A 72,089-nucleotide genomic window follows, 5' to 3' on the forward strand; every position below is an offset into this window, starting at 1 on the left:
AAGCCAGAGTTAACTAGTAATCGGTGCAACTAATGTCTAGAGAGAAACAATCTTTCAGTATTGTATGCTTTTTAAAATTATGCTTTACATCTCCTTCTTGGCAAATTATAAAAAAAATGGAAACACTGAAAACAGAAAATAATATGTGATCAGAAGTAAATCTCAACATATTTGTCTTATAAGTGAAATAGAGCACATCAATCTATTAGATTGGCTATAAAATAATGATCACCTACATACAAGAAACATATTTAAAATAAAATTACTAAAAGAAAAGGTTGAAAGTAAAAGTGTAAACAAATGATAATCATATGGGGGAAAATAGGAATTGGAATGTTAGTATCAGGCAATTATTAACTCAGAGCAAAAAGCTTTTAAAAAATGGATCCCTTAAAATAATAAAGAATGCAGCCCTGGCTGGTGTACTCAGTGGTTAGAGTGTCAGCCCAAGCACCAAAGGTTCGTGGGTTCGATTCTCAGTCAAGGGCACACACCTGGGTTGCAGGTTCAATCCTTGCCCCTATTGGGGGTATGCTGGAGGCAACTAATCAACATGTCTCACATTGATGTTTCTCTCTCTCTCTCTCTCTCTTTCTCTCTCTCTCTCGCCTTCCCTTCCCTCACTACCTTCCACTTTTTCTAAAAATCAATGAAAAAAATATCCTCAGATGAAAATTAACAAAAATAAAAAATAAAGAATGCAATCCACAATAAATATTTCTCGAGGTTTTTTTTGTAGCAAACAACAATTCCGAATTAAAAAATGCAAAGCTGTGGAAAATACAAGTAGACACAGAAAAACAATGACAATACCTATCTCACACATGATAGATGAAATAGATAGAAAAACAAGTAAGCATATAAAGACCTTACTGAAGAACTTAGAGGTAGATATTAAACTCAATATCCTCCAAACAAAAAAGCAACTTTACAAAAATGACTTCAAGCATCTGTAAAAATTTACTAAAAGTTAAGCCACAAAAATTCAATGAATTGTAAAATATAGAAACAATACAGAACCCATTATCTGATCACAACACAGTACAATTAGGAGTCAACAAAAATAGAAAACAACAACATAACATCCTCACAACCACTAAGAAATTCAAAACTTTTTTGGTCAAACAGTTTTGGTGGGGTGAAAGAATGTCAAAACCAACATTTTATAATACTTTTAATAAATAGCAGTGACAATGAAAAAAATAAAGCAGCGTCTAAAGAAAATGGTAGCCTTTTGCACATATATTACTAGATGAGAACAAGTGAAAATAAGCATCAAACTAAAAAATTTGGAAAGGAACAATCAAATAAAATGAAAAAGAGGGAGTTGTTACAGTAAGGTTTTTGGTTGAGACCAATAGATAATAGGTGTGATAAATGTAGGAAGTTAATGAATTTATCAGAGGAGACTTTAAGCAACTCATCCTCTCTAGCACAGTGGTTCTCAACCATGGCTGCACATTAGAATCACCTGGGAATCTTTTTTAAAATCCTGATTTCTGGGCCAGATCCTCCGGAAATTCTGTTTCTTTGTTACTAATGTTGTGGCCTCACCCCATAACAAAGAAACAGAATTTCCGGAGGATGAGGCCCAGAAATCAGGATTTTAAAAAGATTCCCAGGTGATTCTAATGTGCAGCCAAGGTTGAGAACCACTGCCCTAAGGAAAAAAATCATCGCCCCTTCTAACTTGAAAGATTGCCAACATATACATTCTACAAAGCTATTGAACCCGAGCAAAACCTCTGTCCTTGCCACAATGCCCATTGAGCAAACCTTGGGATTGAATATGAAAAGTAATTGACTGACATCAGCAGAAGTATGCATTTTGCTTATCCAGTTATAGAGAGTATACTTTGGTATGGAGGTCTTTTTGTGAACAGTCATATGAAACACAAAAATCTAACACATTAGATCTATTACCCCCAAGTACTTAAGACCAACGCTCCAGTCTGGATTTTTCCAAGTTCTAGATCATTTGGTCAAACCATTAACCACATCCACAAATTGGTATGTCTAGTTTTTTACCTCAAGTCATCCCACTACACAATTCTTATAATTAGCATTGCTTCCATTATATTCAGTCTCCACGTGTTTTATCTGCTATCTGACTTTATCACAGGAGTAAGTCTCTATGACAGGTGCTTTCACCATCCCACTTACCGCCCTCTGCCCAAGTAATAATAAACTCCAAAATTCTACTAACAACATGCCATTTAGGGTTCTTCTGGTATCAACTATCTTAGCTTGGGTTTCCCAGAAAGCAGAGCTTATGGCTTAGATTGGTGATTTTCACTGGTGTGCCGCAAGAATTTAAAAACAAAACAAAACAAAAAACACACACAAAAAAAAACAGGCAAGTGCCAGTGAGGATGTGGAGAAAAGGGAATCCTAGTATGCGGCTGGTGGGAATGTAGACTGGTGCAGCCACTATGGAAAATGCCAGAAGGGAAAGAAAGTGAGCAAGGAATCGAGAATGTGTTTAAAGAAATAATGGTGGAAAACTTCGCTAACCTGTGAAGGAAAAAGTCACACAAGTCCAGAAGGCACAAAGAATCCCAAGTAAGAAGAACCCAACAGGCCCACACCCAGACACATCACAATTAAAATGCCAAAAAATTATTGACAAAGAGAGAACCTTAAAGGCAGCAAGAGAAAAGCAATTTATTACCTACAAAGGAGCTCCCATAAGGCTGTCAGCTGATTTTTTTTTTTTTCTCAGAAACTCTACAGGCCAGAAGGGAATGGCATGAAGTATTCAAGGTAATGGAAAGCAAGGATCTGAAACCAAGATTACTCTATCCAGCAAGGCTATCATTCAAAATAGATGGTGAAATAAAGAGCTTCCAAGAAAAAAAAAAAAAGGGCTAAAGGAGTTTGTCACCACCAAACAAGCATTGCAAGAAATGCTAAAGGGACTGCTGTAATGAGAAGAGATATATAGAGAGGAACATAGGCATAAATAATTAAAATGGCAATAAATAAGTACTTATTAATAATAACCTTAAATGTAAATGTCTTAAATGCTCCAACCAAAAGGCAAAGGGTAGCTGAATGGATATGAAAACATGACCCATATACTTGCTGTCTACAAGAGATCCACCTCCAAACCCCCTCCCACACCCTGGCAACCTGGCTATTTTTACTGTTTCCTAGTTTTGCCTTTTCCAGAATGTCACATAGTTGGAATCATTAAGTTCCTCCATGTCTTTTATAACTCATTTCTTTTTTAACAATGAATGATATTCCATTATCTGGATGTACCACAGTTTATTTACCCCTTCACCTACTGAAGGAAATCTTGGTTGCTTCCTAGTTTTGGCAATTATAAATAAAGTAATTATAAAATCTGCAAGCAATTTTTTTTAGTGAACATAAGTTTTCAAACTTCTATGGGTAAGTTCCAAGAAGTATGATTGCTGAATCATCTGGTAAAACTATGCTCAGTTTTGTAAGAACCTGCCAAACTGTCTTCCAGATGCCACTGTGTATTAATAAATTTACATGTGTCTTCTGTGAGAAGCCTTTAAATAAGCATACCTAGAGTATTAGTACCTAGAGTAGATCACTTTTTTAATATACCCCTTCTCCTTACAGGAAAATTATTTTCAAAAATAGTCATTAACTGAAATAATGATAATGGCCAGAAAAGAAACACAGTATAAATGTTATTTTATTAAATTTCACTATATTATGAAGCTTGTAATGAATAATTAATTTTACAATTAAGCAAATAAGGAAAAAAGGAATGTGTTAATCCCTTTTAACTTTATTTAAGCATTTTTTTAGAAAAGAAAATACATATTGACTTGATGCAATAATAAATAACTACAATAAATGTAATAGCAACTAAATAGCAATTCAATAAAAATAACAATTTTAGGAGAATATATTTTAATTTTCAAGATATTATTCAAATTTAGTAATAAGTTTTGTATATAAACTAAAATTTGCATTTGCCAAGCAAAAATAATATACCTAACAGTTCATGGTCATTTTCACTGTTTTAAGATACAAAGGAAAACTCCAAGTGACCATATAGAATTTGGTAATCAAAATTAGAGGCTCAGTGCACAAATTCATGCACAGGTGGGGTCCGGCTGGCCCGCTCTGATGGGGGCCAACTGGGGCCAGGCCAGCTGGGGAGAGGGGCAGTGGGAGGTTGGGGGGCCAATCGGGGCCCCAGTTGGGCTGTTTGGCTGCTGCAGTGCACGTCATAGCGACCGGTCGTTCTGGTCACTTGGCCTTTTATATATATAGATAATTCAAGTTCTATGTCTTTGTCTTTTCAATCCCTGTGCTTCCCATGTTTATTTCAAGCCATTGTTTAATGAAAATATATAATTCCAGTTATCAAAATTCAACTGTAACTTCAGAGATTTAGAATTTTGACCTAGAAAATATTTTTGAGGGAGAAATATTTTCACTGACATTGTTTAGAATTGCTGGCACATAGTAATAATAAAAACAGACTGTACAAGTCAGTTTTATTATTGTTTTTTAAATCATCTGAAGACAATGCTTCTTATTTGCCTCTGTGAGGCCTCCATTCCCACTGCAATGCCCTTGGAATGGCACTTCCTGACCATTCACGTAAAGGTACTGTCACTTCTACAAATAATATTATTTCATGATTACGTTTCTGTGCCAAGCATTGTACTAGGTACTCTCACAAATTATCTCCTTTGAGCCTTGCCAAAATCTAACAGTGCAAGTAGCCTTCCTTATTCTCATTCCATGGATGGAGAAGCAATAACTTGATTTGGGTTATATGAGCAAATAACAGAAGCAGTGCTCAAATGCAGGTCTCTCTGACTCAAAAGCACAAATCCACCCAGTACTGCTTCTATTCTTTTCATGCTACAAAAAGGACCCAGGTGCCTTCTGTAAGCTAGTAACAGAGCAGTGCATAAGAAACAGTTGATGGCCCTGACCAGTTTGGCTCAGTGAATAGAGTGTTGGCCTATGGACTGAAGGGTCCCAGGTTCGATTCCGGTCAAGGGCATGTACCTTGGTTGTGGGCACATCCCCAGTGAGGGGTGTGCAGGAGGCAGCTGATCGACGTTTCTCTCTCATCAATGTTTCTAACTCTCTATCTTTCTCCCTTCCTCTCTGTAAAAAACCAATAAAATATATTTTAAAAAAAGAAAAAAGAAACAGTTGATGCAAGATTAGTCAAGCACCCCACTTTCCCCAGAGGTGGCCACCCTTCTGTGTCTATTACCTTTTCAGAAACTGCACCTCAATGATATCATAGAGTATGTATTCTGTAGTGTCTCCATTTTTTCCTGTTTTTTCATTCTGATACTCCTAAGGTATTGAAACTTCAAGTTTGACCCTTCCCTTTTTGTCTCTACTCTCTTTTCTCTCTCTCTTGTTTGTTCTACTTTCTAGGTTAATTTTGTCAATCACGACTTCCAGTACTTGCATACTTAGAGTTCCCCTGTTTGTCTGCTAATAGTCTCTCAGAGTTTTCATTTCCTTAAGTGATTTGTAATATTTGAATGTGTGCTCATTTCCAGCAGATGTTGCTCTTCTTTGTGCTGTAGCTTGAGGAGCAACCTTAATGGGTACTCACACATTTGTCTCTCTGTGGGCCCTCTCATGTTTTATTGGGCCGGACCAATGTTTACTATCTTGGTAACGTGTCCCTGCCCCTTGTGAGAAGTCTGAATTTGCACTCCACACCTATTGGTAGCTGGCGCCACATAGCCAACTTTGTTTGGGGTGAGAAGAAACAAGGAAATGATAGAGCCCAGGTTTGGATTGATATTTGGAGATTGGCTGACTGGATATACTGCATGTCTGGTCTAGGGGAGCATCTAGAAGGACATGAAAGTTACATAAATTTTGGTTTGGTAACGTGACATCCCATGTAGGAGCAGTTCCATCTTGGGCCTAGAAATTTATTTAAACATTTGTAATATTTTCATTCTACCACAATCAGATTCCCAAGACCCAAGAGTGAAGGCCTAAACCCTCTGGCTCTTTCAATTCTTGTTCACTATTAAGACGTTGAGTGTAGTCTTTATTTCTGGACCCGAGAATTTTATTTTCGGGCTTTCTTCTTCCATTTTATCCAGAATTTCCATTGTTTTGCAGGAATGGTTTTATGACAGCTTTATATCCAGTTATTCATCCTCTTTCTCAATAGTATCCCTCTCCCATCCACTGAACCCCCACCCAGCAACTCCCTCTGCTAAATCTCCTTAACTCTCCACCCATTACTTGTCTTCTCCAATTATTCATCACAAACACCCAGGAACCAGGTCAGAAAATCACAACCTTCCCTAGAGGGGTCTATTTCAGTAGAAAGATTTGGAGTGGAAAAGGCTAGGAACATCCATAGATAATTTAAGTGAAGGTTATTACCTTGCTGCTTATAACAGACCCAGTGAGTGACTCCGTGGATTTTAAAAATGTAAAATTAGAGAGTTCCATGTAAAGACAGCATTCTATTCTGCTTTCATCCCATGTTTTAGAGGTCAGGAAGGAGAGACTGGTTGGCACAAAGCTAAGAAAATATTTCATTTCAAAGTTTTACCAGCAAGTTTTAAATATGGTGGTTTTCTTTGTAAGATAGGAAGTGTCAGACTCTTAAGACATAAAGCCAAAGGTCCCCCTGAGGATATGCCACATGAAGAATTTAAATTTTCCTTTCTCTTGGACTCCTGGTAACAATCAGAGTTTGCATTCATTTTAAAATCTTCTCCCTACATCCTGACCCCTTCTCCTTAGCCAGTAGTCTTCCGGGTAGCACCCCTATGGGGCCTTCTTTGCATCTCTTCCCCTTTGAATTTCATAACAGTGACAACAGTTGGAGGTGAGATAGTCTTTAGTGGCCAGCCCCAAAGCTTCAAGGGGCACACGGCAAAGCAAAGAGTAGTGCAAAGGAGCATCTGCAATATGGACAATTCAGGAGGGGAACTAAGGGTGTTAATAGAAGCTGGCATTGATTGCATTATAACATTTACCAGGAACTAACCTAAGTCTTTGCAGAGATGGTATCATTTCAATCTAAATATCCTGTGATTTAGCTACTATTGCTATTTCCAGCTTACAGATCAGGAAACATTGATTGGTTGCCTCCCATGTGTGCTCCAACCAGGGATTGAACCTGCAACCTGGGTATGTGCCCTGACTGAAAATGGAACCCGTAACTTTTTGGTATACGGGACTACACTCCAACCAACAGAGCCACCTGCTGAAATGATGCACTTCTATTTCTTCTATTTCTGACAACATGCTATTTCAGCTATCTGAATGAGCCACCTGCTGAAAACAACAAAAAATGCTGGATTTAAAAAGATAAAACACATTGATGAACTGGTAGGAAGTGAAGGAATGCTGAGAGGGGTAAAGAAAGGAAGAAAAAAGAGAATACTCTGAGAAAGAAATGAGGGCCAATCTGGGCTTTTGCTATGAGGTTATCTCTTAAATTCTGTACAGCTAGGTCTTCTACTTTGATAGCTGTGCAGTTGTGAGGGTCAGGAAATAAAGCCAAGAGCCCATCTAAAAGGAGAGATTTAATAGGAGACAAAAATCTGGGGCCCCTAAGGGCTACATTCCCAGTGTAAAGGTGAATCAGAAAAAAACAAAAAATAAAACCTGATGTACAGGTTCGTAAGGAAACATGTCTGTCTTGACCTTGGGATCCAGGAGAGGAAAAAAACATTTCCCTTCAGCATGTATAACAAGCTACTTGGCGTAAGGCCCAAATTCAATTTACCTGTGAAATTCAATAAATCTTAAATGAAATATTGAATTTAGTTCTAGGGTTTTTGTTGCCTCCAAGCAACTTTCAGTAGCAAATTCTAATACTCTCTAGGAAAACTCACTTTTGATTCAGGTCTCAAAGAATCCCCATAGTTAAAACCCCAGAAACATGAGTACAGAGTCCATATCACAAGCCACAAGGAAACAGGCACCAGGAGCAAAAGCCAGAAGAAACAACAGACAGTACAAAATGCCCATGCAATTTTCAGTATTGGATTTAACAGACCCAGTGTAGACTATGCTTAATTTGTATAAGAAATTAGAACATGGCTTGAAAAGAAAACCAAACAGAACTTCCAAAAACACAAAGTATATGAAAATTTGGAGGTGGACCATATAAAATAGATGTTTCTCTCTCACATTGATCTCTTTCCCTCTCTAATAAAAAAAGAAATCAGTAAAACACAGCCCCCTGTGAAGATTAAAAAAAAAAAAGATAAATGGAATGAGACCTGTTTTAGAGGTGTTCTAAGAGATAATGAAGGAAATGGGAAATAAGCAACACTGAAGATATAATGGTTGAGAATTTTCTAGAATTCTTGCAGTCCACTAATCCTGAGATTCAGGAATCCTGTCAAATCCTAAACATAGTTAAAAATTTATATATATAAAAGCCTAAACAACGGGCCAACCAGCCAGTAGCCATGATGCCCACTGACCACCAGGAGGCAGACGCTCAACACAGGAGCTGCTGAGCGACAGCAACTTTGCAGAGTGCCTGCTCTCACTCAGGGACCCCTCAGGGGGTGTCCGACTGCCGGTTGCTGGTTTTGGCCCGATTCCCACAGGCCAGGCTGAGGGACCCCATCTGCCGGAAGGACCCCGCTCACTCCGTAGATGCCCCAGGTGCTGCCGGGTGAGGGCCCGCAGGAGGTTGGCTCCAGAGCGTGTCCAGCACATCTTGCCCAGTCCCACCCCGGCAGCCATCTTCTAATTAATTTCCTTTCAATGTGCACGAATCTGTGCACCGGGCCTCTAGTACATTTATAAGGAAAGAGAGGAAGGGAGGGAGAAAGGAAATAAAAGGAGGGAAGGAAGAAAAGGAGGGAGGAAAGAAAGGGAAGGAGGGGAGGGGGGTGAGGAGAGGAGGGAAGTGGAAGGGAGAGGAAGGAAGGATGGATGGATGGAAGGAAGGAATGAATTATACATACCTGGATTCACTGCTTTGAAACTGGGATAATATCAGAGATCTTAAAAGCAGCCAGAAGGAAGGAAGGAAGGAAGGGGAGGGTAGGAGGAAGACTGAAGTCATTCAATTTTAAATATAAGTACAAAAAATAAGTTAGGTAATTGTTATTAGGATTGAGGTTAATTTCCTTTGGGGTTCATGAATCTGACAGCTAAGCATCCTGATTAAGAGCGGTGAAAAAATCTTCAGCACAAGAAAATGTCAAGGAGGGGGGACGCAGGAAACACGAAGAGAGTTAAAGACAGGTGGGAAGTATTAGCCAACCTTTATTGAGTGCAAAAGTTTTTAAGAGGAAAACTGATCTGTGAAGGACTATCACGGATGAACATTTGAGAAGTGGTGTCAAAACATCCAAAAAGACAACGCACAGGACTACAGACGTCCAATACAGGCTATTGGCTCAGCATAAAGTTATTCCAAGCACAGCCCATTAGACACGAAGGCTCCGTCCGTTATTTCTGCTTGAGATTGTGTATGTGTATATATATATATATATATATATATATATATATATATATATATATAATTTTTTTTTTTTTGCGGGTGCAGGCTGTACGTATAGACCCATTTCATTAGAATGACGAGACGGACCGCAAAATGGAATAGATGAGAAACTACTGAGAACTATTTGTGCATCCTTTTTAATATGGGAAACAGTCACCCCATATTTAAAATAAACTCTTTGAGTGACATGGAAGCCCATGAGACGTCCTGTTTACATTTTGGGGAGCGGACACGGAGGCTGGGTTCCAGCAGCGAGTTCTGTTTTACCGAAGAGCCCCGCCTGCCCGACCTTGCGGGGGTTCTAGCGCTGGAACCTCCGCTGTTCCCCCCGCGCTCCTGGAGGCCCTCGGCTCACACGCAGCGGGGCCGTCGCAGCGGCAGGGACAGCGGAAAAGTTGTTCCTAGCGGCGCTTAGGCAGCCGCAGACGACTCCCGTCATCCCGGTGCAAAAAGCAACAAATAAACACGGGCACCGCAGTTGGGACTCTGTTGCGCAGCCCTCGCCATGGCGCCTGGTATTTGTAGTTTCCGTGTGAAGAACTGCCAGCGGGTTAGCTCGCTGCCTAGGGAAGGAAACTACAATTCCCACAACGGCGCGGGCACAGGCACGGCCGGCCTACGTCACCGCCCCAGCCAGCCAATGACAGCCCCGGGCGGCAGTGAGGCAAGCGCCGTCAGGCGCCAAAGTGGTTTTTTTTTTCCCCCTTTTCTTTTTTTTTTCCCACCGAAGCCGAGCGGGCGCTGCTAGCGGAGGCGCCATATTGGAAGGGACAAAACTCCGGCGACAGCGAGTGACACAAATAAACCCCTGGATCCCCTCGTCCCCCAAGCGCTCAAGGCCGCGATGTTGTACCTAGAGGACTATCTAGAAAGTGAGTGGGCGGCGCTGGCCGGGGCCGCCCGTGGGACCCGCGGGCGGGCGAGAGCGCGAGTGGCCGGGCCGGCGGGATGGCGGGGAGGGAGGGGGGAGGCGGGGGATGTTTCTTTCTCACGGTAACTGGCAGCCTCGCTCAGGGTTGCCGGCTCCCTCGACCCCCACCCCACCGACGCACGCACGCACGCACGCACGCAGTGACGCAGGCACGTACTTTCGCCGTTGGCCCCGCCCCTCTGACGGACTCTTCCTTTGACAGTGATTGAGCAGCTTCCCATGGACCTGCGGGACCGCTTCACGGAGATGCGCGAGATGGACCTGCAAGTGCAGAGTAAGTGGGCGCGTTTGCTCTTGTTCGCCGCGCACGTTCAGTGCCGGACTTAGTCGCTGTCGACCCCAGCGCCTCTGCTATCTGACTCTCTGGCTGATTCGCACATAGGAATTGTCCAAAAGAATTCAGTGCCAAACCTTGCCTCCCTCCACTTTCCTCCTGGCGTTGACAAGAGGAGATACTGGAACGCGTCTGTGTTCCTTTCTCGGATTTTGGACTGTGCAGCCAACGTGCCTGTACCTTCATTGAGACCGTAGGTAGATGTTTTTCATGCACAGCGGCATGAATGTCAGCATTCTGACTCTAAGCCTTTAGATATTGAACATATATTTTAGCATCAATGCTTTTGTTAAAGTTCATCTTATTAAAATTTTTTCAAGAGCAGAAAATAGAAGTATGGGTTGCATGCAGTTTTTTAGAGACCCTTGGGATGTCACATTTGAAAAGTTGCACATGATAGAATGTATTCTCAGTTGGTATTTTGTTAATCAGAATGAGCGAGGGGAATAAGATTTTACTGTAAAGCTTCTTGTATGCCATAATAAAATTTTTGGCTCCTCTTCTTGTATCAGTGATAGTTGGTAATCCTGTGACTTTTTCCCAAAATTAACCTTACTCTTTCATAGGGCAGTATTTGGTTTATATGATTCTTTTTTTTTTTTTTTTTTTTCTGTGCAGTTTCTTAAAATTGTTCAGGATTCAGAGAAGGTAAAGAATCAGTGCTTCTGGAGATAAGAAGGTCAATCCATTGAGCAAAATTACACTTAAAACAAGGAAAAACCGGCCAGTGTGACTCAGTGGGTGAACATTGACCCATGAACCAGGAGGTGACGGTTCTATTGCTGGTCAGGGCACATGCCCGGGTTGTGGGCTCGATCTGGTGGGGGCTGCTGGAGGCAGCCCATCAGTGATTCTCTCTCATTGATGTTTCTATCTCTCACCCGCTCCCTTCCTCTCTCTGAAATCAATAAAAACATATTTAAAAAACAACAAGGAAACAGTGATGATTACCAAATTTATGTTGCTCATGTTTTGACAGAACCTCACAATCCTTTGTGAAGTGAATGTAATATAGCTGTTTACTATCTTGTATAGATACTATATTAAAAATTAAGAATGTGAAATTAGCCATAGCTGGTTTGGCTCAGTGGATAGAGCATTGGCTTATGGACTAAAGGGTCCCAGGTTCGATTCTGCCCAAGGACACATGCCCAGGTTGCAGGCTCAGAACCCGGTGGGGTGTGTGCAGGAGGCAGCTGATCAATGATTCTCTCTCATCATTGATGTTTCGAGCTCTCCCTCTCCCTTCCTCTCTGAAATCAATAAAAATATATTTTTAAAAATGCTCTACTTAAAAAAAAAAAGAATATGAAATTATATGGTACATAATGAAAGTGAATAATCGAGTGTACCTTTTGGCCTTGTGTCACTCCCTTGTTTGGAGAAATAAAGATACTCTTAAATTATTTAAATGATATGAATGGCTGGCCTTTGTGGGAGTATATCTGCAGAAAATATGTTTTGATCCCATTTATTCCAGCTGTGTTTAAGCTATACATAAAATGTTTCTCGTGCTGCCAGGTTTTCTTAGAAAAGTGGGGGTGGAGGAAGATCTGGGGTGTGGGGTCTGATAGGGAGGAAGGAAGTACCATGAAAAGAGACCAGAGAACCAGACATTGCAGAGTGTGGGAGTCTTGAGGTAGCTAAGAACCTGTTCTTTTCTTCCCTTGCTTCTCTGCCCCACCGGCAGCACACACATTTCCATACCCATTGTTCAGGAATATATTTTTCTCAGTCTGTTGTCAGTTTCATGTGGCACGTAATTGGAGGTGATACGATGTGAAAGGCACCTTCTTTTATTCAGTATATTGTGGTGTGGAAGTCTGAATTGTGTGTTTCTCCAGCTTGCTCACGAAGTTCATTGTAACTTTAATGTAGTTGAAATGTTAAAATTTCGCTGAAGTAGTAGTTACCAATAGGTTTGAGCACAGATTTTGAAGTTCATTCAGATCCTAGTTCATTTTCGGGCATTACTGACTTCTCATTGACCTTGGCCTCATTACCACTTCTGAGGGTTTTTCCTCTACAAAATGAGAATCATCTGGGAATTAAAATAATACAGATAAATTAGAACATACAGTGCCTGATAGAAAGTAGGCATTCAATAAGAAGTAACTTATTTTATGCTTTTTTGTTATTACAAATTTAAAATTCTCTTACCATTTGGACTTAGAGTATATAAATTAGAGGTTTTAAACTTTTATTTTTTATAATAATTAGAATTTTCTAAAGTTAATAGGTATGGATTAACAAAAAAGACTTCTTTAGCAAGTAAGTTTGGAAATGCTTATTTAAACAAAGGAAAATTCTCTTAAAAATTAACTGTAAGACTTCTCAGAATCTTTAAAGAGCTATTATTTCACTGAAAATCTCCAAAAGAAGGATATAGTAAAAATGTTTTCCTTAATTTATTTGGCAACAGAATCCCTTTTATTTATTTTTCTTCTTTTAGCAGCCATGGAATGACTATTCTGGGCACACATTTAGGAAAAAAATGTATCTAGAATAAATACTATACTATATTAAGTGATAAATGAGTGTACCTACTGCTTTTAATCATAGATAGGAGATGATCTTGTGTTGAAGACCATATAACAAGAGGTTAAAATCATTTTTATAATTTTTTCTTATTAAAAGAATGTGTCCATTTCCCAGTGGTACTTACAATACGACATCGTGTTTTGACACATTTGGCTGATATAATACCATTACCTTTTGACCCAAGACTGTACTACTCAGAAACTACAGTAGAGAGCCTATCTGTATTGTTGACTACATTGACTATTGGAAAAAGTTATGAAGTAACAACAACAAAAGTAAATTATTAGTAGGGAAAATTGTAACTTCGTTTTTTACTAAGGTAATTAAGGCTTTCTATATTTACAGAATTAAAGCATGCCATATTTAAAGTTAGTGACCCAGTGAAGGAGTGTACATTGTCAGATATTTGTTTCTTTCCCCCAGTCAAAGCATGTATATTCAGCGTATGAACTTGGTCGTCTAAATATGAAATGTTTTTGTTATGTCATAGATGCAATGGATCAACTAGAGCAAAGAGTCAGTGAATTCTTTATGAATGCAAAGAAAAATAAACCAGAGTGGAGAGAAGAACAAATGGCATCCATCAAAAAAGTACGTTCAGCACTCTGGGTTAAAACTGGGACTCTCTGAGAAAGATATTTTAAAAATAAATAGTTTTCTGGATATCAAAATGAGGGAACGTTACCAATGCCTTCTGAGGATTTAAATAATTTGTGTTTTAGAGCTTCATTGAAGCATTTTGGTAATTTATTTAAAAGTTGTTTCAGTAATTAGTGACTATTATTAGAGAGTGAAGAGCCATAAAAAAGTACACTTTTAATTAGCAGAACTTGAAGCATATTTTTTATATTACTAGGCACCTAAGTTGGTGTTATCACAGAAGAATAGAATCTTAAGAGCTGAGAAGGATTCTTTAAAAGTATTTTAGTTTGCCGAAACCGGTTTGGCTCAGTGGATAGAGCGTCGGCCTGCGGACTGAAGGGTCCCAGGTTCGATTCCGGTCAAGGGCATGTACCTTGGTTGCAGGCACATTCCCAGTAGGAGATGTGCAGGAGGCAGCTGATCGATGTTTCTCTCTCATCGATGTTTCTAACTCTCTATCTCTCTCCCTTCCTCTCTGTAAAAAATCAATAAAATATATTTAAAAAAAAAAAAAAGTATTTTAGTTTAAAACTCTAAATTCATACAGGAACTAGGCCTAGAAATAAAGATTTCTTTGAGTTCTTAATTAGTTGTGTAGTATTTATAGCTGTCTTTCAGATTAGAATGGATATCAGCTCTTCCTGCAAGGTTTGCTTTAAGGGTATTATTTAGTTTGTTTGAGATACATTGACAGAACTGCTTCCGACACCTGGCTTTGGTGATGACTCTGCCATTTAGCTCTGTGACATGGGACAGGTCCTTTAATATCTCTGAGTAATAATGACTCCCCCAACTCCAACCCACATAGAATTGTTTAAGGATCAGCTACTAAATTTGAAAACTACAAATTTAGAGTAGTGGTGTCATTTATTTTACCGCATGGGGGGAAGATTATTTCTGTTAGGAGAACAAGAATTTAGAATTTATGACAGAATTGGTCCTGGCTTAGAGTATACCTGGAGGCTTAGGTGTGTGTGAATATAGACATCACTTATATACATCCCAAAGTCAATCATTATCCCTTTAATCTGTTAAGGTAAGTTTTTGGTGTAGTGCAGCTTGCATATACTCTGAGAAGTCTGATACTCCAGGGACATTCCTAGAATTTATTTTCTTAAACAATAATTTGCTTTCTCCTGAGGAGAAATCTACAGTATAGGTTGAGCTGTGTGAATTGATACCTGACTTAAAATGAGAGTTATACAGCAATTGGAAAATAGAGACATTCAGGTTAGCATTTTTTCAGTAGTTGTACTTTTATAAAAAACATGTTTTAAAACTAGAGACTTTAAATGTTATATACAAATTAGATAAATCTTAATTTCAAAAGAAATTTTAAAGGGAAAGATCTAGTCATTACCGCATATAACTTTCATTAGCATAGAGGCTAGACTTGGAATAGTATTTATTTTTATTTATATCTTTTCTAGGAATTCTGAACATCTTTCTCTAATTCTTGGCCATTGTGCATAATTTCTAATTCTACCTCATCTACACCCTTTTCTTCACTGGGTTTTTATTGCTTATTTAGGATGACTGACAGTGATAACAAGGAATGAGAATGAAAATGTGGTTATATGTCCTAGATACACATATTTTAAGATATTAATTTATTCTTGAAATGCAAATGTTTTTATTTAGGATTACTATAAAGCTTTGGAAGATGCAGATGAGAAGGTTCAGTTGGCGAATCAGATATATGATTTGGTAAGTAAAATTAATGTGCATGCTATGCCATAAATACTTGAATTGTGGTCACTTTAAATTTTATTCCCTTAAATGTAAAAGGAAGAGCAGACTAAAACATTTAATTTGAGAGTTCAGAATCTGTTTGGTTTCTTTGTGGAAAAGATTCCTGTAGTGTCCCACAGTGTTAGTTAACAGGTTAAGATCCTTACATTTTAGCCAAATCTTTATTGCTTTCAAATTGTATCTGATGTTAGACTTTCTGTTTGTTTAGCTTTCTTTTAGTAATCTTTTTCTTCTTAAGGTAGGGTGTTTAGTTTCCTGATAAATCATATTGAGATTGTTTCTGTGGTAAAATAAACATAAGACTACTGTGTTGATAAGAGTTTTGGTAGTCAAATTAGAATGAAGAAGAGAATCATTTGAATCAGTGTTAATAGGTCGTACTCACCTATCTAGTGATGTCAATAGGTAGTGCACAACTGGCTTAGGTGGCAAAAGTGGGAAACAATAGACTAAATAAACTTTTTAAAAAGGTTCTTTTTTGCTGCAGCAGCGCTTGTATTAGTAAAAGATTGAAATTACTAAGTAGACAGGTATATGCAATATTTCTGAAACTGGTATAAATATGGTGCTCTTTTTAATGTAAAGCATCTTCTTTGACATAGATACTTTAGTTAATACTCATTTTTGGCTTGCCTCAAAGCAAGTTGAAGCTGAAAACAGATGTTCACTTTAGGTGAACTTTAGCATATAGGTTTTATGTCTTATTTTCGTAGTCACAATCTTATTATTGAACAAGTACATGTAAATATAAATGCCATTGGTGAGCAAGACACAAGAAGAAAGATGCATACCATCTATGGTAAATGCTTACACAAAACTAGTAAACATTTGTCATGTATAGAAAATGTTTAGTTGTTTTTATATAGCGAAAATATTTTATGGCTATAATAACCTAGGCGCGTTTGTTCTTACAGTTATTCTGAAAACAATTTCATAAAAGATAAGGCCTGAAGAAAGGTAGAGGGGGTAGTAGCTTCATTTATTATGGGATGAAAAAGAAGTTCTTTATTATTTTGGCCTTGAATTATGTTTATAAACAGAAAAATACAGTTTTCTTTGAATCCGAGACTAATTTTATCTTTTGAGTAGTATTCTTTCTCACCTTTAATGACTGTATACGTCAATCTTTATATATGGATTACCTGCTTTTTATTATTTATTTATTGATTTATTTATTTACTAGAGGCCCAATGCACAAAATTCGTGTAAAGGTAGGGTCCCTAGGCCTGGCCAGTGATCAGGGCTGATCAGGTTCCCTCCCTCCCTGCCTCCCTGCCTCCTTGCCTCCTTGTCTCCTCCTTCCCTTGCTCCCTCAGCGCCCCACCGCTGCTACTGGTCTCCCACCATGTTCTACGCCGCTGCCTGGTGGTCAGTGCATGTCATAGCGAGCGATTGAACTCCCGGTCGAACTCCCGAGGGGACAATTTGCATATTAGACTTTTATTATATAGGATTTTTTGTTAATCCTCACTCGAGCATTTTTTTCCATTGATTTGTTTAGGGAAAGTAGAAGAGAGAGGGAAAGACAGAGAGAAACATCAATGTGAGAGCAACACATCGATTGGTTGCCTCCTGCACAAGGCCCGACCAGGGCCCGGGCCGAGGAGGAACCTGCAACCAAGGTATGTGCCCTTGACTAGAATCGAACCGGACTGTTTGGTCCATAGGCTGATGCTCTATCCACTGAGCCAAACCGACTAGGGCATAGATTACCTGCTTTTTAAATCATATAGCTCTTTGGTTGTACTTTGTTTCGTTTATATTTTGTGATTTTGCTTCTTTTTATACCTTTTTAAAAGTACTTCATGCATTTAGGAAAATATGTATATAACATAAATATGTGCTTTTTAAATGTGTGTGTTTTTATCCATCTGTTACTTATGAACCATAGTGTTCATTCACTCTGTGCTTGGTATAGTGAAGTTTACCTAGGTGTAATGAAGGAATAAAGAGGAAATATTACAAATCGTTCCTGTCCTCAAAGTAAACTAGTTGGAAAGACATGCCCTCAAAGTAAAGATCCTGAATAGGAACATGTAACAAGTAAAGACTAATGCAGTTGAGTATTAAGGGATATCTGGTAAAAGACTGAACTAAGTCATGTGGAGTTATTGTTGATTTCTTAGAGGGTATGAGATGAGTTTTGAATAGCATTTATTCAGAGGCTCAGGGGTCTGGATTAGGTACTATATTGAGGGGAAAGTATTTCACTCAGAAATAATGGATAAACAGAATGAAAATGAAAATTAAATTTTTTGAGGAGGATATACTAATTAGACTAAAAGGGTGAGGAATAGCCCTGGCTGTATTGCCCAGTGGTTAGAGCATCAGCCCACGGACCAAAGGGTCTTGGGTTCAATTCCCGGTCAAGAGTACATAGCTCGGTTGCAGGCTTGATCTCTGTCCCTGGAGCTCATGTGGGAGGCAACCAATCTATGTGTCTCTCACATCATTGTTTCTCTCTCTCTCTCTCTCTCTCTCCCCGCTTCTCCCTCCTCTCCACTCTCTAAAAATATCAATGGAAAAAATATCCTCTGGTGAGGATTTAAAAAAAGAGTAAGGTAATAAAAGGTGATGTATAGACAAACAACAGCGTGGTGATTACCAAAGGAAAAGGGATGGGGAGAGGTAGGAGAGAATAGAGAGGATAAATGGTGAGGGAAGGAGACTTGACTTGGGATCGTGAACATACAATACAATATTATAAAAATGTACCCCTAAAACCTATATAATTTTATTAATCAATGCCACCCAATAAATTCAATTTTAAAAGGTGATGTAATAAATTTAATAAAATGTAATCAAAAGCAAGTGTTCGTAACAGAGCCTTACAGACATGAGTTCAGCTTACCTCACTGATAGCAGGACTTTGGAAAAGTTATTTAATCCTGGAACCTCAATTTCCTTATCTGTAAAATAGAGTATTAATTTGTACCTGACAGGAGGATTTACCCCATATTATGTAATGCTCTTAGCTTGGCAGATAGTAGGCACTCATTCCATTTTTAAATTCTCACTCCATCGCATTTCCCTAACTGCCATTTTCTACTTTCCTGAAGGCACTTCTCTTAAAGCTCTGCCTCCCTGAACCTGTTTAATTCCCATTCCCCAGTACTTCTAGCAATGTCTTCTCTTTATTCTTTTCCTTCTCCTCTCCCCTTTCCTCCTTCCTACCTTGCTCCCTTTTTAATTTTTTCCTACTTCTATTCTTCCCTTTCTTTTTTAATACTCCATTGCTATTTCAGGTGACCATCATCTTCATAATATAAAAAAAATCTATTCTTCTTTGAGATTTAATATTAATCATTGATATCACCCTCTCATCTTTATGGCCTTTTTCCTCCTTCTTGAATATCACTCATAATGGTTGCTACCCTATTCAAGTGGTTCTCTTGTAGAGGTAACTCTCTTCCCATCTGCTACCCCAACTCCAGAGGCCAGGAAGACCAGATACCACTTGGTGAAAACTTATTTTACCAAATGCCAGTTTTACCTCCTTTGGCCCCACAGACACCACCCAAGTTGAGAAACATTTTTCACTGCTTTTCCATGTATTCTGTTAGTTTTGATAATTATGCATGAATTATTTCTCATGCTCAGACTGGCTTCTGAGTCTATTCTTCGTATTTGAGAGTTTCCAGGCCCTGGAACTCTGTGAATTAAAACTTAACTCTTAGCCTCCCTTTTTCTTCTCTCCTTCCCACTCACCAACACACACACACACACACACACACATTTTCTTTATTTTTTTAAAATTGTTGACACTGTTACAGATATCCCCATTTTATCCCCTTTTGCCACCTTCCACCCAGCCCGTGGTGCCCCCACAGACCTTTGCAACAGTATTGTCTGTGTCCATGGCCTACGCATATATGTTCTTTGGTTCATCTCTTCCTGTACACTCAGGCCCCTCCTCACTGAAATCTGTTTGTCCCAAGTATTCATATCTCTAGTCCTGTTTTGTTCATCAGTTTATTTTGTTCATTAGATTTCACATATAAATGAGATCATGTGATACTTATCCTTCTCTGACTGGCTTATTTCACTTAGCATAGTATTCTCCAGATCCATTCATGCTGTTGCAAAGGGTAAGAATTCCTTCTTTTTTACAGGTGTGTAGTATTCCATTGTGAAATGTACCACATCTTTTTTTTATTCACTTTTCTACTGATGGGCACTTGGTCTGTTTCCAGATTGTGGCTATGGTAAATAATGCTGCTGATTGGTGTTTCAGGATTCTTAGGTTATAATCCTAGAAGTGGGATTACTGGGTCAGGTGGCAGTTCCATTTTTAATTTTTTGAGGAAACTCAATACTCTTTTCCATATTGACTACTCTTGTCTTCATTCCCATCAGTGGTATACTAAGGTTCCTTTTCCTCCACTTCCTCACCAGCACTTGTCATTTGCTGATTTATTGGTGATAGCCATTCCGACACATGTAAGGTGATACCTCATTGTTGATTTAATTTGCATCTCTCTGATGATCAATGACTGAGCTTTTTAAAAAAATTTTATTTTATTTTTATTGTTTAAAATATATTTTTATTGATTTCAGAAAGGAAAGGAGAGGGAGATAGAGATAGAAACATCAGTGATGAGAGAGAATCATCGATTGGCCGCCTCCTGCATGCCCCCCACTGGGGATCGAGCCTGCAACCCAGTCATGTACCCTTGACTGGAATCGAACCTGGGACCCTTCAGTCTGCAGACCGATGCTCTATCCATTGAACCAGACCAGCGAGGGCACTTTGAGCATTTTTCATGTCTCTTAGCCATTGTATGTCCTCTTGGCTATTGAAGTCTATTTAGGTCCATTGTCCATTTTTTAATTGGATTGTTTGTCTTCCTTTTGTAAGTTGTATGAGTTCTTTATATATTTTGGAAATCAAACTGTTATCTGATGTATCATTAGCAAATATATGCTCCCATGTCTTGAGTTCCCTTTTCATTCTGTTGATGGTTTCTTTTGCTGTGCAGAAGCTTTTTTTTTATGTAGTCTCACTTGCTTATTTTCTCTTTTGTTTCCCTTGCTCTAAGAGATGTATCGGTAAACATTGTTACGAGAGATGCCTGAAATTTTGCTGCCTATGTTTTCCTCTAGGATTTTTATGTTTTCGTGACTTATGTTTAAGTCTTTTATCCATTTTGAGTTTACTCTTGTGCATGGTGTAAGTTGGTGGTCATTTTTTTTGCATATTTCTATCTTATTTTCCCAATACCATTTATTTATTGGAAAGACTACTTTAATTCCATTGAATGCTCTTGCCTTTGTCAAATATTAATTCACCATAAATAAGTGGGTTGATTTCTGCTCTCTCTGTTCTGTTCCATTGATCTATATGCCCATTCTTATGACAGTACCAGCATCTTTGGATTACAATGGCTTTGAAGTATAGTTTCATATCCAGTATTGTGAGACCTCCTATTTTGTTCTTTCTCAAACTGCTGCAGCTATTTGGGGTCTTTTTTGATTCCATTTAAATTTTTGGAATAGTTGTTCTAGATCTGTGAAATATGCTGATGGTATGTTAGTGGGATTGCATTGAATCTATAGATTGCTTTGGGTAGTATGGACATTTTAATGATGTTAATTCTTCTGATCCATGAACACAGTATATGTTTCCACTTGTTTATATGTTCCTCTGTTTCTTTTTTTAGTGTCCCTTAGTTTTCCAAGTACAGGTCTTTTACCGCCTTGGATAAGTGTATTTCTAGATACCTTATTTATTTTTGTTGCTGCAATGGTAAATGGAATTGTTTTCTTAATTTTTCTTTCTGAGAGTTTGTTATTGGTGTATAAAAATGCCACCGATTTCTGGATATTAATTTTGTATCTTGCAACTTTGCCAAATTCATATACTAAATTTAGTAGTTTTTTGTGTCCAATCTTTGGGTTTTTCATCTATAATATCATGTCATCTTTGAACAGTGACAGTTTGACAAAGGAGGCAAGAGCAGACAGTGGAGTAAAGACAGTCTCGTCAATAAAAGGCGTTGGGAAAATTGGACAGGTACATGCAAAAAAATGAAACTAAACCACCAACTTACACCATATACAAAAATAAATTCAAAAATGGATAAAGGACTTAAATGTAAGTCGTGAAACCATAAAAATCTGGAAGAAACCATAGGCAGCAAATCTCAGACATTTCTCATAGCAATATAGTATGTTTGCTGATACATCTCCTAGGGCAAGAGAAACAAAGGAGAATAAACAAATGGGACTACATTAAAAGTAAAAGCTTCTGCACAGCAAAAGAAACCATCAACAAAGTGAAAAGGAACTCATTGTTTGGGAGGATTTATTTACCAATGATACATCTGATGAGCGTTTAATTTCCAAAGTATATAAGGAAGGCATACAACTTAACAAAAGGAAGAGAAACAATCCCATTAAAAAATGACCAAAGGACCTAAATAGATATTTCTCCAAAGAGGGTGCACAGATGGCCAAAGACATATGAAAAAACACTCAAAGTCACTAATTATCAGAGATGCAAATTAAAACAACAATGAGATATCACCTCACACCTGTCAGAATGGCTATCATCAACAAAGCAACAAATGACAAGTGCTGTGAGGATGTGGAGAAAAGGGAACCCTAGTACACAGCTGGTTGGAATGCAGAGTGGTGCAGCCATTATGAAAAACAGTATGGAATTTCTTCAACAAATTAAAAATGGGACTGCCATTTGACCCAATGATCTTACTTCTAGGAATATAACCTAAGAATCCCGAAACACCAATTGGAAATAATATAGCGCCCCTATGTTCATACCAGCACTATTTATAATAGCCAAGATCTTAAAACAGCCCAAGTGCCCATCAGTAGATGAGTGTATAAAAAAGAGGTGTTACATTTACACAATGGAGTGCAGTGCAGCTGTAAAAAAGAAGGATCTCTTACCTTTGAAACGGCGTGGATGGACCTGATGAGTATTGTGCTAAGTGCAATAAGTCAGGCAGAGAAAGACAAGTATCACATGATCTCACTTATATGTGGAATCTAACGAACAAAATAAACTAATGAACAAAACAGATCCAGATACCTGGAAGGATGTGACAGACTGACAAATCTCAGAGGCAAGGGGTGAGTGAGGGGCGGGAAAGATTATATGCATATATAATAGACAATAGTGTGAAGGCCTGGGTGCTGGAATGGTGTCATGGAGTAGGGGGTCAATGGGGGAATAAAAGAGGACATTTGTAATACTTTCAACAATAAATATTAATTTAAAAATCAGCCCCACTTGGCACTCCAGTCTCTGCATGGCCAGCACCAGCTGGGCAGGGCCTCTTCCCAGGCTCCCACCTTCCCAAATAGCTGTCTTCTCCAAACCATCAAACCAAGTAGTGTGGGTACAGATTTCTAGCCCCGTGCCCTTCCCCTTTGCCTGGGAACACAGAGATGCACAGAGAACCAGCAGTTTAGCAGTGGGGGAGAGGTGCCACTCATGCACAAAAGTTGGGCAAGACCAATCCTCTTTCCCAAACCACACAGTCTAAGTCTCTGACCAACTTTCTGCTCAGAGTCCTAGAGAATAGAGGTCCCATCAAAGTCACTGCTGGGTGCACCTAGCAGACCCCTCCGCTGTCCCCCAGTGCTGCTTCGTGGCCCCTCCAGCGGTCCCTTACCAGAGCGAACTTCCCAGGTTGATGTTACAAGGAAGACATTACTCTGTGCTGGGCACGTCCAAGTCTTTCAGGGGGACCGGATCCTCACTGATTCCCACTGCTGGATGCTGTGTGGGCTCCCCTTCTTTGCTCTGTTGCTCCCGATTGGGGATCCCTGCATAGAGCTGAAATCCTGTGCTGCCACAATATCCCTTGGACTTCCCAATTGTACGTGCACGAGGAGGTTCCTGTATTTCCCCCTGTGTTTCCCGTTCTCAATATTTCAGATCAGCTACACTTCTCTGGTCTTTCAAGATAATTGCTCTGCAGTTTAGCTGCGAGGCCAGTCCAGGGTTGGGAGCAAACAGATGGAGATTCCAGATGCAGCCATCTTGGAATCCCCACGTTTTCTTTCTAAATCTTAGGAGAACTACTGACCTAGTCGTGCACAGTGGGATACTGAAAGTCGTCCTAGTCTCCTCCTGGTCCCTAACTTCTCCACATTTTGTTCATCACCATATCTTGTTCATTTTACTTTCTAACTACCTCTCATTATCCCTTCCTCTCCACTTTAGCCTGCCATAGTTCAAGTGACTTTAAAATAAAAAAAAATGACTGGAAAGCCTTTCCTTTCATCTTTGCTTGGTAAACTGTATCCATCTTTCATAATCCTGGGTAAGCACTGCTTCTTTATTAAAGTCATCTCAGTCATCTGGATAGTTGTCACTTATATCTAGAAGAGACTTCACCACTTATAACAGAAAAGCCACACAAGAGCGATTTAAACAAATGACTTATTTTACTCTTCTGTAAAATAACTGTTAGAAGAGACAGACCAGGGCTTATAAGGCTACTTCAACATGCTCGGTGCCCCAGACTCCTTCCAGTCTGTTCCCACTCTGGACAAGTAGAGTCGCAGTAGGGGATTACTCAAAAGGGCACATTTAGCAGCTTCAGTCAGCTCCTTTGAAGAGCCAGCCTGGAAATCTCACTACTGGCCAGCTGCAAGGGAGGCCGAGGTATGTTGTTTAACATGGCACATTGCCGGCCCAGGTATGTGGGATTCTGTCAGGGAAGAGGAGAGAAGGCATATTGAGGAGGTGATACACAGTTTGTGCCTCGCCCTAACCCTCAATATCATCATGCCAGTCTCCAAATCATTGTTAATCCCAGGAATTTATTGTTAATTGAATCACATTGTAATTATTTATTTACCTCTTGCTGGTGTGTTTGTGTTTTCCCTGCTCTAAATGTCAAGAACTACATTCTCAGTAAATATTTGTGGAACAAAATCACCTGAATATGTTGATGGAGAAAAAGGAGCAGTAACATGACTCCCAAGATATGAGTCTGAAGGATAGATAGCGCTTAATAGTGTCGTTGTTGGTGTCAGATATATTTTAGTTGGGTCACTATTTCTCAGAAGGCAATAGAGTTATATTTTAGTGTGCTGAGATTGGTTTGGTGGACTGCAGTGCAAATAGCTTTTTCTTTTCAAAGTATGGCTTTAAACCAGGAAAAGCGAAAGTCATACAGCTCAGATCAGTTTAGCTTCCTTTGTGGAATCATTTTCAGAGACCAAACAATCTTATGATCTATGTTGTTTGCTCAGATCTTTTTGGTGTTCCTCTTTTTCAACTGCTCTCAATTTAATTAGTTTCCCATGTTAGGATAGATTTCCTTCGCTGATACATAAGCTCATTTTGAAAGTTCTTCTAAAACAGGATTTATAGATGTGCCTTCAACAAAAGGCACAGGTATAAAAATATTAACACTTATTGTGATACATGTGTCTTGGGAGTTTTAAATAAAAAATATCTTCCACTTAATAATTATACATTACATAGAAATTTATCATTCTTTTCAATTCCTTTGCTTTTAGAGAGGTTCCTTTTAAATCATGACAAAACATTTATTTATTAAACGTTATTAGATCTTACCATACAGAGTAATAACAATACTGGACTTCCAATTAACTCATTCCCAATAAAGTCTTATTTTATTATTTTTGTAAAATAAAAAATATTAGAGACAACCAGGGCCCTGAGAGTAGGTGAGGTTCTTAATGATTCTGTACCCTCAGAGCCTGGCACAATAGACTAGTTGAATGGTCTACAAAGGACAACAAAGACTTTTTTTATGTGATCTAATCCAGCATTTTCCACACCTTAATCATTTGCATTTCACCTGTAAGGTTTTTACAATATCTCCATTACACCTCTATTTACTAAATACATTTTTAAATGAAAGTTTAAAACTTAAAAATTTGATGTTACTTACATAAATGGAAACTAGCATTGCAAATACATAATTATTAAAATGTTAGCACCAATTATACACCCTCCTTGGAATGCGTGTGCTCTGTGCGCTGCACCATATTGCCAGAGTGGCTTTTGGTATTTGAACACTTTGTGCTTGAGGCCAAGAAATTTACTTTATTAGCCTCACAAGTAATTGCAAACAAACATAATGGCATCATTGACTTGTTAAGTAGGGAGGTCACTAAATGGATTTACCATCTCAAATTAGTTCTACTCCCCAAAATATCTATATCTATATCTATATATCTATATAAAAGTGTAATATGCAAATCGACCAGATGGTGGAACGACCGGTTGTCTATGACGCACACTGACCACCTGGAGGCAGATGCTCAATGCAGGAGCTGCCCCTAGCCCGCAGGTCCCGATCGCCCGATCAGGGTTTGCTGGCCAACTTCTCAGTTCCTCCCCCAACCCCGGGCTGTCAGGCTCCAGTCGCCCGATGGGGAACCAGGAACCGGGGGTGGGTGGTGGTGGACTCGGGCAGTGCTGAGGCCCCGATCACCCTGCCGGTTGCCCCACACACAGAGGGAGACTGGCGGCAGCAGCGGCAGGGGGCGGGGCCAGCTGCGGGTAGCTGGGGAAGATCAGCCCTGATCGCAGGCCAGGTCTGGGGACCCTAACCGTGCATGAATTTCATGTGCCAGGCCTCTAGTCAACAATAAACATCCAAGTGAAAGTTTTTACAAATATTAAAGAGAAGTTAAATTCTGGCAGGATTTAACATTTGAGAGCTTAGAATGCTATGTACTTGAGAGGTGAGTAGATGGTACATAGCGTAAGTGTAAAACTACAGTACTTTTTATTCATAGATCATTCAACCTGTAGACAATGGTACTTCCACTGATTCAGTTCTTCATAGTGGGAGAGTATAACTTTCATTCAGCAAATATTTATAGAACTCCAGCTATAAACAGTTACTGGTGGTAGGTGGGCAGTAATGACACAGATAGTTCATTAATATAAGCAAACTAGTAAATAAAGATTATTTTAGATTTTGCTAAGTGCTATAAAGGGTATAAACATTATGGAGAGAAGAAAAAAGAATGCATAACTGGGGGAAGTTATTAAGAATATATTCAGGATAAATGTAATTTCAAGAGGTGACAATTGAGGTAATACTTGGAAAATGAGAAAGAGCCAGCCATGTGATAAGCTTAAGGAATAACATTTCAGGGAGATGAAGTACCAAGTGCAAAGTCTGAGGTGAAAAAAGGGCAGAATGAACCAGGAAAATGGCCAGTGTGGCTGAAGTATAGTGAGAAAGGAGTGGAATGAGAGGAGGCAGGCAGGAGCCAGCCCATGCAAGGCCATGCAAGTCAATGGAGCAGTATGGTTTTTATTCTAAAAGCAATGGGGCCTGTTTTTAATTGGGTTGTTTGTTGTTTTTTTTGGTGTTGAGTTTTATAAATTCTTTATAAATTTTGGATATTTGCCCCTTATCAGATGTATCATTGACGAATATGTTCTCCATTCAGTGGGTTGTCTTTCGGGCAAAAGACCTGAATAGACACTTCTTCAAAGAGGACATACAGATGCTAATAGACATATGAAAAGATGCTCAACATCAATATTCATCAGAGAAATTCAAATTAAAACCACAAGGAGATATCACCTCACACCTGCCAGAATGGCTACCATTAACAAATCAACAAACAAGTGTTGGCGAGGATGTGGAGAAAAGGAAGTCCTCATGCACTGTAGGTGGGAATGCAGATTGGTCCAGCTACTGTGGGAAGCAGTATGGAGTTACCTCAAAAAATTAAAAATGGAACTGTCTTATGACCCAGCGATATCATTCTTAGGAATTTATCTGAAGAAACCAGAAACACTAATTCGAAAGAATATATGCCCCCCTATGTTCATTGCAGCATTATTTACAAAAGCCAGAATTAAGTGCCCATTAGTAGACAAGTGCCAGGGCTGACTGGCAGACCCTGAGTGACAGATGAGTGATTACTGCGACACACATTTCTGTGAAAGAGAGGGCTAAGGGACTGCTTGTCTTGAGAAACGAAAGCCCTGTTTGCCTGCCTCCTCAGGCTTTTATTGTAACAACAGCTTGAACTAAAATTAACTATTAGATACTATCAGTAGGGTAAGCATTCTTGAGAAGACACATGCATCTGCAGTGTCCTTTAAGTAAGGACATCTAAAGACTAAACATGAAGATTCCAGTAAAACACCCAGGGGCTCAGACTTGTTTGGAAAAGCCAAGGCAGGGTCTGCTGCCTTTGGCAAGGTCCCCTAGAGGCCTCCGACCTTTTGGAGATTCCTCCTTTCAGACTTTCCAACCAAGACCCGTGCTTCCCCACGATAAGGGGATAAAAAAGCTGTGGTACATTTACTCTGCCATAAAAGGAAGAAAATTTTACCCTTTGCAACAACATGGAAGGACCTAGAGAACATCATGCTAAGTGAAATAAGCCAGTCAGAGAAAGACAAGTGCCATAGGATTCCACTCATGGAATTTAATGAACAAACTGAACTACCAAGCAAAATAGAGACAAACTCATAGATAGAGTCCAAGCAAATGGCTCTAGTGCTGGGGGTGGGGTGGGGGTGGGGGTGGTGATGTGAGTCAAAGAGAAAAAAAAAAAGAGGTAGAGAACTCATGGACATGGACAACAGTGTGGTGATTGGGAGGGGAAGTGGGGGGTGGAGGAGGAAGAGGTCATAGAGGGGATAAATGGTGATGGGAAATTTTTTAAAAATTAAAAGCAATGGGAGGCCAATGAAGGATTCTAACCAGAGGAGTGAACTATACCTTAGAGAAGATTGATACATGCTTTGCTTAAACACATTTTATGGCAACTTTAAGTAAGCATGTATTATTTTGACAGATTTTAAGCTATAACAATTTAGTATATAATCGTGTTTGATTTTGCCCATCAATGTTTTATTATAGCATAATATTTCATTGCATTATTTTTCATTGAAATATTTTGTTTACTTTTAAAATCATTGGTAAACTTTTTATTCCTATGACCTGCACTGTATATTTATTAAAAAAAGAAACTGGACTGCCTAAATATCAGCAAATGAAAAATATATGGAATTAGGGTTCAATATAACTAAAACTGTCAGTGTCTTTTAGTGAAATTTGACAGAAAAAATATCTATCTTCTATTGCAATAATTTCCTTCTAGAATCTTGATACTCATAATCATTATACAATTGTTTGTGTTCCTCAGCCAGATGTCACTGTCATGGCTGCATTAGATTACAGTACCTAATAAAGTTCATTTATGTATACTCTGATAAAATTTGAGCTTTTAGTTAATGCTTGAGTGATTTTAGCAGTCGGTTACAGTGCCCACTACCCTTGAACTTGTTCTTTTTTATATCCTCACCTATTCCTGAGATGATTATATTTCAGGCCCACATTTTACCTATAAATTTGAGAATTCTTCATCTGATACTCTAATGAATGAAATATATGTTTGACCTTTTGATTTGTCTCTTATCTTTACTGTCTTTTAGGAAGATGATTAGATGTAGTTTATGTGCTAAGGCCTCAAGTATTTGATTCAGCCTAAAGATGGATCAAATTTTCATCTAGTTTAAATATAATTCAGAGATGGAAAGAATGATTTTCATGACTTATCAGAGGAATAATTTGCCATCAAGGTTCCTTTTTCTTCACCAATTTATCCTTCTTATTCACTATTACCTGATCTTTTCATGGATAAAAATTTATCTCTTCTTGCCCTGGGTTTCAACTTAGGGACTGAGTGCTCATTTTGAAAGGGTAAGCTAGGCATCTAAATTTTAGAATTTGACCATATTGAGAACCGTTAATCATGTAGAAACTTTTACAAAGCTATATGTAGTTAGTTTGGTTTGGGTCCTCAGGGACACATGAAAATTTGAATATTAGAACACTGGGAGAGTCGAAAGAGAATAAAGGATTACAACTATGGAAGAATGTTAAAGAGTGAATGAGGATTTTTTGTTTCATGCAGAGGGGCCAACTGTGACTTAAACATCTTTATGATCATGAATATGTTAAATAATGTTGAGAGAATTTCCTTTGTCTCTAAAGAGGTCAGAAAAAGGATAATAGATTTAAATTTAAAGCACCGATGATTGGTGTTATAGGATATGTTTTTTGGCTTTAAGGAAACTTATTGCTAGCATTTGTTGACATTAAGTGGGGAACAACGCAATAATTGGAGTCTAGTCAGCTTTGTGTTAGTAATCTATGGTCAATTGAATCAGTACCCTCTTTACTGCTGTAAATCCATCTTATGGGGTTAGGGGTGTGTGCAGGGGTGGCGTAACTTAGGTTCTTGCTTTGTCCGTAAACTGTGGGGCCATTATGATCAGTTAGAATAGATGCTTTAATCATTCAGTATCATGTAGGTAGGGGAGAGCACTTTATAGAGTGCAGTCAAGTTTAATTAAGCTCTTGCTAGGGCTGCTTAATACTAAATATCCTGGTGCTTTATAGCTTAAATTAAATATTGTGAACAACCTTCTAACTTATAATTTGATTTAGTAGGAATGGTTAAGCTAAGAAAATCCTCACTAACTAATAATTGCTAATAAATAAATACCTAACAAATGAATTTGTAATCTTTTTTACATACCAGGAGGTGGGAATGATTGGAAGCAGTTTTACGAAGTTGCCCACCACAGTGTAGTTAAGGCTTTTCTGTGTTGGTTTATTTTAGTTATGAATTTGGATTTTGGAGTTATTAATTCTTTGGGTTCCATTGCTTTTTTTTGAACTATCTAGTATTGGAAATTCTCATCATTATTTTCCATGCTTTCAGGCATAATAAACCTTATCAGCACTGTCTTTCGTTAGTAAAGCAATCTTAACTGCAGGGATGGAGTGAGTGAAGTGTGTGATGTCTTCCTCTCCCCCTGACCCCACTCTCCCAACCGAGATTCCAGCGCTCTTCCTCTCTATACCATATACACCTGCTACAGGCCACACCATACTTTACTTTCTTTTTCTCTAAGAATACTATTTGTCTTCCTGTCTCTCTACTTTCTAATTATTACTCCCTTTTCTGTCTATTTGAATGCCACCCAGTCTTCACTAACATTCATACTTCCTTTGTGTCTATTCTGCCCAATGTTTTATTTTTTGGGGTGCTACTTCTGACCCTTTTTCAGCTGTTGCTTATTTGTTAGATCTAGAATAAAGATATATTTCAAAACTTTATTATATTAAAATATATAAATATTGATTTGTTAGCTACATTCTAATTATTATGAAGATGGATTCTCTCATACGTCATGTGTCTTCCAAGTAACCCAGTGATAAGCACATAATAAGAACTCAGTATTTATTAGTAGTATAATTGTAGGTAGGAAAAGTGGTGGATTAAGTGGTCTTGGGATTTAAATATGAGTATTTTTTTCTGATTTCCCTTGAGATTAAATTTTGACAATGTAAAATATATTCTTGAATAACTGAGGTCTGTGTTCACACTTTATTTTTTGAAAGGATGCTCAATCACCTGCAGGTTCTTTGAATAGGAGCAAGTGTCCATAATATTTGACCTTATAGGATGTTAAATATTGTAATTACAACCAAGCTCTGAAAAATAACTTGTGTGTGAAGATGGAGGGACAGTTGGGCTTTAAATTATTGAAAAATCGCAAACCAACACCCCAGTGGTTGCTGTTTTAATATACAAAATACAAATAATAAGATAATATTCCTATTTTTTCAAATTGAATTATATTACTCTGAGTTTAAAAAACAACAACAGTTGGCTTCTGCATATATAAGTTCAGAGGACAATGTTAAGCATAAATGGTGAATCACAATTTATTACATATAGATCAGCATTAAATCTCATTTCGGTAATACAGGAACTATTGACTTAATCCCTATGAGCCTTAGTTTCTTCTTATGAAGTAGAAACAATTATAATGTATCTCAGAAGGTTAGAGGGAGGGCTAGAAAAGACAGACCATCTAATGCATCAAGCACTTTACCTGGTATCTAACACACAAATTGTCTCCTACTTTTCTCCCCTCCGCCCCCTTATTTTAGATACACATTATTTAATTGAAATTCTTAAAGTTTTTGATCTTGTAAGGTACCAGAGGCATTTTGATATTTGTAAGAAGGTTACTAATTATAACAGTGATCCTGTGGGAAATTAGAGTTTGAAAAAGCGGTTGTCAATAATGCAACATGAATATTTTTTCAAAGAATTTATGATTTTTTTCTTTCACTTCAAAGTAGTACATTTGAAAAAATAATACTAAGCTTAAAAAATAAATGAAGACTTGTTGCTAGTTTGAGGTATCATATAATTTTCTGAAATCAGTCAAAAGATCTCTAGGTGAATGAGAAAATAAAATTTGCCACCTTCACAAGGTCAGTAGTTTTATAGTAAAACTATTTTAACCGGGCTCTTTGAGGAATGTAGTTTTCTGGCTAAAAATTCCTTTTGTTTCAACCCTTTACATAAATGTCTCACTTTCCTGCCTTAGAGAAATGTATGTATAGAATATCATAGCTTCTTTATTTGCAGACTGAGGGTCTTTCATTGCTCATTCTAAATAACAACGATGTGGCATGGCCGTGTGGACGGCCTTGTTCTGAGTAGGGTCAGATCAGGCTAAAAGTAACCCAGGGCATACCAGCCCTCCTGCACCTCCCTGCCCCCCAAATCCCTAATATCATTGTTACTTTCGTTTTTATATACCACTTTTTTCAGACATTTTCTAACAAATTGCAATTCTGCTTTCTTAAAACTGAAAATTTATTAAAGGAGACTTCGGAGATTATTTAGCCAGCATCTTCATTTTATAGATGAATAACCTGAAGTATAGGTTAATCGATCTGCTCAAGGATGCAAAACAGAATCATTAACAGAAACAAAGATGTAGGTTTCCTCATTAAACTGACACTTTAATAGTGTCCCAAATGTTGGTGGTTATCTTTGATCTTCTTTGAAACAGGTAGATCGACACTTGAGAAAGCTGGATCAGGAACTCGCTAAGTTTAAAATGGAGCTGGAAGCTGATAATGCTGGAATTACAGAAATATTAGAGAGGCGTAAGTAAAATTTACGTTTCCCATCCATGTTGGGTAGTATGTGCACAAGTCACTGAGGAGAACTGGGCCCATGGAGACTTCTCAGATCCTGCGCTCGGTGGATGGTGGCAACCAGGTCGGAGAGCTTGGGCCTTGGCAGTTGAAACTGTTTGGGTCATGGAAACGGAGAGAGATAACATAGAATATTCTCACTGGCTATGAAAATAAAATGTGAAGTCATTCCATTTTTAATATGCAGATATGCTAGTAAGCTGAATGGTAAGAGCAGAGATTTAAAGAAAAATAACCATCTAGAGACAAGTCATCCATTTGTCATGAAATGTATTGACTTTGCCCTGCCCTTTAGCCTTTGTATAAATTGTAAGCTTTGAAGGTTATTATTTCTCCTTAAGAATCGTTTTAAGGCTTTTCCTCAACTGTGTTAATAAGAAAAATTTTAATAGGCTCCACAGTCCTGTCTCTTTCCTCTAAATTTTCTCGGATCTGTGAGAAGCCATTTTAGTATTTCTTTGCAAGGTTCTCAGCTTGATCTCTTGCTCTAGTTACCCTTATAACTTCTTGGGTTTAACTAAGGAGATTTCCCAAAAGTGGAGACATAAGCTTTGTTTTTTTAAACTAATTTAGCATTTATTCCAATAGGTGATGTCCATAAAAACATGTGGTGTGGTGTTAAGCCCAGAGTAGACACCAGCTAAATGTTAGTGAGCTAAATCAGTATTGTGGCTGATTTCTACTAGAATCTAGTTTAAGGGTTCAAACATCTTTTTTACTTGGTGCATTTCAGTGGCAAGAACATGTACATATTTCTACACACACACACCCGAAAAATTTACTTACAGTGTTAGGTTATATATCTCTGTTGATATACTCTGTTAATATACTTTTGTTAACTAGAGAAGCAGCCAGGTGTGAATCATAGCTGTATTCAAAATGGATCCATCAATTTAGATGATCATTTAATTTAGTTGTGATATTTTTATTCCAGGGGAACCCTATCTGATAATAATAAGTATTTTGAGACAAAATAAAATGTCCTTTAGCTGCTTTGATTTTTTTTTTTTTTTTGACACACCGTAACAGAAATTCATGCCTATTCAGTACTGCAGGAAGGTTCACAAAGCATCCTCATGAGGACACAGACAAATGAAACTAAATTGGATCAAGATACAGAAACTGAACCACCCTATGCCCTGCCACAATTTCATCTCAAGGGATCACAATAAACACAGAACATTTATTTAAAAGTATTGTAAAGCTTGGCGTTAGATTCTATGCTTCACTTTTCACAAGCAAAATCCCTTTACTATCTTAGGTCATTTTAGTGATCAAAGAATTTCCTTTTGTACAGTAATGTACCGTTGCTTAATACTTTAGGATCTCCAATAGAAAAGAGTTATAATATCCATTCATCCACTTATTTGGTACCTACTGTTGTGCATTCCCTTAATCGAAATTAGCATGCCTTGACCTGTTTTGTACTGAAGGTGAATATTGAGAAATGGATTACTTACTGTTTACAGAAAGTATGCAATTGATTCAGGGTGAAATTGGCAGTGGTGACCTAATGTGTTTGACTAAAGTGACACAGGCATATACATCAGAGTTTGCTAGTCCTCTGCAGAGTGAGGGTACACAGTACCTGTAGTTGATTGACATGTAAAGTTCTGTGGTGACAGTTAATGACAGTGAATCTCTGTCATTTTTTTTCTTTTTTCAGGATCTTTGGAATTAGATACTCCTTCCCAGCCAGTGAACAATCACCATGCTCATTCACATACTCCAGTGGAAAGTAAGTTTGGTTTATTAGTGCAAATAAAATTTTAAATAGAATTAAAAGCTCATATTACCTGTATATTTTATTATTAGATCTACACAACTGATTGAGACATAAGTATCTTTCCCTTCCTTTTCTTTCGTTAGATATATGTTTGTCATTGCAATTATTGGCAGACTTCTCTTCTTCACTTGGGAAAAGCATCTTTGATTTGGGAACGGGGATCTGTTTTTCCCTAAAATCCATAGAGGAAGACTGTATGGTACTAATAGCAGCGTATACTTCCTACACACAAATACCTAAGACAAACAGCAAAGTACTCCATGGCGGGCTCTTTGTCTTTTTCATTCTTGCTTCTCCAGTGCTTAGTCTACTGCTTGGCAGAAATAATGTTTCACTTAGTGACTAAGTGAATGGTAGTCAGTTGGCTTGATGACTGTCTGCATTTTTTGACAAATCAATTTGACATGATAGAAGAGTTGATTGAAAATTTATCTAAATTGTAGATAATGTTTTCAAAATAGAATTTCCCTCATGCTACATGTGAACCCATTGTGCATCGATGAATTAACTTCAGTACGTTCCTGCTAAAATTTTTTTTAAATGTCTAAGAAGTTTGCTCTTGATAAAACATGTAACATAGAGAGTTCTGTTTGTCCTCTTATAAGAAAACATAATGTTCTGTATATCATGAGGAACTCAGATCATAAAATGTACCAGTTTATAACTAAATGAAGTATTATGCATTGTCTATAGTTCTCTAAAGTTAAAAAACACATGGATTCTTTATATGCAGAAAGGAAGTATAATCCAACTTCTCACCATACGACAACAGATCATATTCCTGAAAAGAAGTTTAAATCTGAAGCTCTTCTATCTACCCTAACATCCGACGCCTCTAAGGAAAATACACTAGGTAAGTATTCTTAAATGTGATTGGTTGCTTTTGCTTGTTCATGTTAAAATAAGGGGAAATTAAAGCACTCAGGATTAATGTATATACAGATTCTTTACCTGGTTAATTTCTACATAAGGAGAAAGAAGAAAAAGGAAAAATATGACATGAAAATTTTAAATTAATGATTATATCTGTTGTGAGAAATAAAGTATTTTAAACACACTAACATTATGTTCTCTCTGACCATTTCTATTTATTCTTTAATTCTACACAGGTTGTCGAAATAATAATTCTACGGCCTCATCCAACAATGCTTACAATGTGAATTCCTCCCAACCTCTGGCCTCCTATAATATTGGCTCATTATCTTCAGGAACTGGTGCAGGGGCAATTACCATGGCAGCTGCTCAGGCAGTTCAAGCTACAGCTCAGGTAAAAAATGGAAAAGGTGTGGAACAAGGTGTTTCGTTTTGTTCGAAATATTGGCAAATTCTAGTAGAAACAACTAGGTGTGGACAAGAAGTTTTCTTAATCGCACAGGTTCATTTTTAAGTCATAGTTTTATGATATCTGATATTTTATTTAAAGAAATGAACATGCAGAAATTACTTGATTGATAATGAAAAATAAAAAATAGATTCATACAGTCTCACGCAGATTCCTTCTCACAGTAATTGTTCATGATGTCCATGTTCTTGACTATGACCCACAGCACCTGCTAGGACAATACTTTGTTCTATCTACCTGTTCCAGGGCGTTCTTTGTAGCCTCAGAACGTAGGTTGCCTTGATTTTAAATTCTTTACACAAAATAGCTTAAAATTACAATGATGAAAATGGTTTAAACAAAATAAAGTAGAATTGGTTAAACCAAAGTAATGTAACTAGTAATACTTAAGAAAGACAATCTACATATGTATGTATATTAATACTATCAATGAATGTCTATTCAAGATGAAAGAGGGCCGAAGGACATCAAGTTTAAAAGCCAGTTATGAAGCTTTTAAAAATAATGACTTTCAGCTGGGAAAAGAGTTTTCCATGCCCAGGGAAACAGCTGGCTTTTCATCATCTTCAGCGCTCATGACTACATTGACACAGAATGCCAGTTCATCAGCAGCAGACTCACGGAGTGGGAGAAAGAGCAAGTAAGTCTTATTGCTACGAGAGCCCTGCCCCTTTACCAAGCCTGCAGCTGGCAGGCATCCCCTGGCTTTCATGTCAAACAGGGGCAGCATATGAGGGGTCGGGATGCTTGGAGAGGTAAAAGGCATGGCATTGTCATTCATACTGCCGTACTTTCAAGAGGTAAAGTCTTTAGAAAGGGTTAAGAGTCTTTAATTTTTCTAGTCATAAACTGGGTTTATTAATTATTTCTGTTTACTTTCTTTTATTCGTTAGGATAAACCATTTTATGAAACTTTCTTCATTTATAACCTCTTATTTTAGGCAAATTAATACATAAAATACAAATTAAATCCTGGGAATTTTTTGTTTTTAAATAAGATTCTTCATTTTGATTAAGAACAAGCTGTCTTAATTCTTGGTTTTATGTCCCCAAAATTGAAATTATGAATATATCCCTAGATTTTGTATATTATACTCTTAGGATGATTGTATTGACTTTAAATATGAAAACAATGGTACTTGGCAATGTCTGTCCTAAGTACCTGCATATGCTAGGTGTTCATACAGAATGAAAGTTCAAATGCTAGGCCAACAGAATTAGTTACCTAATAATTGTATTATAATTTTTTAATGTAGTCTATTTTTGTAAGTCCCTGAAAGAATGATCAATGTAAAATTACCACAAAAGTGCTAAGTATTTTAAAAATTAATTAATCTTAATGACCCAAATTTATCACAACTGCCAGTGATAAATTTTTGTATTTTTACAATTGAATTAGCATGCAGATAATGGTAAGTTACTTGTGAATTTTAAAACTTTTGGTTTCCTGTCCTACACAGGTAAGTATTCACACATTGGTTGATGATCATGATCATTTTTACCAAACGCTTTTTTTAAAAATATGTTTTTTTTTTATTTGAGAGAGAGAGAGAGAGAGAGAGAGAGAGAAACAGAGAAAGATCGATGAGAGAGAAACATTGATCGGCTGCCTCCTGCACATCCCATACTGGGGATCAAGCCTGCAACCCGGACATGTGCCTGACCAGGAATCGAATAGTGACCTCTTGGTGCATGGGAGGACACTCAACCACTGAGCCACACTGGCCATTCTCACCAAATGCTTCTGTATACATCTTTGTATTTTAGATTTTGATGAAGACTATTCAGTGTGCTTAAAAATACAAAGAATATCTGTAAGAGAGCCATAACTAATACTAATTCTTAAAGATACTGCCTACAATTTAAGTCAATAATAAATAGTAACTGATTAAAAAATTACTTTAAAAACTCTGAAATATTTTGAAAAAAATTTCCTTTTGAATATCTTTATTCTCCAGATAGCAAAAAATTTTAAAGAAAAATAAATCATTATGAAAAATGTTGCTCTTTGTTGTTCTAAATGATTATGCTTTTAAAACTATCAGATTAATTTAATCTTAAACATTAATTGATATATTTGATTTCATACCACTTTTATTTAGTAGTTATTCTCAGGTAACTTCTGGATGCTGAGCAAATAAAACTGATGCTGTTTTTTCAGAAACAACAACAAGTCTTCAAGCCAGCAATCATCTTCGTCCTCCTCCTCCTCTTCCTTGTCATCGTGTTCTTCATCATCAACTGTTGTACAAGAAATCTCTCAACAAGCAACAGTAGTACCAGAATCCGATTCAAATAGTCAGGTCGATTGGACTTATGACCCAAATGAACCACGATATTGCATCTGTAATCAGGTAAAAGTCTGGCCTGTGTCTATAAAAGCATAATCTGAACAAACTAGGAAAAAACAATTTCTTTTTTTTTTTCAAGTGCTATTTTTACTCCAGTTAAAATACCCTTGCTTTTTTTATACGTATACAATTTTCTCCAGCTTTTTATAAAAATGACGCTTGTTGTAAATACAAAGAGTATAAAGAAACATGAAAGTTACCCATAATCTCAGCCCTCAGATGTAACCTGTAATTAAACATTTTGATGTACCACTACTACATATCCCACGTGCATATTGTCTTAGTCTGTTCGTGTTGCCATCATAGTATACCACAGGCTGCGTGGTTTAAAGAACAGAACTTTATTCCTCACAGTTCTGGAGACTGGGTAATCCAAGATGAAGGTGCTGACTGATTTTATTCCTGGGTTAAGGAAAGGAAATCTTGTATAAATCTTGGCAAATAAAAGTAGGTTACCTACAAAAGAACAAAATCAGATTCACCCACAATTTCCCCTCCATAACACTAAAAATCAGAAGTTGATGAAATACGTATGTAGAACTTTGAGGGAGAAATTTGAGTGTTCCCCCAAAAACTGTCACCCAGAGTAAAGTTATTGTTCATGTCCATAGAATCTGAAAGTATGCCATCTAGTTGCCTTTTCTGGAAAATTATCCAGTCCATTGAGAACTTCAATGAATTCAGGAGTTAGGAAGTTGTGCTATAAAGTACTAGCAGTGAACAGCAAAAAGGAAAATGATAAAGGACATTTAATAGGTCATGAGTTTAGAAGTTTCAATGAAATGGACTGTTGACTGCTAAAATGTAGATGATCTAATGTGACCCAAGAAAAAATTAAAACCGAAGCAGGTAAGTAACCAAGAAAGAAACTTAAGGTCTTTAATAAAGGAACCATCCACAGAGATGACTCCCACAGAGCAGGTTCTTTCAGGCTTTCAAAGGGCATATAATTTCTGTGTGTCTTCCCCTCCACCTCCATAAAGTCTTTTGGAAAAACTAGGTAAATGTATAAATCTCTGTACCCTGTTTCTTAATGCAAGTGTATATTCAGTGTATTTCCGTTTTCTAATAGTATCATAAACAGTTAATTTGGATTTGGTTGCTTGTTCTGTAGTGATAATAAGATTTTTTCTTTAACCAGGTATCCTATGGTGAGATGGTAGGCTGCGATAATCAAGATGTAAGTATCACATTTTTCTATTCAGGAATGAAAAAAATCACATTATTACTTGAATATTTTTATTGTGTCTTTTGGTCTAAGAAAACAGTTTGCAGTTACGTTAATTATGTCATATTAGTGCTAGAAATATTCTTCCCCAAAATAGGATAGTGTCTCTTAATGTGTTCCCTATTTTAATTTTTAAAGCTAATTTTATGGTTTTATGCAAATTGTATTTCTCAAAAAGGTGTTACATTGTATGAAAATTAGGAACACCCTCTCCCCCTTTGCTAAAGAATATTGTGTTTGCTAGAATCCAAATCACTTACCACAGTGAAGAATTAGCATGATGCTTAGGTGAAGGGTGGGGATTTTAGCATCTAATGTGAGATTGTTTTCCTCCCATTCGTGTAGTATGTCCTATTGTACTCTGCAGGTGTCAGCTGATATAAAAAAAATCACTTATATAAAAAAAGGAGTCTTAAAATTGCTCCTCTTTTGAAAGCTTACTTTTGATTAGAGATACTCTTTATTGAATGCTGAGAATATGTTTGTTTAGTAATTTTCACTCCCTCCTTACTTTCATATAACTCTTTTGTCCATCTTTTACTCCAGAGGGGTAACAACTCTGAATTCTATAGAAATCCTACTCATGAGTGTTGAAATGTAAAGATTGAGCAGGGTTGGCTAGATACTTTGAAATACTGTAAAACAGTATTGCCCAAGCATTTCAAGAACACCATTGGAAACTGTCTCCTGGGCAGTTAGTGGAAATGACAAATAAGATATCTGTGATTAACCTATCGTATTCTGATCTCTCTCATTCTCAGTTACACTCTTCTGAATGCTAAGATTTCCTATGGAAGTGTAGAACTACCTAATATATTGCAGAGTACAGCACTTTTCCTCTCTGCATATCTAGGAATGGGTTTATCCAAAAGGGAAAGCCAGGGCATTCCTTTATGTCTCTAATTACAAGTAGCTTATTCTACTCCATATGGGAGCGAATAAAGCTGAATCGTATATAATAAAAGGGTAATATGCAAATTGACCGAACGGCCAAACGACTGGTTGCTATGATGCGCACTGACCACCAGGGGGCAGACACTCAGTGCAGGAGCTGCCCCCTGGTGGTCAGTGCACTCCCACAGGGTGAGCGCTGCTCAGCCAGAAGCCTGCCTCCGCGGCAGCGCTAAGGATGTCCGACTGGGGAGCGGGCCTAAGCCATCAGTCTGACATCCCCTGAGGGCTCCCAGACTGCGAGAGGGTGCAGGCCAGACTGAGGGACCACCCCCTCCCCCAGTGCACGAATCTCATGCACCGGGCCTCTAGTATTATATAAAATCTTTAAAATAAATTTTCTTTTACATAAGAGACCCATCTCACTTCTTATCTTTAAAAGCTGGTATCAACTTACTCTCCAAGAAAATGAAAATTAGTAAATTTTAGTTCATTATTTAGAATTATGGGAATAGATTACATGAATCTCAGTTAACAAAGGTGCATAATTTTTCTGTGCCTCCATTGCCTCATCTCTGAAGCTTATCAGTTGGACCGTGTTGTTTATAAATCAGCTCCTAGATCTAAACATTATGTTTCCATTAATCTAATATTTGGTGTAGTGGACATATTTTAATATACTCCCTAATCTTTAGAAGAACTAAAAACTTCTTTGCAATTTTGCTTTCTAGTGCCCTATAGAATGGTTCCATTATGGATGCGTTGGGTTGACAGAAGCACCAAAAGGAAAATGGTACTGTCCACAGTGTACTGCTGCCATGAAGAGAAGAGGCAGTCGGCACAAATAAAGATGGTCATTTCATTTGGGAAAGAGTAAGACTTCAACTAAACATTTTATATAGGACTTTAAAAGAGAAGAAAAGAGAAAGAAGATACAGTGCATTTCCAGGCAACCACTTAAAGGATTTACATAGGCAATCCTGTAAGATCTTGAACTTGAATTTTATGGGTTGTATTTTAATAATGTAAGTAAATTATTTATGCACTCCTGGTGTGCTATGAATATTATTCCAGTTAGCCTTGGATTCTTTCAGTGGCCAACATATGCAGACATTTGTATTCCTCAGCCGTTTTCACAAAGTAATGGGCATTCTATAATTTAGACTTTAAGAATTCCAACGATGAAGGTTTTAAGAAAAGTATTTTATATTCAACAGGTATGTTCTGCTGCATGTACTGCACTCCAGAGCTGTTATGTAATACTGTATATAAATGGTTAAAAAAAAGGTAGTGCTTCTAAAAAGAATTTAAGATAATGGTTTTTTAAATGCCTTTATAATAAGCTTTGTTTCTTTGTGAAACTACATTCAGCAGGCTGAAGGAAGTGGTTCATGTGATAAAGTGAGCTGGTGTCCTCTAGAGTACCTGGGTACATAAACAGAAACTCCTGTAGGTAAAAGCTAATCTGTGCCATTAGTCTTTCTATGTCTCTACATCCAGACTGAGTGCAGTTCATGAGGGTGGGAGGGGAGGGGCTGAAGGGGAAAGGGTATTAAAGTGATACATTTTTATACCAAATGTGTTTATTTTTTTGTGCAAGTAATCCTTAAAATTGGAATTGTATTAGGTGTTAAAATAAAGTTTTTAAAAAAGTACTTGTATTTATACTTTACACACTTAATGAAAGTTTCTCAATTCTAATTAAATTCCAATTTTCATAATCTAAGGACTGAGGCCCAGGACACAGAAAGCTGTTTAATCTGTGATTTCTTTAATAATGCTTAGAATTTGTGATGTGAAAATAAGGGAAAGACATTTTTAATGTAAATTTGAAATGCAGATGTATTTTTTTAGATCATCTCTCTGACTTTTCCTTCAGTTGGAAGGACATGAAAGAAGTCTAATTACAGCAGGTAAAATGAAAATGATGGTTATAGATATTTGACTTAAGGCAGTGTGGCCAATTTAAGTAAAGCGACCCCTGGATTGGAGCTTAAAATTCAGTTCTGTTTTTTATTTTACCATATACTAGTATGACAGTTAATTCAATTTTTTAATCACTCTGGGCCTTACTAAACCAGGGTGATGCTAGCTGTAGGAAGTCTCTAAAGCACTTCTATGGTTTTATTCTATAGGTGCTATTTAAATTATAAATTTTGCATACTATTGAGTCTGGTCAGTAGAAAAATCCTTAAAGCTTTTAAAATATTTATTATGTCATATTTTTTATATCAAAACGTACTGGGTACATCAGATTTTTACTTTAATGAAAACTACTTATGAGCCTCTTAGAACTTATTCAGAAAACTGTGACGTCTATGCAATGCTACCCAAAGGGTTTGGGTTAGATAGGGGATTTCAAAGTTCTCTTCCAGCTTCCCAATGCCACAGCTCTGAGCTGCTGCAGTCTGTTTTATAACTGGACAGCCCATAAAGCTAAGTTAGGTTCATTTGTGGGTTACCATGATTTCATAGTATCACTGGTATCACAGTTTGGTGGTACTCAATATTTCATGGAAATTTTATAAATCTTTAAGAAATAATATATAACGTAGTATTCAATTAGCTTATCAGCATGTTGCCTGGAGATGCTTAGTGTTATTGTTTAATGTTCTAATTAAATGTAATGATTTTCCCAAACTTATTTGTATTATAGGAATTGGTCAAAGGATAAAGCCTTATATTCAGCCTTATTTTCAGAGAAAGTTCCTTGTCAGAGTCAGGAACATCCCTACTTCCAGCTGCTACAGCCCTTTTCAGTATGTGAATTCCACTGCTTCCCAAATCACTCCGAAAACATTTTGACAAATCTTCAACTCAAACATTGACTATTTTGTGACGTGTGTATAAAGAAGTAAACCAAAACTTTGTGCAGTTATTTAATAATGGGTGGAACCTGTTTATATCTCAGATAGCCAGACATGGAACTACCTCATCAAAAATAATGTGGCCAACTATTAGTGTTTGTTGTGACATTGACAAGGGGTATGATGAGCATTTTTGGTATTATCAAATACACATTCAAAAATCTCTGTTGTGTACAAAACTCATGTAACAATTGGTGGCATAAAAAAAATACAAATGTGGGTTCACAGTTTATAGGTGGGGAAAATTGAGGCCTTACTGCTGTGGAGTGTATATTAAAATGTTCATGGTAACACACTTGAAGCAATAAATGGCTTAATTAAATGCCTAAATGAAGCTGAGTGTTTGATAAACATACAATCATTCTTTTTAAGGGAAGTTAAATTTTTTTGCTCTTTTCTCCTTTAAAGCAAATTGTACCTATTTTAGATTTTTAGCAACCTTAGGCTGATACAGCAATAGTGCCCTTTGTCCTTAGACCTCAAAAATGGTCTTCTTGATCTAATGAATTAATTCAACCTTAGAAAAATAAATGACCAGTATACTTGGTTTGGAAGGGGTAAGATACTCTTTGCATGTGTAGACATAATAGAATGTAGACATTCAACTCTCACATGTTTAAAAAGAAATCTTCCAACAAATGGGCTTTAAGAGAAAAGATGCCCTAGAAAATGCTTATAATTTTACAAACATTAAGCACCTAAACGTTGAGAATACAGAAATGCAGGTGTGTGTGTGTTTGTGTGTGTTCCTGTGGGAAGTGGCAAGGACAGACATGTCCTCAAACAGTTGCGGTATTTTTTCTTTTTTTAAATATATTTTATTGATTTTTTTTAACAAAGGGAAGGGAGAGGAATAGAGAGTTAGAAACAAGGATGAGAGGGAAACATCGATCAGCTGCCTCCTGCACACCCCCTACTGGGGATGTGCCCGCAACCAAGGTGCATGCCCTTGACTGGAATCGAACCTGGGACCCTTTAGTCCGCAGGCCAATGCTCTGCCCACGGAGCCAAACCGGTTAGGGCCAGCTGCGGTATTTTGATACACATGATAGTGTATGAGTATACACAGCTCTCTGGGAACACTGGGAGACTTGACCTAGGAGGTTTCATTTGAACTGATTCCTAAAGATGGATAGTAGAGACGGTTTTCAAGGCAGAAGAGATTGTTCAACAGCCACATACATTCTGGGAACTTAAAAGTAGTCAGGAATGGGTAGACATGGGGTAGAGAGATGTGTCAGGTCAGGGAACGAAGCCAGAATCTGGGCAAGAGTCTCTTCAGGAAGAACATTGGTCACTGTGCCATGGAATTGTTTGTTAATAGGAATAGTAGTGACATTTACTTATTGTTGGTTAAATACATTATATTGTTATTATTTAACAGTTTAATAAAACAGCATTTTTTTATGTTTGTATTGACTTTTAGAGAGAGAGGAAGGGAGAAGGAGAGAGAGAGAGAAAAACATCAATGTGACAACGAAACATCGATGGGCTGCCTCCTGCACACCCCCTACCGGGAATTGAGTCCACAACCCAGGCATGTATCCTGATCAGGAACTGAACCGACGATCTCTTGGTGCACAGGATGGCACCCAACCAACTGAGCCACATCCGCCAGGGCAGCATTTTTTAAATAAGATGATGAAATCAGCCCTGGCCCGTGTGACTCGGTGGAGAACATCGGCCAGTGCACCAAAGGGTCACAGGTTCCATTCCCGGTCAAGGGCACATACCTGGGTTGCAGGTTTGTTCCCTGGCCCGGTTGGGGCGCATGTGGTAGGCAACCTATTGATGTGTCTCTCTCAAATTGATGTTTTGCTCTCTGTCCTCCTCTCCGCCCCCCCCCCCCCCCCCCCCGCCCCATCCCCTGCTTTCACACTATCTAAAAATCTAAAAATTAATGGAAAAAACATCCTTGGGTGAGGATTAAAAAAAAAAAAAGATTATAAAATAGACTGACAATAGTTAATTATCTAAACTTGGAAATATTTTTTAAATTCTATACTTAAGATTAACCTTTTCTCCCATATTTTGAAACACTACAAATTAGAATTGCTAGTCAGGATTTTTAGATTTCCTTTTTAGATGATAAATCTAAAATATTTAAGCAGATTGTGCTTTCTGACCCAGGATCTTAATATTCATGATTTGATTCTGCTACAGAGAAATAAGTTAAAATTTAAAGTTATGAACTGACTTCAGTATTTTTTTATTGTAATTAAAGTTTGTCATAAAAAAGAGGCATATTCCCTCTGGCCATTTATATTTTAAGGTAGTAAGTCATGTATATCTTATAAGTCAATATCTTAACTAAGAAATTATTAGAGACTTTGATATATCAAAATGTTTTTTGAAATAAATTTAATTTCTTAATAAATTCTTTAGAGCCATATGATTCAGTTTTTAGTTAAGTCATAGCCTCTTTTTATTTTCTTTACTGATGGCAAAAGAGGCATTATAATCATTCATTTTCCTGCTGCTTATTAACAGTTTCAGAAGCCAGTGTGGTGAGTGAGTGTGGGGAATGTGTATGCTTGTGTGCATGTTGCTTCTTCTCATTCTATTCCTCATTGCCTACTCTAATGAATAAGAATACAGGCAGTCCTGAACGTACATCGTTTTATGGTTATGTCGCCATCTCCCATTTACACTATAAAAAAAAAAGTTCCGTCATTTTGATGTATGTACATAGGTGCTTTATGTTTTTTATTATTTATTTACCCCAAGTAAAGGTCAGGAATTGTTACCTTTCTTTTAAATTTTTTTTTACTGTTTCACGTCATTACTGCTGTGTATGTGCTCCATGTGAGTGACGTAGGTGGTTATGTAGGTGGATTCCGACTTACGGCGAAAATCGCATTACGTCGTGCCATAGGGACGGATCTCCGACGTAACCCGAGGACCTACAGTAGTTTTCCTGTCCTGGCTGGTTTGGCTCAGTGCATAGAACGTCGGCCTGTGGACTGAAGGGTCCCAGGTTCAATTCCGGTCAAGGGCATATGCTCGGGTTGCCAGCTTGATCCCCAGTAGGGGGCGTGCAGGAGGCAGCCAATCAGTTATTCCCTCTCATCATTGATGTTTCTATCTTTCTCTCCCTTCGTATGTAAGTGCTAGTCTCCAATAATGAACTAATTTAAAACATTCACAAATTTAACATCAGTTGTGGGGAAAAGCAATGGTCATATTTTAATTCTTTTTGCATTGTTAAATCTACCCCAGGAGAGGGACCCTCCGTGTTGAAAATAAGAACAATTGTAATAGTTACCAAGTTACTTTAAAAAGTTTTCTAGGTCAAATGCAATACAAGGGGCCAGTCAGGAATATTTCCAAGTAACTCCGAGCATAAATATGAGTCAGTTCATTAGAATGATTTACTAATATTATAACTAGTTAGTAGAACGTTTTAGTATGTCTTCCCCATATTCATATCCTTGAAGCATTTTGTATTTATCTTTAATATGACTGATGACTTTTTTTTAATGGGCTTCTCAAGTGTGCCAAAAGATGGTCTCACTTTACCTATTGTTGTCATTTATATATGTTAAAAGACCAGTCCAGTTCTCTTGTTGAAAACAAGAAAAAAATTAAGCTGATATCTCAGAGATCATATGTTTTAGATATAGAGGTAATCTTTTGACTTTATGTGGTATACCTGTGACCAAAAAACCTTGTCAAAGAATGTTTCCTTCTTATCACCCAGACTAGAGACCGGATGCATGAAATTCTCGCATGGTTAGGGTCCCTAGGCCTCGCCAGTGATCAGGGCTGAGTGGGGCACTCCAGCTGCCTGCCGGAGCCTCCCTTCCCCAGCTGCTGGCCAGGGTCTTCCTTCATTCCGTGCCACCCCCTGTTGGTCAGCACACGTCATAGCGAGCAATTGAACTCCTGGTCTCCTGGTTGAACTCCTGAAGGGACAATTTTCATGTTAGGCTTTTATAGATATAGATTAGCTAAATCAGTGGTTCTCAACCTTGGCTGCACATTAGAATCACCTGGGAATCTTTTTAAAATCCTGATTTCTGGGCCTCATCCTCCGGAAATTCTGTTTCTTTGTTATGGGGTGAGGCCACAACATTAGTAACAAAGAAACAGAATTTCCGGAGGATGAGGCCCAGAAATCAGGATTTTAAAAAGATTCCCAGGTGATTCTAATGTGCAGCCAAGGTTGAGAACCACTGAGCTAAATGAATGCCAGCCTTCATCAAAGTGATAAGACAAAACCTACCCACCTCCCATTTCCCCATCACATACATTAGTTTCTTAGGAAGCAAATTTAATACTGTAAACATTTCAAAATACCTTTTCTGAAAATAAAAATAGATGACTGAATTGTTGATTACATTTTAAAAAGAAACAAGCTAAATTTTGTGACTTTCTTGAGGCAATTTTTAAAATGTATTATCATTCCAAGGAATATTGCAGATCTACAGAGAAACAAATGAGTTATCTGTTTGAGTAAAAGAACACAATTTGATACTATGATATGAAAAAAGAAAGCTAAATTTGTATATTTTTTATATATCTACTAGAGGCCTGGTGCATGAAAATTCATGCATTGGAGGGGGGTCCCTCAAGCCGGCTTGCTTACAGTCTGGGAGCCCTCAGGGGTGGGAGGCGAGCCGGCCATCAGGGGAAGGCAATGCCCCCATCACACCTCTGCTGCTGTCACTGCCAACAGCGCAAGCCTCGGCCGGCCCTGGTTACCTGAGCCTCAGGCAGCCCTGGGCAGCTGCCATCCGAGGCTTGCCTGCGCCTCAGGCCGGCCCTGGGGGGCTAGGGGGCTGAGGGCGGGTCTGGCCGCACCGTGGGCCTGCCACCCCTGGCAGGACTGAAAGGACTAGAGTTCTCCAGTGGGGCCGAGGGGACTGGGCGCTACGATCTTGTGGCTATGGGCGCTGCCATCTTTGTGATGGTGTGATGGTCAATTTGCATATTTGGTATTTATTAAATAGGATACTAATAATAGAGGAATATGCAAATTGTTGGGGACACCATCACAGTAATAGTAACAACTGAACAGCAGGCTGGCAGGCTGCATGGGGTGACAAGGCTGCCAGAGGGGTTAGTGAGGGACGACCAAATGACTGAACAGCAGGCTGAGTGGGGCGACCAGGCTGGCAGGGGAGTTAGTGAGGGACAACCAAATGACTGAGCAGCATGCTGCATGGGGCGACCAGGCCAGCAGGGGGGCTAGCAAGGGACTACCAAACGACTGAACAGCAGGCTGTGTGGGGCAACCAGGCCGGTGGGGGAGGAGGGGCGGTTGGGGGTAACCAGGTCGGTGGGGGGGGCAGTTGGGGTGCCCAGGGGGGCAGTTGGGGGTGACCAGGCTGGCAAGAGGGGCAGTAACGGGTGACCAGGCTAGTGGGGGGGGGGCAGTAAGGGGCAACCAGGTCATCAGGGGAGCAGTTAGTGGCAACCAGGCCAGCGGGGCAGGGGAGGGGCAGTTGGGAGCGATCAGGCTGGCAGGCAGAGGCGGTTAGTGGTGATCAAGAGGAATTTCCTGGATTGGAGAGTGTGCAGGCTGGGCTGAGGGCGCCCCGCCCCCCCCCGCCCCCCCCCCCCCCCCCCCCCCCGCACGAATTTTGTGCTCTGGGCCTCTAGTTGATTGATAAAAACATAGGAATTCTGACTTTATGACAAGGTATAGGTGTCCTAAAGAACGTAAAAAAATAATTCGTTGGATTAAATGTTTGCCATTCTACCTGAGTGCTCACTGCTTGAAGTAAGTAGTTTATCTATTTGTCAGTCTTTCTATCTACTATCTGTCTTTAGAATGTATGTGTAAATATATGTATGTGTACTAGTATATGTGTATGTGTATGCATATATAAAGTCTTTTAGAGGATGCAAATCTTAGCAAATTTGAGAGACTTAGAGGAGATCATATGCACAAAGTTGCATTTGTTTGAGGAGGGAATATAATTATACATTCAGAAGTGGTGAAATCCCAATGTCATTGCCACAGACTGCTCAAGTACTCACTATTGTAATTTAAGTGACAGGCAATCTTAGCCACATGCAGAAATTGTGCAACAACAATTTCTTTGGTAAATTTCAGTTCCCAACCTCAGCACTGCTGACATTTGTGCTGAATGATGCTTTGTTGTGGAGCTGTGTCCCTCACACCTGCACACTAGGTGTCCGTAGCAGCCTCCACCCTCAAGTTGTGACAACCAGCAAGGTCTCTAGACGTTGCCAGATGTGTTCTGGGGAACAAAATTGTCCCGTTGGATGTGAAATACTTCATGTGCAAAACATTGGAATAACATGGACAAGATTTGAATTAATGACGTGTAGATCTCAACAAATACGAATTAAGTCACTCAGGAATCTCTGGCTGGGTATCTCAGTTGGTTAGTCCCGCTACACCAAGGTTGTAGCTTCGATCCCCGGTCAGGGCACATGCAAGAATCAACCAAAGAATGCATAAGCAAGTGGAACAATAAATCAATGTTTTTCTCTCTTTCCCTTCCAATGTGTAAAATCAATAAATTTTAAAAAATACTTAAATCATAGGAAGACACAAGAGTATGGAGATGAGTAAAATAGTTCTGTCATAAAGCAAACTATATTGTAAAGAGATATAAGTATACTAGTAACTAAAATACAGTACAGAATTTAACAAAAGTAAATTTGGTACTGGTGCAAGCATTTTCAAATCGCTTATAAAGAGAGAAAGCTGTGCCCTAGCTGGTTTTGCTCAGTGGGTAGAGCATCAGCCTGCGGACTGAAGTGTCCCGGGTTTGATTCTGGTCAAGGGCACATGCTTGGGTTGCGGGCTCCATCCCCAGTAGGGGGCGTGCAGGAGGCAGCTGATCAATGATTCTCATCATTGGTGTTTCTCTCCCTCTCCCTTCCTCTCTGAAATCAATAAAAATATATTTTTAAAATAAAAGAAAGCTGTGAAAAATTAGCCATGTACCCAGTTGAGAACTGCGAAGAGCTGCAGAGTGTACAGGAAGTCCTTGAGTAGCATTGTTTCTGTTCAACATCATTTGGTTATAACGTTGATGAGAGAAATAAAATTGATTCTCGGTTGGGCTCTTGTCTGTTTGGGTTTTCTCCAAGGATCCCAGTTTCCTCCACATCACAAAGATGTGCACCCCAGGTGAGCTGGTGTCCACATTGTCCCAGTCTGAGTTAGTGTGATGGGTGTGAATGGCCCTGCTATGGAAGGACATCCTGTCCAGGGTGGGTTCCTTCCTATACCTTGAACTACTGGGGTAGGCTCTGGTATCAGTGGGTTGGAAATCATCTTCCTTGTTTTAAAAAATCCTCCAAGGACATGATTAGAGCGAGAAAGGGAAAAAGAGAGAGAGAGAAACATCAATTGGTTGCCTTCCACACGCTCCCCAATTGGGGCACAAACCTGCAACCCAGATATGTGCCCTGACCAGGCATTAAACTGACAATCTTTCCCTGGAGGGGACAATGCTCAACCAACTGAGCCACTCCAACCAGGCTATTCATCTTAAATGTATGTATAATTCACATACATTTCGATGTCTAATATTAGAAGTGTTTTGGATCTTTAATTAGAAGTTTGGTGATGTTTCTGTAACCAGAAATGTGCTGTAAGAACTTAACTTGTAATTACATCAAGTAACCTATGATAAAATTGATCTCACCTGTCATTTTGCTTAAAATCACCATTTCCCAGCACCTACTGATGACATTAAATGAGGACCTACTGTGTGCCCCATTTAAAAAGGCAGTGTCAAGTGTTGTCATGTGGGACCTCCAGGTGATTTGTATGCTCAGAAATACTGGTCTCATGGACAATTTTAAATGAAAAGCATTTAGTTTGAAGCATTTGTTTTATTTCGACTGTTGTTCATCTAGAAACAGTGCAGAATGTTTGTTCAAGTAAATACATCAAACAAGAAAAGGATAGTAGAAAAATGAAGATGTGCAACGCAGCATCTTATTTCTATGTGTAAATTGACAAATGCTGTGCCCAAGGGAAGTCCTGCACCGTCCCTTTTACCCTTTAACACCATTCCTAGACCTCTGTCAAACCCTGCTGTCACCAGTCAGCAGCCACTGGAAAGGAAGAGAAAAATCTTTACTTTAAAAAAAAAAAAATTGATTTCAGAGAGGAAAGAAGAGGGAGAGATAGAAATATCAATGCTGAGAATCATTGATTGGCTGCCTCCTGCACGCCCCATACTAGGAATCGAGTCTGCAACTGTGGGGGTGCACCCTCACCGGGAATCGAACTGTGACCTCCTGGTTCATAGGTCGATGCTCCACCACTGACCCACACCAGCCGGGCTACTTTCTTTCTTTTTTTTTTTTTTTTCCTGAATGCAAAACTCCATAAAAGGGTTAGTGGTCTTAAACTTAAACTCATAGATTTATACACAAAGTGACTACCCAAGTGAAAAGATCTGGAGAGAAGCAACCTAGCTAAGTTGAAAGGAAATTCAGCAAGTTTTAATGCATTAGAAACGACAACTGTTTTGGGATTTCTGTTCACTGTCCTTCAGCATCTAAAGAACCACACAGGGCCTGACTGCAGATGAGCTTCCGGTGTGTCATTGTAACGAATGGCAGATGTCAGGTTCTAAATTTAGGTGAAAGGTTGCATGATCCTACACCTGATATAAAATAATACTCACGTTTACATAACTTTATGGGAAAACACATACTCATAACAGTGTGGATACCCTTTTCCTCTGAGGTACAGTGAGGGCTCTAAGGTACTGCACATAGACTTCTGTTAAGTCCTGTATGTATTTTGCACCATTGAGAGTAACCACATGAACTTGACCCATGTTGTTGTCCTTATTCTACCTAAAAAAAAAAAATTTCGCTCTGTGAATTTACCACTAAGGTTAATGGTAATATAACAGTATTCTCACATAATTGTAAATAAAGGTCATCCTATATCCTGACAGCTATCATGATATCTTCATTAATAAGTATTCCAGAGAAGAAACTTGTTTATTTGGGGGTTCCTACTGTTTGCAGATAAAGGCTAAATAACATCTTGAACTTAAAATGTAGCAGGACTTGACCTGGACCTGACTCTCCACCTTTATCCTTAGTGAACTTCCACTAAGACATAAAACCTGCATTTGCCCTTTTGAGGCAGTTGAAGTCTTTGGGACTCATCAGAGCCCAGTTAAGAAATGACTGCTTTCCTTATCACCTCCCCCAAATCTGATTTTCCTATTTTGAGTCTCCATGGCACTTATCTCCAACTTAGTTGTGGCTGGAACAGATATATGTTTATCAGCCTCGTTTCCTTTTCCTCCTGGGCACGTAGCTAAACCTCATTTCCCAGCTCATTTCCATGTGACTGGGCTCTGGCCCATAGAATGTGGGCCAAAGAATAGATGACAATTTGAAGTTTGTCCCCCCAAAACCTGCCACACAATCCTCTATGCCAGTGGTTCTCAACTTTCTGGACCTCATTCCGGAGGCCCAGAAATCAGGATTTTAAAAAGATTCCCAGGTGATTCTAATGTGCAGCCAAGGTTGAGAACCACTGCTCTATGCCCTTCTCTCATTCTCCATCTTCCTGTTGGATTCAGAGGACCCCAGTGGGTAGCCAAGATTCTAGGGTATGGAAAGTCCCCAGGAGGAAGTACCCTGGTCCCAGTCCTAATAGAAACTGATAAACATGGGAAGGTGATGAGTGCTTTTATTGTATCAAGTCACTGAGATTTTGAGGTTGTTTGTTACAGAAGTTACCCTACACTGACCAATTTGTCAGTTACCCTACGCTGACCAATTTGTTATATTATAGTCATTTATGGTATTTCTCGTATATGGCTTCTGTTTTCCCCGTGCCTGGAATGATATTTTGGTACAGTAGAGATTCAAGTATGTGATTCACGATCTATGAACACCATCTTAGTGCTAATGGAGAAAGTTCTACAGTGAGCATCAGATGAAAGGTGATAGGAGCTGAGAAGAGGGCAGTCGAACTGTAGGGGGAAAGTACCGGAAGCTGAGTGCCCAGTTGTTGACAGGACTGCCAGGACTTACTTCACAACATCTCCTGTTAGTAGCTACAGCTGGATTTTACATCTCCATGGTCAAGAGCCTCTTGAAAGAGAAACGCTTGCCCCAGCCGGTTTGGCTCAGTGGATAGAGTGTCGGCCAGCAAACTGAAAGGTCCCAGGTTCAATTCCGGTCAAGAGCACATGCCCAGGTTGTGGGCTTGATCCCCAGTGGGGAACTTGCAGGAGGCAGCCGATCCATGATTCTCTCTCATCATAGATGTTTCTATCTCTCACTCTTCCTTCCTCTCTGAACTCAATAAAAATATATTTTTTTAAAAAAAAGAAAGAGAAAAGCTTTCCCCTGTAGGAAACCAAGAAGGCCCAGAATCTGAAGATTTCATCTTCCTCCCAGCCTCTGGTGACTTCTGAGGTCTAGTGATCGCTGAAGCCGATACTCAAAGAGGAGGCATTTTATGAGGACGCTGATACTCAAAGGGGTAAATTACTTTCCCAAAGTTCCTGACCCCACACTGGAATCTTCTCTGTTATGGACATTTTTATTACTCTACTTTAAATCATTAAATAAAAATTTGAAAATATCTTCTTCAAACAATGATTATTAAACGTATCCTCTCCCTCCATCCCCACTCCAAACCAAAAGCTAAATTGAAACATGTGTGATAGCATATGTTGTGTTGGAGAGTTCTGTCACTCTATTGTCCCAGGTTAATGCTGCTAACATACCATCTCTTGGACGCCAAAATGGTTTAGTGGATGGGTTACTTCGTGAAACCATATGCACAAAAGCATTCACTCTGATTCTCTGCCAGAAACCACAGGTTCGTACTTCTACTGTGTATTTATCCTCCCACTCCCCACACTGAACCACTTATTCTATCTTCATTCTTCCCTGTTCTGTCACCTTCATGCTGCCATTACCACTCAGGCATAAATCCCTCGCACTTGCAGTCTCTATGTACAAACTACTCCCACTCCACCCTCGTTCTCACTCTTCGAAACGTGCATCTGCCACCCACCTCCATCTCACAAAGTAAAGGGAAGAGATCTAACACTGCTCATATTTGCTTTTGTTGCTTCTGTGTTCCAAGAAGCCCAACATATTGATCACTAGAGGCCTGGTACACAAATTCATGCCGGGTGCGGTCCCTAGGCTTGGCCGGCAATCAAAGTGCGAGTGTCTGGCATGGAAGAGCAGGTCCCAGCTGACCTCTGGGCCCTGGGCAGCACCTAGGCCCCCGGGCCCCCATTCGCCCCTCTCTGCCTGAGTCACGGTGCCCGAGTCCCCATGTGGAGATGTGATGAGCACGGCCGGACACTGCGGGCCAGGGCGCAGCATGGGCCTCTGGACCACCCAGCAGCACTGCACGGAAGACGGGTGGGCAGCACGCTCTCCCCCAGCTTCGCAAACTGGCTCCTATGTGAACCCACAGGGAGCCCGACTGGCCCTGTGTTCCTGGTAGCTGTGCCCGGCTCACCTGGAAGAGGCCCCATGGGTGCGGGGCGGGCTCCTCGCAGGCACCTGGCACCTGAGCATGGGAGCTTCTCCAGCGCAAGAGCCTTGGTGTCCTGGGGGAGGGTAGCAGGGGGAGTGAGAGCGAGCTCAGAGGACACCCCGCATTCTCACCTCCTTCCCTATCACCCCCGCCTCCCGTCCCTATCACCCCCCACCCCCAGGTAGCCAGTGAGAGGTTGCATCCCCCCCCCCCCCCCCGGCCCTGCCGGGCACCACTGGAGGTTGGTCTCCACCACCCATCCCCAGTTTTCCATCCCAGCCTGGGGCCCGGCCCCGATCAGGCTATCAGGGCCTGCCAGCTGCTGGTCTCCATCTGTGGGGTGATCGATCAGGGCCGGGCCCACTGCCCGGCTCCCTCAGGGCCTGGGAGCCGGGCGGCAGCCCCATCCCCTGCTGCTGCCACTGGTTTCCATCTGTGGGGTGATTGGTGGGGCAATCGGCCCCTGCTCACACCCGCCTTTTCCTGGCACCACCCACTCACCTGCTCTACCATCCTGCCGCAGTCCCGTTCTCGAAGCGCCTCCACTGCCGCCTGTTGCCAGTGCTGTGTCGCCAATGCCCGCCATGTTCCACACCGCCCCCTGGTGGTCAGCACACGTCATAGCGAGTGGTTGAACTCCCAGTCTCCAGGTCGAACTCCGGGTGGAAAGACCGCTGGAGGGGACAATTTACATATTAGACTTTTATTATATAGGATTATCTGTTCTTGTGTTTGACACACACAAACAAGACTGTGCTCAGGCTCAGGATCCCAGACGTCACAGACATGCCTTCAGCATGTTGTGTTCTTCCAACAAATGTGCAAGTGCTTAGGTGATTTTCATACATTATTTCATCTAGTTATGCCAATAACACTTCAAAGGAGGCATGAGTATCCTCATTTCATAAATCACAAGCTTGAAAACAATTGATAAAGAGCAACATGATCCATATTCAGGTTGGGTTAACTTTAATACCAAATGCTATTTAATGGATTCCCTTAGTTTGGTTCTAATTTCTGCTGTAACTTCTTTCCACCTCTTCTTTCCACCGTCCCACTCTAACCCTTTTCTATCTTTTGAAGACATCCCTTTGTCTACTATCTCCTCCCTCAGACTATTGGTAAAATAGGAAATTGGGTTTTTCAATCTGCCTGTTTCTAGAACACCAATTTCCCACCTTCTTTTTAACTCCTGTTATCTGAAGTCTAGCTCCAAAATTATCTGTGCTGCTATTTTTCACTTCTCCTAGTCCAAACAGCAATATGATTTTAGTATCTGCTTTATGCTCTTTTGTATCCTGTACTCAACAATTTAACAATGCATACGAATGACCCTTTATATTCTTCAAATCCTTGGCTTTTCAGACTTTTTGACTTAATAGAACTGCAGATCCATTCCTTTCACCTAGTAAATAACTTTGTCACACCCTGGATCTCATCAACACAGAACGATTCCAGCTTAGAGATCTTGCAATTCCTATGAAGTCTCAAATCATATTGCATCCACCTAAACTAGATCTCCCAAAACACATTGTTTAGCTGTGGTGAGCCAGCACGGCCATGGCATACTCAGCCCCAGGGCGCCTTATGTGCTATGCCAGCTCAGCCAGGTTCAGTGACCCTGAGGGGGGCGGTGCAGGATGGAGAAGACAGACAAGAGAATAAAAGGTGGGTCTGGGTGGGACGCTGCTCCCGGATGGAGAGACAGCACCATGGACTACAAGCCGTGTCTTTATTTTATAGCAGATGCCACGAAGCAAAGTAAGGGTGTGGTCAAGATGTTTACAACATTCTCGGGGGTTTCGATCCTACTCAACTACACCCACCTGAACTCTATCAAGCCCACATCACTCAGGCACATGGGGCCACCTGTTCGGACCATAGGTTCAAGCTTACAACTACAGCTTTTGGCTATCATTGTGCTGGGAGGGCTCTGCCCTCCACGCTGGGACTTGCACGTGGCCATGAGAGGACTGTGCCCTCTAATTAGTCTGAGGCTTGAACTTATCGAAACACTGTAGCTGCTCTCCACATTTAGCCATTTCTTCTACAAAAAAACCTTTTGGCTTCCTAAAGTCAAGTGTCATTTAATTTTTCTCAATTCCTTCACTTGTCATGGGACTGACGACTCTGGCTCTATAAATTAATATTAAACACAATGGAGGAAATATATGCAAGGACTTGGAATAAGTCTAGATTTAGTGTGAATCTGTATTCTCTAAGACTTTAATCTGTTTTATAAGGGTGTTAACATAGTTAGGTCCTATCTGTAGATGTCCATTCTATAGTAGCTGGGCACCCCTAGGGGGCGCTCCGTATCACAAAATCCAAGTGACTGACAGGACCGTGCCTAAAGCGTGGAATCACTCTGGGGGTGTGGCCTCACAGGAGAACCTCAGCCCCAAGAATGACTTGGAGTTAGAAACAGGCTACAACAGCTATTTAGATTCAGAGCCTTTGGAGAATATCTCCTATGAGCCTAAACCGGCAGGTTTCGAAAAGCGAGGGCAGGGAGAGGTGAGCACCATGCACAAGACAGATTGCTTTTCTCCTTGAAGTTGCCTCAGCTGACTCAGCAAACGTGGATGGAGTCTGCAGAATTGCCTGACTGGGGGTGCCCTTGGGGCGGTCTGTCGAGCAGCAGTAGATGGAGTTGAATATGGACAAAGCCTGCTGTGTACCACTTCCTACTGAGCAAAAGTTACCCAATACCTGCTCCCATCAACTCCTTGTAAGACGTGTCAGCAATTAGCCTTTGAAGGACACGGGCATTCGTCCTGGACAGAACTCCTAATAACCATTGGGACATGAGTTAGGGACTAAGCAGAAAGCTCGGTTACTCTGTGCATACAACAGGCTTGCTTTTCTGGGGTCCAGACAGGAGTGGTGACCACTTATCCCCAAAAGAGTGACCACGATTCCCTAAGTGAAGATCCTCGACGTCTGTCATCAAAGGACGGAGGGCTATTGGTTTTTGCACCATCATATCAGGAAGAAGAAATTACATGAGGCATGGCACATCGCTTGTGAATTTAAATTGCTGCAGCTCTGCGGAGGCAGTCACGTGGCGGGGACATGGTTACCAGTCTATGGATGCCCACCTTGTCTGATCCAGAGCTGAAAGCGCGGCTCCAGCTGCCCCAGAGCCTGAGGAGCCCGGAGCCTAGCTCCGCCCCGCGCCCCGCTCCACGCTCCCCGCTCCCCGCTCCCCGCTCCCCGCTCCGCGCTCCCCGCTCCCCGGCCTGTTGGCTGCGGTGTCCCGGCCGCCGCTCCCCGCCGGGAGGGCCGGAGGGCGGCGGGCGCGCGTGTGTGTCCGTGTCTGCGAGATGATCGGAGTCACAGGACGGGGTGTTTCCTTCCGAGTGGCTCCGACCAACAATCCATTAGGGACTCGTGGAAACTTTTTTCTGGCCACAAGGATGAACACCGAGTAAGTACACAGAACTTTGAGCTTGAAACGCAATGCAACCAAGTCACAGGCAAAAACCCTAACAGGAGCCCTGTCCATTCAAACCGTTCATTCCGCTTTTATGTTAAAAGCCATAAGTGCTTCCAGGAAAGTGGCGATTTGAAACGGAATGAAGGGAAGCAGGGAATTTGGAAGATTTTAAAGCCGGGAGAGCTGGCGCCTCCTCCCCCGCCCCCCCCCCCCCTCCCTCGCGCCACAGGCGCTTTGCTGGGCACTTTGCGTTTTAAGCGATTGCACTTCGGCGCGGTTTGGAGGTTCCAGATGGGCCCTGGGGGTGTCTTCTGTTTTCCTGTGATGTCGTCACTGTGAGTGGAAGGAGGAGGTGGAAATAAGGCATTGCCGGAAGCAACAGTTTGGCAGCCTGGGGTCCACTCGGGTTCTTAGTTACCACTATCACTATTTGGATGTCTTCTTAAAATGATTGTTATTTAACCCAGGCCAGCCCACTTCTTACTGTCACCCATGGAAGGGCTCTTAGCAACCGGCTCAGACTTCTGGGACCTATAATTCTTTGGCATGATTCTTCGGAAAGTTCTTGAGCGGGATGGAGCAATCTTCGCTTAAGCTGTGGAAAAAGGAGGCGGATTTGTATTCTTCATGCTGACAAGGAATAGCTGCTATGACTTTTCCGGCAACGTGGACAGGGGCCAAGGGCAGCTGAACTGGTCATGGTCTGTCGTCCAGGGTTCCTTTGTCGTCGGCGACTTTGCCCCCGGCCCTTCTTGGTGGGCTTGGTGGTGGCCATCTGTCTCTTCTACCAGAGCCTGACACTCCGAGGGACGAGGAAGCTGGCAGCCACTGTGCCCGGGGCTGCCCCCCACACACCCACGGAAACCCAGGCGAGCAGATGCAAGAGAAGACTCTCTGTGGACGAGCAGTGCTTCTTTCTCCCTGGCAATGCCCCGGAAATCAGAAAGGTACGGCGGTCATAAGCTTCACCTTGACATTTTCTGCCTCTCGCTGTCCTTTCTGTGAAACTAAAATTAACTCCCATGAGGTCTGAAAGAGGTCCAGGATACACCCAGCCCAGACAGTGACCTTAGGACAGCGAGACACATGTTGCTTCAACTTCTCTTTATTTCCAGAAAGTCCTGGCCATAATTTTCTCTCTGAGCTGTTCACTTCATTCCAGCTGAATAAAATAGACAATTTGGAGGAGGTGGGAGTGATCTGCATGCTTTCTGAAAACCTTAGGGTTCTAAGAGACCTAAAGATTTAAAGTTTAGAAACATCAATAAAGATCCCTAAAAGGTGACATTAAGTGTTTCTTTCCTCAAGGCAGCCAGTGTGAGCACCCCGACCACGCCAGGCTCAAAGACACTCCCAAATTTCATTTCGTAATAGGTTAAATCAATTTTGGTTGGTGAACACATTTCTAGAGCAAATGTTTATTTCTGAAGCATTTAAAAGAAAATGACAATAGGTTTCTTCAAAAGAATTGATACACTGCATTTTATTGCTTATAGAATTAGGAAAACATAGATTATCCTATACTTATCCTATGCTAATTAACTTTACTAATCTCACTTGTCAAGTGTTAGAGAAAACACAAAACACATAAAAACACTCAGATTCCTATTTTAATATACCACCCCCCCTTATGCCTGTCAGTGAAATGATACTTAAAATAGTCCAGTCTAAAAAAAATAAAAGAAAACACACAGACAAAATTCACAGTAGCAAAGTCAATGATTTCTATGCTTCAGCAGGCATTGTAGCAAGATAAATTAGCAATCTGTAAACTACTGTCTTATTTCTGCAGTAAATTCTATGATCACGGTTATTGTTTGGAGCAGAATTTCTTGTTAAATACCAAACAGTACTTTTACCATTATTGCGAACACCTCCAGCACCAGTACCATCTTGTTTTTAAAAACTCTTTATGAATTTCCTATCGGCTCAACCCTGTGAGTTAGGAAAGGCAGGTATGAGCGTCATTATTTCACAGACCAGGTGACTGACGCTCCAAGATGTTCAGGCCGGCCACTGGGCCAGCATTCTGACAGGGTCCGTCTACCCGGTTCCTACTGCAGGGCTGATGCTCTAAATAAAAATAAGTTCAAAATCTAATCATAATTTGTGAAAGCACAGCTCTAAGAACTTATTGAAATACAAAATCATATTAGGTTAGAACGAAGAAAATTTGAAAACTTTTACATGAATGACTTATTTTATCAATAATGTCAAGAAGCATCTTGACCAAGAAATACATTATGCAAAAAATAGCAGATAAATAAGTTAACTAGAAACACTTCTAGATGAACAGCAGCTGCAAGTGTGAATCAATTATTAAATACTCTAAAGTAATTGAAGACTATGTATTTTTGTTTACTTATCCTAACATTAACTTAACTCCTGTAATTTTTTGGTGCTTTTTTTTTTTTTTTTTTTAGTATATCAAATTTATGATGGGTATGAACTGTGACTTTGAAAGTCACTTCTTGTTAGGTTCTAATATTAAATAAATATAATTTCTTTAAAAATAGTTGAGGTGGTTTTGCTTCTTAAGTACCTAAAATTTTTGTTGAGAATTTTGGACAAAAAGGTTTTTATTCATTAACTTACAGTCCTTTTTACTCCCTCCTTGATTTTACATGTTTCCTGCTTTTGTCTGCAGCTTAGGCATATGTTAACTGTTATTTCTGGGCTGTCCCAGGAAAATTCATTTCACTTCGGATCTTTTTGGCTGCTTGCGTAAAACATTCACTTTAGAATTTTTCTTCACAAAATATGACAAACACATGATGATTTTTTTTTTTTTGCAAATTGTTGTTAGTCTTAAATATTTTAATCATAAGCAAGATTCTAAATTCACAATTACAGTACAGAAATCCACACATATGAACACTAAATTTCCAAACACTTGCCACATGCCTCTATTTTTAACTTAACTTGTGCCAGCCATTGGTTTAGAGCCATTTTTTGTAGAGATAGAAAGGAAGCTAGAGAGAATGCATCATGTGGAAGTTAGTTTAAATCAGGTATAAATTAGTTATTCTTATAGTATCTGATCCAAAAGAGAATTGAATAATAACCCAGTTTTGAATATTAATATTCTTTCAGATAGCTTAAGTGAAAAAATAAATGTCTTTGGGGTCAACATATAGATTATTCTCAAAGACAGCTACTTATGAAATTTATTTAAAAATAACTAACCCTCTCCAGTTTGGCTCAATAGATAGAGCCTCAGCCTGTGGACTGAAGGGTCCTGAGTTCAATTCTGGTCAAGGGCACATGCCTGGGTTGCAGGCTCAATCCCTAGTCGGGGGCATGCAGGAGGCAGCCAATCAATGATTATCTCTCATCATTGATGTTTCTCTCTCTCTCCCTCTCCCTTCCTCTCTGAAATTAATAAAAATATATTTAAAAAAAATGACTGATGAGAGCCTGGCTGGTGTTGCTAACTGGTTAGAGCACCGGCCCTTCCACCAAAAGGTCTCAGGTTCGATTCCTGGGCATGTACCTGGGTTGTGAGTTTGCTCCCTGCCCCCACCCACTGGGGCACATGCGGGAGGCAGCCAGTCTATGTGTCTCTCTCACATCAATATTCCTCTTTCTCTCCCTTCCCCCCTCCCTCTCTCCCTCTCCATCACTCCCTTCCTCCCTACCACTGTCTGAAAAAGCAGTGGAAAAATATCCTCAAGTGAGGATTATGAAAAAAAAAATACTGATGAGATACTACATAGATTTTCCTTAAGACCTGAAACACAGTGGGGCCTTGACTTACGAGTGTCCTGACTAACGAGTTTTTTGAGATACTAGCCATCTCTCGGCCGATTTTTTGCTTTGAGTTGCGAGCTAAAATTCGGGTTACGAGCCAGCTTCAGATACCCCACCGCTAGTTGGCGCAGCAAACGTCACAGTGAACGCCACAACATCAGCCCAGCATCACGTGTCTCACTCGTTCACTTTTTGATTTGACATATGAGTAATTTGAGTTACGAGCTCTGTCACGGAACGAATTAAACTCGTAAGTCAAGGCCCCACTGTATAGCTTTTAGGCCTTTTGTAGAAGCATTGTTTCTATCTATAAAATTTGGGGTTTGCCCTGGCCAGTTTGGCTCAGTGGATAGAGCATTAGCCTGCAGACTGAAGGGTCCCGGGTTCAATTCCAGTCAAGGGCACATGCCCAGGTTGCGGGCTCCATCCCTAGTGGGGGGGCGTGCTGGAGGCAGCCGATCAATGATTCTCTCATCATTGATGTTTCTAGTTCTCTCTCTCTCTCTCCCTTCCTCTCTGATTAAAAAAATAATAAAAATTAAAAAAAATTAGGATTTGTTTTTACTTTGATTGGCATCCCAAAATAGGCATGCTGCTAGGGCTTTCCCTTCCTTGTGTTTATCCATCTTTAAGTGATTTTTAAAGTTACTTAAAGCAGCTGGCTTTGACATGAGGCTCATGGATTCCAGGAAGTATTTGGATGGATGAGGTATCTACCGAGCTTATGTACTTTATGGAAAATGTTGTGTGTATGTGTATGTGCAATTCTCTGGGGAAAATCATAATTCCCTTCAGCTATTCAGACCTAAAGAAACACTAAGAAACATGATAAATGCTTAAAAAGTAATGCATTTAAACTTTAAACTAACTGCCCCTCCAGGAAGTGGCAGTTGCATCTGGATTTATAAATCGACAAAAGGAAAAAAAAATTCTCAAAAAATCTACCTGTGGACATTTGAAAAACTGATTTAATGACTGCTGTGGAGTCTGCAGGAACACACAGTCAGAAACCAAAGTGTACTCACAGAGCATTTCTTGAATCATAGTTTTCATACTTTCGTGAATGAGCAGTGAGTATGTCCCAGTCTTTTGGTTTCAGTCTTTTTAAGAGAAGACCTTTTGTGCTATATCAGCCTAGGAACAGAGGGTTAAATATTTGTAGTAGCAAATATTTAAAGGTGGGTGACTGACTGTGCCCTTTACATCTTTATAACTGGGATCTGGTTCAATGTCTAAAACTGTTCTCAGTGCAGATTGAGATCATGGTATAGTGTATGCCAACTTTCCATAGCAAGGGAGGACTCTCCATCTTTCTGGCCAATTTTTTATTCTTTTTTCCATTTTAACTCCCCAAGGGGCTTTGCTAAGCAAGTATACTTTTTGTCATTTCTTAGTTTGAATTTTAGCTGGTAATTTGTTGTCTCTTAAAATTATTTCAATTTAATATGTAAACTGAAGACAATTTCAGTTGTCTTCATTGAGATATGTCACTCAGTAGATTTTTTTTTGGAATCTAACCCTTTAATATGTCATAACATAGGAACACATTAACTACAAACAGGCACAATGGGAGAAAAATCTCCTTAATATGGGCTCCTTTGATGGAAACTTTGCTATCTGGGGACTGCATCTGTACTCGCCAGAACCATGTGTTTCTGATTATCTCCTGTTGATATTCTACAAGGAGAATGACTATTTCCTTGTTGCTTGACTGTTCGTTCACCATTTCTTCTTGACTTTTCATTCTCCTTCAGTGACTGCAACTATTCTTTGCAACTACTCTTTCCAGTATCCAAACATAAGCCAATGCAAATAAACGAATGTTTTCATTACAAATCTGTTTTTGTTTGTGCTTCTAATAACATGCTTCAAATATCTTCTAAGATATTGAACATTGAAAAATGTCTCAAAATTACTTGTTTAGACCAGGTGCAATCCCAGGACACAAAAGTGGGGAGCAAAAAAGCGGGGGGAGGGAAAAGAAATGGGTGCATTATTGGGCAATATTTCCAGAGAGGCTGTATTAAACTACTGCGTCTCAGTTCTGGCATTGGGGGAAGTGGACAAGAAGGCTAGTAATTTATCTTCTAGCTTTTCCCCGTTTCTGTCTTTCATTGGGTAGAGTTTGCCCCATCCTACTTCCAAGTAGTGTTAGATGGACTCTCTGGGCAGCCATTGGGGTGCCAGGGCCTCAGTGGGTGCAGACCTGCTAGAGTAGAGATGAGCTGCTCCCTCCTTTTCAACCAGTACTGTTCAGAGGAACTCGCAGGTCTGTGTTGCCCAAAGTGGTGAAAACAGTGTCCACAGCTTACCACAGCTATGGCCTGCGTAAGGCCCACTGGAGGGGTTCGGGAGGCAAGGTGATCTAGTGTCTGATACAGAAGTTATGCTAATTTGCTTTCTGAAATCCATAGAAAACGTCAAAATGTGCTCTTACTCTTGGGAAATGGCATCACTTTCCTTAAGTGAAGTTATCTGAAATTACCTGTCTGTAATTATCTCACTGAGAATCCTCCTCTTTCTCCTCCTCACCCCATTCATTCACTAATTTATTTATTCATTTTTCTGCACTCATTAAGCAAATATTTATGGAAGAGTTTATAAGTGCAGGAGTAGATTTATGTTGTAGAGAGAATACTCCAGAATGGACTGCAGTGGGTGGAACTGAAGATAAGCAGAGCAGTTGGGAGGCAATTTCAAATCTGACTTTCTCTTGTGTTCTTGAACATGGTCTTTGGACCTTTTCCAGAACTGATTCCAGAGGTACTCTCTACCGTTTTTACCTCTCCATCGGACCAGCCCTTTGAGAGTAAACATGCTCGTAACTGAGAAAACAAGCTGTCCCTATCCCTGGCAATCCACCTCACCCAGTGTGCTCCTTCTCTCTCCTTTCCTTCAGACAAACTGTAGCAGGTTCTCTCTGGGTGCACTTCTGGCCACCCCTACCCATTCCATACCCTTTTCCTTTGGCCTCCTTTCCTACTGAACCATCGATCCATGTTGATGACTCCTTGGCTACCAAGTCAAATCATTTCTTTTCAATCCACATCTTTCTTCTCTGAAGAATTTTACACCGTTGTGTACAACTTGTTCTCAAAACTCCCCCTTTGAGTTTTGTGACACAGTGGGGTTACTCTCTGACCAATATGAATGACTTGTGGTCTCCTTTCCAGCTTCATTTACTCTGATGCTAAAAGACATTCCCAAGTTTCGTTTATTGGGCCTTTACTGTCTTGTTTTATACTTCCCTTTGGTGGTTATATCAACTTTGCATATTGCTCATTTTCACCTTTTTACAGATAACCTAGCATGTATATTTCTAGCTTAGCTTTCACTCTTGAACCTCCAGACCTGTGTCTCCAATTTCCCTTGTAATCTTTTATTGAGGAGTAACAGGCACTGTGAAAACTCAAATAATTTTCTCTCAAAATGTTCATGCCCAAGTCAGTGACTACTACTGACCTCTCTATTTCCAGGAATAGGACTCCCCTCCCCCATTTCCCTGGATGCATAGGTTTTAAAACTTAGTTATATTCGATAGTTATTACTCTTTCTCCATAACTTGCCCATCACGTAATCTGACTGGCCCGGCTCCTCACCAAATCAGGCCTGTCACTCATCTGCCTGGACAGCTCCAAGTTAGAAAGCTGACATTTTTCAGATTTCTATTTAAAATTGTTACCTATTGAAAAATTTTAAATTGAGGTAAGAAACAAAATATAAAATGTATCCTCTTCACCATTTTTAAGAGTACAGTTCAGTAGGACTATTTATATTTACATTGTTGTGTAAAGGCCACAATATTCTTGCCCTGTTCACAGCCCTTATTTGGGACGATTTGTTTCAACCCCACTTAACTTGTCTGTCTGCATCTCCCTCGTTTCTGGCTCATCCCTAGGTTTCCTCCGTGTAGTTTATTTGTTACCTTTTCTAGCTCTAACTTTGAACTTCTCTCCAAGACCATGATGTGCCTTTGGCCCTTCATCATACTGAGGGGCCTTAGTAAATATCACCTTATGGCCGTGTAAAGAGTGGAATTTTCGCCCTAACTGGTTTGGCTCAGTGAATAGAGCGTCAGCCTGCGGACTGAAGGGTCCCAGGTTCAATTCTGGTCAAGGGCATGTACCTTGGTTTCGGGCACATCCCCAGTAGGGAGTGTGCAGGAGGCAGCTGATCGTTGTTTCTCTCTATCCCTCTCTATAAAAAAATCAATAAAATATATATTTTTTTAAAAAAGAGTGGCATTTTCTCTAGCTCCCCAAATGAATCCAGAGAATAACTAATCAATATTTCAAAATCTTTGAATCTACCTCCACAATCTCTATGCTGTGTCCTCATTGTCACCAGCCTAGACTATTTCAGTCACCTAACCAGCTACCTTCACATTCGAAGCCATCTATGCACAACTCCTATAGTATTGCTCCTGAAAAGCCTTCAGTAGTTGCTATGGCAGCCCTAGGAAAAGAATGAAATTGGGAGCCAGCAGAGTTCAGCACATGAGCTCTGGGTCAAATGAATTACCTTGGGCACAGCTCTTGACCTCTTTAGGATTTTGTTTTCTCGCCTGCAAGTGGATATATTATCACCTACCTTACGAGGCTAATGTGAGGCTTAAATGAAATAAGCCATGTGAAGCCCTTAAAGTGTCTGGCAGATAAAAAGTGCTCATTGAATATTAAGTATCAGAATAATTATTATTTAGCCTGGCCATGTGCCTCCATTGGTTGATTGGGTTCCACACACCAGGAGGTCACAGGTTTGATTCCTGGTCAGGGCACATGCCCAGGTTTTGGGCTTGATCCCCCATAGGGGACATGCAGGAGACAGCCAATCAATGCAATGTTTCTCTCTCATTCACATCTCTCTCTCTCTCTCTCTCTCTCTCTCTCTCTCTCTCTCTCTCTCTCTCTCCCCTCCTTCCTCTTTCTGAAATCAACAAAACATATTTTTTTAAAAAGAATAACGATTTAATACCCTTGAAGATTTACTCATTCCCTACAGACTCTAACCTCTGGCCTTCACAAAGCAGGTGAGCAATAAGCAATTGTTGAAGTGAACATAAGCACTTGGGCAAGCGTGCCTGAGATAAAAGCATTATTGGATTTCTCTTCCTGTTTGCCAGCCTCTAATTAATGCCTTTTCACAGGAAAATGAACTGTTAGAACCAAGACGAAATTTGGGAAGGCTGATAAGTCCCTTCAGAGTCAGGTCTGCTTGTTGTAGGCCCGGTCTTCAGTTTGGGCTGAATTCCTTTTTTTTTAGTTTGAGGTATTGGGATAAATAAGATGCTATAGCTGGAGATGTAGAAAGATGAGTTAGGGAGCAGTAGGGGAAAAGGTTGAAATCTTGGACCGTGAACAGTAATATATACAGGGTTGGGCAAAAGTAGGTTTACAGTGTGAGTGCACAAAACACAGTTTATTCTTGTATTATTATTTACTAATTATAGTATTGTGTTTTATACGAACCACTGTACACCTACTTTTGCATCCTCCCCCCTACCCCATGTATGTACTGTCTGCCCCCCTGCATAGAATATAAATTCTTTAAGAGCAAGGACTTCATTTCACTCACTGCTGCATCTTCACTACCAAAACAGTATCTGACATATAGTGAGCGCAGACTAAAATATCTAGTCAGTGAGTGAATAAATAAATGAGTCACGAACTTAAGGGTCAGAGAAGGCTTACTTTAGACCAGAGGCTAGGAAAGGAAATGAGAGAAGCCATTTCTTCCCTCTCTTTCTTTTTCTTTGCTGAACTCTCAAGTTCTCCACTCCATCTTTTTCCTGTACCAGCACCCCTTGAACTCCCGGCCATTTCTTGCTCTTCTGATTAATGCTAGTCATCCTGCCATTCTGCTGCATTGAATCTGCTTCTTCAATTATCATCTGTCTTTCCTGTTTTCTTCAGCTCATTTGTCTAGTTGGGATCTTTATCCTATAAACATTCTCAAGGATCTAACATATTAAAAGAAACGAACCAATAAAAAGCAAAACCAACATTCTTTCACAAGTACTTTCTAACTTCTTTCCATCTTTCTTGGCTTCTTTGTCAACCTCAGATTTGAAGGTGAAGGTTTTAAAATCCTGCTGATAGCATGTAAATACAGGGGTCTGTGTATAAAAGGCTTCCAGGAGATGTTGTCAGAATACTAATAGGTGTACAACTTTCATAGAATCAGTTGGGCTTACTGATGAGCATTTAATGCCTGTAGATTTCTCTGAGATAGTTGATTAGAGCTATGCTAAATTTTTGTAATGAAATATGCACATGGGTGAAAATTGTTCAAACTGAGAGAATTTTAAATTTAAATTTGCTTACTCAGATAAATTTTAATGGAGCTTTGATGAAGCTCATTTAAGCAAGTTATGTGAAATTTCCTATGAATCAAGAAATTAGCCAGTTTATAAGTATCGTTCTGTCTTGTTTTCTTTTTCAAGATGTGTCAATAGCTTCTGCTTCTTTCTTTAATGAATTCTGTTTCTTGTTCTAATGCAGTTAATTAGGAACTCACATTAGATAGGCCCTTTGAAATGGAAACCAATGACATAAAAAAAAAAAGTGCTTCCTGTTATCAACTTGGCCTGTATGGCCTTTTGGGGTAAAAGGAATGTCTTGGTTTCATTTTTCCCTTTGGTTTCCTTTGGATATTTTTTCCTAGGTAGCCAGGTTCACTGAAAAGATGAGCTCATGTTCTAAAATAGGACTTATGTTCTCAGAAGCTGTACCAAAGTTGGACATTTGCAAGGGAGACAGTACTTTGTCAACTGTGTTAAAAACAAAACATATTATGTACAGGTGAAGAAGGGAATAAAATGGCTAAATAGGAATTGATCTCTGCTACATATAAGATCTTCATGAAACATTTTTTCAATTAATTTCACTAATGGAGGCTAAGGGTACTTATGATTCAAATAAAAAATGAACCAAAATAATTATTAAGAAGAGCACATGGAGTTGGAGGTACAGATGGGTCTGGTTAGGTGCTCTGAAATATTACTGTATTTGGTGTCTCTAATCCTTACGTGGGGACTCTTGATAAACCCACACTAGTGTGAATTCAATCGGGGCAATTTGCTAAGCAGGAAGCTCCATTGCTCTGCACATGGCTGGTGAGAATAAACCTAACTATCTCCAGCAAGGCTTCTACTTTCAAGCCTGTGAAGTATATTGGCTAAGAAGTCTAACAGAGCATAGGTATGTTGTGGAAGAAACATGGGCTTTGGCATATGTTGGTTTTAATCCTGCTGTGTCATTTACTAGCTGTAGGACAAAGACACATTTTACCTGGATTTCTAAACTCTCAATTTTCTCACTGGAAATACGGAGCTAACTAAGCCCTACTTATGAGAACTGAATATGTGTCTGGAAACACCAAGAATGGTGGCTGACTAGAGTTGTCATCCAATCGATGCGTCTGTCCTTCCTGCCCCTGAGAAGCTGGGTTTAGCTCCGGCACAAAAATAAGCACTTTAGATGGCTTATATTGTTCTTGTTTCAAGAATGCATGTGTAGTACATATTTTTGATCCTCAGCCTATGTCTTTTCTTCATTAGATTAAAAAAATATATGTGTTTATTTTTTACTAGAGGCCCGGTGCACAAATTTGTGCACAGTGGGGTCCCTAGTCGGGGGGTGGAGGGTGGGCAGGATGCTATTGGCCCTCCAGGCAGGCCCAGGATCTGGATCTGTCCCACTGACGTTCCCGCCGGTTGTTGGGAGCCACCTGGCAGCTGCTTTTATATCCTTTCTTCTTTGTGGAGCGTCTAGGGAGGGGAAGTGGCCACGGTGCCCGAGGCCGACTTCCAGGAGGCCAGTGGAGTTGTCAGGACCATGCCAGTGGTGCAGGTCCGTTGGTGCCTGCCCCATTCTCCAGAGATGGGACCTGCAGGACTACTGAGGGAGTGGCAGCCACCAGGCCACTGTGGGAGTGCACTGACCATCAGGGGGCAGCTCCTGTGTTGAGCATCTGCCCCCGGTGGTCAGTGTGCATCATAGCGTCCAGTCGTTCAATCGCTTAGGCATATATATATATTTTTTGATTTTAGAGAGACAGTAAGAGAGAGGGGGCAGAGAGAGAGAAAGAGAGAAATATTGATCAGCTGCCTCCTGCATGCCTCCTACTGGGGATCAAGCCTGCAACCGGGAATCAAACCAGTGACCTCTTGGTATGTCAGACGATGCTCAACCAACTGAGCTACACCAGCCTGGGCTATAGCCAATTTCTTATACACCTCACAACTGATTTTGACAAATGAGCTGATTTCTGCTGCTCTAAGTATATTTAGACTATGCCTAAGAGAGTGATCTGGGGGCGGTGGATGGCGGGGGGAGGTCAATTCAGGATGGGAGAGTCAGGTGAGTGAAAAAGCCTGATGATAGTGAATAACTTATGGAGTGAAAATGGAATTTATTTGAACAGTAATATTGCTCCAGGGTCCTGATGATGTAAGAAAGAGTGGATGTTGTTGGGGGGGTGGTGCAGGCTTCTGGGAACCTTCTGAACGATCGATCTATCAAAGGTCCATGCATCTGAGGCTGACCCCGCTGTGCCCCACTCACTCTCCAGGCCAACAAGCACCAATGGGGACCTAGTTCCAATGGTGAAGACTGAGTGACCATGGACAAGTGACTCCTCCGGGTTCCATTTTTCTAGACTGTAGCCTGGGGGTGGAAATGTCTGTTGCAGAGATGTTATGGGATCAAATTAGACACTGTAGCAGAGTGCTTTGGAAAAGATTGAGAATATAAAGAACAGGGGAATAAACATAAGGAGAAACAGGCATATTAAATATGTTGCGAGTTTATTTGAGCAAAAATCTATTCAAATCAGGCAGCTCCAAACCAGAAGTGGTTGGAACTCCAACAGCAGGAGACCCGGTAAAAAGTTTTATACAGAAAAGGTGGAAGCAGAGCAAAGAAATTATTGATTGAGAATAACGTAAAACCCAGTTGGCTGTTCGTGATTGGTGGTTCTTCTGTTTTGATTTCATAATCTTGAGGCCTTTATAGACAGATTTTGGTGTGCTTATGTCGGCTGCCAAGGCTTTAGATCCACGTCAGTCTAATGGCCTCATTGTGCAGTTAATTTAACACAGCCCAAAGGATAATGTCATGAAAAGATTCTCATTGCATTTGGAGGCTCTTGAGGGGGAAGAAAGCATATAAGCAACATAAATTCGAGTACCAGGAATGCTCCTTCTTTTTCATTAAAAAGTTATAGGATCGTGTGCTTTTTAAATGTCAAGTTTTACAGTTATATTTCAAAATGTCACTAGGAGTCCCAAACTGTGCGGTCACAATTGAGTTTCCTCTTGGTGTTTCACTGCTTCTTTAACAAGCAATAGAAAGTGTAATAGTTGCAGCCCTCTGCCTGCTTCTTCCCTAGTGGAAAATCTAGTATTAATTAAGCCAAAGTGCACAAATGCTTCAGGAAAAATGGAACAGGAAATTAACTTTTCTGTAGCAGTGCAGGAGCCACCTAACCTTAGGAAAGTACCAACCAGGAAGTCAGCTTTCCTATTGAGCAGTAAACCTTCCCTCCCAGGCATACCCAGAGGGCAGAAGTGATTTCAAATGGGCTTTTCATCACTCCTCCCTTATTATTAACTATCTTTATTTTTTTTCTGAGTAAACAATAAAAACATTGCTAACACATTTGAAACAACCTACACACAGCTAAACCTATTCAAGTATTTTAGTGCTGCATAAACTAATTAAAAAGTAATTCTTTACTGTTGAAAGTATATGTCCCCCTTTCCCCCCCATTGACCCCTCCAGCCCCCACCAACCCCGCCCCCCCCCCACCCCAGGCCCTGACTGTCCCATTGTCTGTGTCCATGGGCCATGCATATATGCATACAAGGTCCTTGGTTGGTTACCTCCCACCCACCAACCCTCCCCTGCCTTCCCTCCAAGATTCCGCACTCTGTTCCCTGCTTCCATGTCTCTGGATCCATTCCGTTCATCAGTTCATTTTGTTACTTAGATTCCACCTGTGAGTGAGATCATGTGATACTTGTCTTTCTCTGACTGACTTATTTCACTTAGCATAATACTCTCCAAGTCCCTCCATGTTGTCTCAGCGGGTAAGATATTCTTCTTTTTTACTGCTGCATAGTATTCCATGGTATAGATGTACCACAGCTTTTTTATCCATTCATCTACTGATGAGCACTTGGGCTGTTTCTAGATCTTAGCTATTGTAAATTGTGCTGCTATGAACATAGGAGTGCATGCATTCTTTCTGATTGGTGCTTTGGGTTTCTTAAGATAT

At 39.8% G+C, this 72,089-nt stretch overlaps 2 protein-coding genes across 6 annotated transcripts in view; both read left to right on the plus strand.

Moving 5' to 3' along the window:
* Positions 1-10,175: 10,175 nt before the first annotated feature.
* ING3 (inhibitor of growth family member 3) lies at positions 10,176-44,987 on the plus strand. 3 transcript variants are annotated; one of them, XM_070423788.1, is made up of 12 exons: positions 10,176-10,341; positions 10,603-10,674; positions 13,766-13,866; positions 15,559-15,624; positions 32,540-32,636; positions 34,354-34,425; positions 35,207-35,326; positions 35,583-35,740; positions 36,262-36,455; positions 37,977-38,169; positions 39,308-39,346; positions 41,017-44,987. In XM_070423788.1, exons 1-12 carry the CDS (start codon positions 10,314-10,316, stop codon positions 41,131-41,133), a joined length of 1,257 nt encoding a protein of 418 aa, XP_070279889.1. In that variant the 5' UTR covers positions 10,176-10,313; the 3' UTR covers positions 41,134-44,987. The 3 variants fall into 3 exon arrangements, with proteins under 3 accessions (XP_070279889.1, XP_070279891.1, XP_070279892.1); XM_070423790.1 differs by lacking the exons at positions 34,354-34,425; positions 35,207-35,326; positions 35,583-35,740; ... (2 more) ...; positions 39,308-39,346; positions 41,017-44,987 and having other exon boundaries at positions 32,544-32,600; XM_070423791.1 differs by lacking the exons at positions 32,540-32,636; positions 34,354-34,425; positions 35,207-35,326; ... (3 more) ...; positions 39,308-39,346; positions 41,017-44,987 and adding an exon at positions 21,601-22,864.
* A 12,907-nt stretch (positions 44,988-57,894) lies between these two features.
* The window catches only part of CPED1 (cadherin like and PC-esterase domain containing 1), a 280,292-nt gene continuing 266,097 nt past the window's right edge, over positions 57,895-72,089 (plus strand). The window contains exons 1-2 of one of the 3 annotated variants that reach the window (XM_070423793.1): positions 57,895-58,052; positions 58,529-59,008. In XM_070423793.1, coding sequence (XP_070279894.1) covers positions 58,760-59,008 — 249 coding nt within the window. In that variant the 5' untranslated portion in view covers positions 57,895-58,052; positions 58,529-58,759. Of the gene's footprint in view, positions 58,053-58,088; positions 59,009-72,089 lie in introns of those variants that run through there. The other 2 variants (XM_070423794.1, XM_070423792.1) reach the window with 2 other exon arrangements.

This window comes from Myotis yumanensis, unplaced genomic scaffold (assembly GCF_028538775.1).
Source record: "Myotis yumanensis isolate MYYU_CA2020_CCGP unplaced genomic scaffold, mMyoYum1.0.hap1 SCAF_9, whole genome shotgun sequence".
NCBI classification, from domain to species: Eukaryota; Metazoa; Chordata; class Mammalia; order Chiroptera; family Vespertilionidae; genus Myotis; species Myotis yumanensis.

Coding starts and splice junctions, on each gene's coding strand:
- ING3 (XM_070423788.1), top strand. CDS start 10,314: ATGTTGTACCTAGAGGACTATCTAGAAA. Junction 34,426..35,206: donor TTCACATACTCCAGTGGAAA/GTAAGTTTGGTT, acceptor CTTTATATGCAG/AAAGGAAGTATAATCCAACT. Junction 36,456..37,976: donor CGGAGTGGGAGAAAGAGCAA/GTAAGTCTTATT, acceptor CTGTTTTTTCAG/AAACAACAACAAGTCTTCAA.